The sequence below is a fragment of the Sus scrofa genome, chromosome 7 (genome assembly GCF_054392235.1).
Source record: "Sus scrofa isolate SSC_HxYL_T2T_F1_AM1 chromosome 7, Sscrofa_HxYL_maternal_Yorkshire_Landrace_v2.0, whole genome shotgun sequence".
In the NCBI taxonomy this organism is placed as follows: domain Eukaryota; kingdom Metazoa; phylum Chordata; class Mammalia; order Artiodactyla; family Suidae; genus Sus; species Sus scrofa.
Window position 1 is genome coordinate 21,158,146 of NC_139389.1, and position 70,827 is coordinate 21,228,972.

Genomic DNA, 70,827 nt, shown 5'->3' on the forward strand with positions numbered 1-70,827 from the left:
GTTTAACAGAGTTAAAGCGGTGAGTCTTCCTCTTGGCTAATAAAAAACTGACCAGCAACACAGAAAGAATTGTTTCTTTAATGAACCTGGGTGATCTCCAAACCAGGATTCTTCCTCTTGCCCTTGCTTCAAATTAGTAATCAAGACAGATCTAGTAATTAATATCTCTACTCATGAAGAAAACAACTGGAAAGGGACTATGAATATTTATGTAACTCTTTCTGTAGAAAGGTATGGAAGGAAATGATTAGTGATCGTTAAAATTCCCAGTGCGTAACAACAACAACAACAAAATACATGAAAAAAAAAAAAGAATTCCCAGTGCAAAGAGAAAGAAAAGCTCCTATGACTCCATCATCCTGGCGGTGTCATGTCAGACAAGTTACTTAACCACTCTGTATCTTGTTTCCTCATCTATAAACAGGATTAATAATGTAAATAAACTAATCATTGAGTTGAATTACAAATCAGTCACCATATATCTCATGGGAAGCACTCTGTGTTAGCTCTTCCAATAACAGTAAGGGGGCGTAACACTCTACTTTGGTGTGATCATCTGAGCAAAAACCTTGTTCAAAAAGAAAAAATTCTGGTTACAGATACAAGCCTGGGCTTCAAACTTGCTTTTACTATATGATGCTTTTCTTTGTATAGTGAAGAGACAAGGAAAAGGTTTTCTCCTGTTTAGTGGGATGCACATATATTAAAAGACCCAAGGACTGAGCACCTTAAAGAAATTAATCCTTACACACAAAGATCACAATTATATAATTCTCCTTCATAATATTACTGAAAAGAGCCCTCTGCCCAGAGTCCAATGGTTCCACTCCTCCTAGGTAAGGGACACAGCCACATTTTCAAAGGACTAGGAGATTAAAAAGGAGAGAGAGAGAAGAGAAAGACATTGAGATCCTTTCTACTCAGGACCTATTTTTCCCAGGGCTACACCACTAGACTAAAGATTCAAGGCCAATATGAAATGCAGAAATACAGACTAATCCTAAAGAAAAATGCAGGGCTGCTTCAACAGAGAAGAAAAGGGAGTTATAAGTCATTACATTTATCAACCTGCCAACAATACACTAAAGAAAAAACATGAGAAACAGCGGGGACGAAACTCCATTTTCCACATGTTTCACACTTAACTCTTTTCAGTGATCATTTCATGTTTGACCTTCTCCTCATATATTCAAAACCCCCACCCTCAGCCAAGGAGTAAAAACTGATGTCGTGGCTTCCTATTTTACTTAGAAAATCTAGGCAAGCCAAAAAACAAAACCATAAAAATAACAACAACAAAAAAGAACACACTTCCACCTGCTCTCACCACTACATCAACCAAGCTCTTGTAAGTGTGGTCATGCAAACCACCTTTTCTATTATTGTGGACGATAAAGTGCACCTGCTCAATCTAAGAACATCCTTTCTATCAGCACACTGGATTCCACCCCCTTTCTACATGAGGACATCACTCCAGCAATTCAATCCTCCCTTGCATTACCACTTTGTTCTTTTCTATTGGGTCACGCTAATCAGCAAACTAGCTATTACCTCTCTCCTAAGACAAGAGCACAACCAACCAGAAAACGTCTCTAAACCACCTCACCCTCAAGCTACTGTTCCACTTGTTTCTCTTTACAGTAAAATTCCTCAAAAGAAATCAATCTGTTCATTGTCTTTAACTCTCATCTTCCAAAGTTTCTGCAACATACTCCAAGCAAACGCTCACCTTCACCATCCCACCAAAACTGCTCCTATTAGAAACTAGAGCCCCAAAGCAACCTGACTCCTAGTGACCACGCTGACTCTTTTGCCTGCCCTTCTTGTGCTTCCTGCACCCCAGTCACCTCAGCCTCCTTGCTGTTCAAATGAGCCAGGACCACTCCCATTTCACGGTCTGGGTGTAGTCTCTCTGGATAAAGTGCTCTTCCTCTAGATCTTCAGGGCTCCCTCTCTCACCCCATTCAAATCTTTAGCAAACTGTCAAATTCTCAGCAAGCCTATGCCTGACTCTCCTATTTTAAATTCTGACACACCTCCATCCACATTTACAACACTCCTTTCCTTTCCTCTTTTATTTTTCTCCATAGACTGTGAGCCCTTTATAAAAGACAGGGATTTTATTCATATTTTTGTCTTTTTAGGGCCGCACCCCCAGAACATGGAAGTTTCCAGGCTAGGGGTCTAATCGGAGCTGGAGCCAGCCTACACCACAGCCACAGCAATATGACATCCGAGCCGCAACTGTGACCTACACCACAGCTCCCGGCCACACTGGATTCCTAACCCAATGAGCGAGAACAAAGGATCAAACCCACATCCTCATGGATACTAGTCGGACTTGTTACTGCTGAGAAAAGGATAAATACTCATATATCAGAGGATTTAGCACCAGATCATTTCATTCAAAGTACCTAAAAATGGGTAAACTAGAGTTTCCTAAAAAAGAACAGATAGGTTTCCTTACACAATTCCTTACATTCAATTCTGAAGAGAATAATCCTGTCCTTAGCCACCCCATATGACTCTCTGGAGAAAAAGGACAATAAAGAACTTTAAAACCATTGGCACAAATCAATAGCTTCTCTGGGATTCTAACAACATTCGAGTAAAGGGCTCTGAACACTAAATCACTGTGGTATTCTGAAGACACCAAGGCATCACCTTCCCCACAGAACAGGCTGCCCCAATCCCAAGTACAACAGACCATACAAAATATGCTGGGACTATAACAAAACCACCACCTTAGTATCAGCACCCTTCCTTCACTGGAGGACACGCAATCTCTCAATTTTGGTTACTCAAAATTTACAACAGTCTAAGTTGATTTTATTTCAGCCATAAACAATTCAGGAGGCAGTCATATATGGGCATAAAACAAAGTTAGAGAACACAGACATGTCCACTGATTTCTTCCTTCAGCAGCTTTAAACCTGCCTTATTCCGGGTCACTGAAACTTTCAATTCCCTCAACAATCTTTCTGTTGAGGATCAGAAGCAAAAGTGGAACTACTCAGACACAGATAACATATGAGGACATATAGCTAAGGCTCTCTATAGTTGTTCCATAGATGCCAGTATTAAGATGACATGTTTCATGGTTCCACTTCTAGGTAAGGAATAAATACATGCCACCCTTGTTCTCCCACTGAAGGCAACTATGAAATCTGGACAGTATGTATGGCCCAGTTATTTGAGGGCTCTGAAAAGCAAATAGCACACAGATCAAGGAAGACTAAAATTTAAGGCAACCCAACTAGCAGTGAGTTTACTATTTTTGTTTTTGTTTTTAATCCCCTTAGCATCCCCTAGCCTGAACTCAATAAAGACTGAAATGTAGGGAAATCATAAATGTAATTCAACTGGGATTTTTCAGAAAACCTACGACCTTCTGTGCCAATGATTTAAAATTGATTTCAGTCAGTGGATGGAAAGCTAACTTAAATACGGAAAAAGAAAGAACAAAACATCTCTGGAAAATGAAATATAAAGAACAAAAAACAAACTTAGAGAGGGGTAATAATAGCAGCAGAAATGCAAATCTCCCAGCACATCCTTTAAAAGAAATTAACAAGAAGAAAAACAAAGGCACTACACAAAACCCTCACCAAATCCCAGCCAACACTCTTTCGCATTCTAGTTGCAAACTACCAACAAAAGAAAGAGCAATACAGGAAGGTGGGGTAAAGAGAGGAGGCCTCGGGCTAGCGGTGAGCAAAAATCAACCTAAAATTCACTGCCAGAAAGAGAAGACCCATTTTAAGCACAAAAAAATTATTTAGAGAATTCTCATCAGAACGGAATATAAGGAAGAGACTTGGCATGCATATAACACTTGAAGAGACAAGTACCAGAAATGGTAATTCTTTGAGAAAGAGGAGGTAAAAAAGAAGAGAGAGGAACCCTTTGGACTGTACAGTGAAAGAGAAATTCAAGGTCCTTCAGGATGAAGGAAAAAAAAAATTTTTTTTAAAAGGAAAATGTAAAAATGCATGATCTAATGGAAGTTCCTGCTGTGGCTCAGTAGGCTAAGAACCTGACATAGTGTCTGTGAAGATGTGGGTTTGATTCCAGGCCTTGCTTAGTGGGTTAAGGATCTGGTGTTGCCCCACACTGCAGTGTAGGGCACAGATGCGACCTGGATCCAGCGTTGCTGTGGCTGTGGTGTAGGCTAGCAGCTGCAGCTCCAATCAGACCCCTAGCCCGAGAGCTTCCATATGCTACAAGCGTAACCCTAAAAAGAAAAAAAAAAAGAAAGGAAAGAAAGAAAAGCATGATCTAACCTCCTCACTATCATCTAAAAATGCCATCCAATTAAAAAAACAAAAACAAAACTTTACCATAATGACAAAAATAGTAAAGTGATCCTGAATTTAGCAATCTTTTTTTGTTTGTTTCTTTTTAGCACCACACCTGCAGCATTTGGAGGTTCCCAGGCTAAGCGCTGAATCAGAGCTGCAGCTACTGACCTACGCCAAGCCAAAGCAATGCAGGATCCTTACCCCACTGAGCAAGGCCAGGGATCAAACCTGTGTCCTCAGGGATACCAGTCAGATTCATTTCTGCTGAGCCATGATAGGAACTCCTAGCAATCTTATTAACACTTTGTGTACTAATAAAACAGGAACAATTCAACTAAAAAATAGGAGGAGAAGAAAGAGGGCAAGAATGAAGTAAAATAACTTCACCGATTACTGCATTAATGGTAGGTAGGAATTAAAGAATTCCATTAAAAACTAAAAGAAAGTTAGATAAAGTTTCAATAAGAAAATGGGACTAAAAGCATTAAAAAAGATCTAAGTACAAAGGTGGCCATTATAACAAAAATCATTCCCCCAAAAAAAATCTTAATGAAAGGGGAATGAAAACATACCACGTAGAAAAAAACTAGAATGCAGATACATAATAAGACAGTGTTGAGGCCAAAGATATCAATCACATCAATAAATTTAAATGAGTTTACACTCACCTATATTAAAAGAGATTCTTACCGTGGCTCACAAAGCAAGATGCAACTATATATGAGACATTGAAAAAAATGTGATTCAGAAACGTTAAAAATAAAGGGATAGGAAAAGGAATATCAGGCAAAGAGAAATGAGAAAAGCTGGGCTTGTATTCACAGTATTAGACAAAGTAGAGTAAAAAGCATTAAACATGATAAAGGACATCTTTTGATTTTGAAAACCATAATTACAATAAAATTTATAATAGTTATGACTATCTATATATGAAATTACACAGCAGTCACCTTATAAAGCAAGAACTACAGTAGATACCAAGAAATAAAACACTCATAATAAGAAAACTTACTGCTTCAGTCAGAAAAAGATTTACAAAATAGATCCCAGATAAATAATGATGTAGAAGGCCTAAAAATCTGATTAGATTCTGGATTAACTATCAAGGTTTACACCCTGATAAAAGGAAATAAACTTTCTTCTCAAGCATACACAAACTAGAAAAACCTGTCATATATTAGGTCATAACGAAAGAATCAGTAAGTTCCATAAAGCGACATAAACAACACTCTGCAGTAGAACTAGAGATGTATTGAAATGTCAAATGCAAAGCCTCACCCAAATGAGGAAATAATATTAACAGAATTCTTCAGTGGGGAAATGGGAAACTGACAGAATTTTTAAACACTGGTAGCTGAAAATATTACATAGTGTAATCTAAGGGAGAAATTTAAAGCAGTGATCAAAGAAATATTTATAGTCTTAAATACTTCTTTGCAAACTTCCATACAAATAACCCATGAGACAGACTGGAACGATTTACTGAACATTTATGAAACAGTTTACCAAAATCGACCCTATTAGAGACACTTTTAAAACACCAAGATGCACAGATTAAATTGAGAAAATTATTATGGAAGTATTCCACAAAAAAGCACTAACTCCAGAGCATTTCATATGGGAATTCTAACAATCTTATAAAAACCAAATAAACCCAGCATAGAAACATGGGAGACACCACCTTAACCAAATGATCAGAGTTAACATCACCAGTAACAAGATATATAATTACCTCCTAATTTGATGCAAAGAAAAGAACATCAATACAGTGCCATGGTGCCCAAAATGTATATAACCTGAATCCCACAAGGACACATCAGACAAATCCAAATTGAGGGAAATTCTGCCAAACAAGTGGCCTAAACTCTTTTTTAAAAATGTCAAGGGAGTTCCCGTCGAGGCTCAGTGGTAATGAACCTGACTAGAATCCATGAAGAGGCGGATTGGATTCCTGGCCTCGCTCAGTGGGTTAAGGATCCGGCATTGCCATGAGCTGTGAGCTGTGGTGTAGTTCGCAGACACAGCTCGGATCCTGCGTTGCTGTTGCTGTGGCGCAGGCTGGCAGCTGTAGCTCCAATTGGACCCCTACCCTGGGAACTTCCATATGCTGCAGGTGCGGCCCTAAAAAGCAAAAAAAAAAGTCAAGATTATAAAAGACAAAGTCTAAGGCTGTATTCCACAATAAAGATATGACAATTAAATGAAATGGGTGATAGTGGATTGGACCTTGGACTACAAAAAAAACCTGTTTTTCTTTTTCTAAAAAGGCCAATAGTGGAACAGTGGCTAAACTAAAACAAGTTCTAAAGATCAGATAATAGTATTATATGAATGTTAATTTCCTGACTTTGCTAACAGTAATAACATAACAGCCTCATTTTTAGGAAATAAACAATTGAGTATTTAGGACAGGCTTTCTCAACTAGAGTTCTGGGAAAGAATGAAGCCCTCCAGAAAATGATTTGAGTAACTATTTTTTAATTCTCCCAAGGATGGCACATAGCTAGTAGCACTGAACCTGCATGGGAGAAAAGTTAATTCATTACATTAGGACTGAATTTTCTTAAGACTTTAGGGCTCAGCATGTCTTAGGACTTTAGGGCTTAATTCTCTCATAGTGTGAGACAAGGCATTATGTCTATAACTCACTCTCAAAAGGTTCAGAAAAAATATATACATATACATATAGGTACATGTATGTATAGAGAAATAAGTAGACTCATAAAACAAACACAGTAAAACATTAACATTCACAAACTGAGAGTGAAGGGCATATGGGCAGTCTTCGTATTATGTTGCAACTTTTTTTGTGAATCTGAAATTATTCCAAAATTTAAGCATATCTTTTTTGTTGTTGTCATTGCTGTTTTTAATGGAACTTCCCAGGTCAGGGATTGAATCTGAGCCAGATCCTTAACACAATGCACCTCAACTGGAACTCCTTGTTTTGTTTTTTAGGAACATGGGAGCTGAGAGTCAGCATATTACGCTAGTTAAAAATGAATGTTCAGGAGTTCCCATTGTGGCGCAGCAGAAACAAATCCGACTAGTATCCATGAGGATGTGGGTTCGATCCCTGGCCTCACTTAGTGGGCCAGGGATCTGGTGTTGCTGTGAGCCGTGCTGTAGGTCGCAGACTCAGCTCGGATCCCACGTTGCTGTGGCGTAGGCTGTGGCTGTGGCGCAGGCTGTGGCTGTGGCATAGGCCTGCAGCTGTAGCTCCAATTAGACCCCCCCCAGCCTGGAAACTTCCATATACCCCATGTGCAGCCCTTTAAAAAAAAAAAAAAAAAGAATGCTCAAACTCTGGAATCAGATTTTGGCTCAAATTCTCACTGAGCTCTTTTGTAGCTGTGAGAACTTGGGTAAGTTACTTCCTTTAGCATCAACTTCCCTTTTAATAAAATAGGTAAGTTACTTGTCTTACAGAGTTGCTATGAGCGCTAAGACACTTCAATAAAGGACTTGGCTCAATGCCTGGGTCTCAAGAGACGCTCAATAAATGATAGGTTCTATTATTTTCTTAATTTCATCTTTACATTCACAAAAACTCTAATATTTGAGCCCATCCTCTGTGTCTGCCTCTTATGCAAAGCCTTGTTCAAAATCCGTTTAAAATAATTAACTAAATAATACAATAACTCAAACAGTTAATGATTAATAGGAAGATTATGCAAAAACTAGAAAAACATTTATGGAGAAATGTTAGGAGGAAAAGGAAGAATTCAGAATCACAACTAAGTAAAGATATGCAGCCATATAAACAAATACCCACTCTAAGATGGTAGGTTTATGGGAGTTTCATCTCTTAAAATATGTATTATTGCTAAGGTAAAAAGGAGAGCGGAATGGAAATAAAAGACTGAGCATGGTCAGAGTTTGGTAAATGAATTAGAATGTTCCCTAATTTTATCAGCCCAGGGTATCATATTTGTCCTAAATAGCCAATAAACTGTAGGGCACCAAGAAGAAAAACGAAGAATAAGGAAATCATTTTCTTATTCATATCTTGGTCTTTTAGATGTCAGTACCTAGAAAATAAAATACAGTCTGGTTGTCAAAACTTAAAGTAAATCATGACCCTTCCCTAGTTCAAAATACTGTAACTGATTCCTACCACACTAAGAATAAAATCTCACGTCTTCACTGCTCTACATAACATGGTACCTCCACCCAGCTTCAGCCTCAGAGAACACATCAGACCCTTTACACTTGCTCCTTCCGCCTAGATTGCGCTTCCCCCAAATAGCTTGTTCCTTGATTTGATTCAAGTCCTAACTGAAAACTATTTCCTAAAAAGATGTATACCCTGACTACTTTATCGAAAATAGCTATACCCCCCCCCCAGCCTGTTTTCCCTCCCAAGCACTTATCACCCCACTTTGTGGTATATATTTATATCTGTTAATTTGTTTCTTTCTCAGGGTTAGCACTTTGTCTTTTGTTCATTGCAATATTCCAAGGGTCTGGGATATATTTGTTGAGTGAAGGAAAAATATGAGTGAATATCAGAACAAAAAAGAGCCATCCTCATCCTCTGGGCCCCAGCAACAATATAACAGGCTAAACAAGTAGCCCTGACTGGTCTATCTGGCAAACTCAAATATATCCTTCAAAGATCCTTCTCTAAGAGGTTTTTCTTATGTCATCCTAGGAAAAGACTATTCCCCTCTTCCATGGCTAGGGTCAGAATGTACAGAATAGGCAGGCAGGCAGGCAATGTTAAGTCCAAGCAGACAGGCTGAGCATAGAACTTCAAAGTCCAAGGCTTTCCTTACAGTTAAGGGATGTCTGGGACAAGCAGATAAAGTCAATAAAGCATTAGCTAAAGAACAGATAATGCTTACTGTATCAGGCCCTAGGTTAGGAATTATCTCCTTTATCTTTCCTTGATTACATGGATAATCTCATTTAATCTTCCCAAGAACACTGTGAAATAGGTATTAATACCATGTTTGTACCTTACAGAAAACCTGAGGCTGAGGGCAGTTAAATAACCAAGCAAGAACTCAGCAGCAGGGCCAGTATTTAAATCTCTATCTTCTGACTCCAAGGCCTGCCTAAGTTAATTGAGCATACTGCCTTTTGGGGGCTGAAAATCAATCACAAATTAATTACTAAAAGCCTACTGTGAATGAGCATGCTGGAAAGCAGTAGAAAACACACTTAAATTGGCAGGAGAGAACTCAGTTTTATCACTCTGTTATCTCAAGAACTAAGAAAGGGTCATTCCCTTTTTCAGTGTATCTTTTCCCATTCCTTCTTGTCCTCTCCCAGCCTCCTCTCCCTCATTAAAAATCCACCATTTATATAGAAACATACAGCTTGATATACTACTTACCGTAACAACAGAGACTTAAGACTGTTTTCCTTTTGGCTCCAAAAGGTCTCTAGACCATAACTAAGCCCAACACTCAAGTCTTCCCTCTCCTAGAGAAAAAAAATCAATAACGTAGAAAATAATTTTTGTTATTTTCTAAAAACGAAATTTATCATTTTTCTGGAGCTAGACATCAAAAAATTGGTCCCATTTATACTCCCCGCTCTAATCAATATCCTTCGACCATAACTTACTTTTTTCTACCTTTGCTTACATTGTTTTTCTTGCAAGAAGTACCTGACACTAGCAGCCATCGATCCCTTCACAAACAGCTCCCAACATCCAGAACCCTTCTGAGTAAGGACTAACTTTAATTTCATAGTAAAGCCCTGAGTCCTGTTCTACTTGTTCTAATTTTTCTTCTCTGTAAAGTGTATTACCGCAACTTCTGAGGTCAATGACCCTTGTTCTACCACTATAAACCTCAACATGCAGTTGATAAGTGCATAAGATACAAAATTATATATAACGCCGTTTCCAAAAATGGTCATTCGAGTAATCAAACCAGATTCCCTACATCGAGTAATCAAACCAGATTCCCTGCATACAGATTCGACTGCAACATGACCAATTTGCATTAAAGATGCGGGTGGGCGGTGGGTGGGGAACTCCATTCAACGTCCATAGGGGCTTTTTCCCCCAAAATAAAAGACACAGATCGCTTAGAAAACTGTCTGGCAGTGTTTACTATTATTATCTTCAGGAACGATAGTACTAAGCTTCTCTTCTTTCAACTTTTCATTGACCACCTTTCAGTCCGCCGTCAGGGGGTTCCCAGACCCCACAGGGTCGCGAGCAACTGGGGCTGCTCCTACAAGGCAGAGGCCTGGGGGGGGGGGGTGTCTCCGGTCCCGCTGGACTCCTGCCCCATCCCTGGCTCCGCAGGCCATGCCCCTCCCAGGCCCCGCGGGCCGCGCTTACCCCAGCAGCAGCGGCACCGCCCCTCCGCCTGGAACGGCACTTCCGGTTACTCTCCGGACACTCGGATTTGGGCTTCCCGGCGGCCGCAAACTGCGGGCAGTGAATCTAAGGGCCCACCTTCGGAAAAAGAAGGAAAGCAAACCTGTGAGGCCAACGAGAGCCAGAAGCAGCTCCCTTTGCGCGGCTCGGCGAGAGCAGTTGGGGCCAGGCCATCCAGTGGGCGCTTTCAGGGCCGACAAGGCGAGCTACCCTTGTCCTTTCAGCCTGGCCGGGAAGCTGCAGGCGCAGCCCCGCCCCCGCGAATCACATGATCATCCCTGGTTCAGCAACTAGGGCTCTCCACCCCCGGCCTCTGGGCCAATAGGGGCCGAGCCTCTGGAACAGGGGCGGGGCCCCGGGGCGCCTGCGCTCCCGGGCCCTTACTGTTTCCGGGCGGAGCGGGCCAGGACTTTACTTAGGGGTTCTTTCTGACGCGGCGAATGTCCGCGATTGACGAGAGGTCCTCGCTGCCAACTTGTCTAAGGAGAAACAAAGCTGTTTAATATTAGTTGCCGACTTCTGTTTCCTCAAGGCTGCTGAATGAGGTTTCGAAGCAGGAGTAGCGTCAAAAGAGATGGATGTCGCCGACCCTGAGGAAAACACCCCGAAGGATCTGGAAGAAATAGAGGATCCGAAAGCACAGTGGAAGCGCACTGTCACCGAAGATGTGGCCAGAGAGATGGATGAAATGCTTTAAAAGGGGGGTGGTGTTGTCTTTGTGTGGGTGGAGAAAACTGCGGAGGAGGATAGGACTGCTCTGATAGTAAGAGGTTTCTCAGCCATTTCTGATTGTGTTTCTGGGCTAGAATCATCTTAAGTAATACCCTGAGTTTGGGTTGTAGCAGAAATGAGGTTTCCTTCAGAATGAAGTAAATATATAAACATATGTATGTATATATAAAAATACCTCCTACTGTTCAATCTTTCAATGAAAAAAGAAGTTTCCTAAAAGCCCTCAGACATCAAAAGGAAAGGATGAGTAGGAGAAATGTAGAGGGCTGAAGCCTGGATAATGTGACTAAGGACTTGGATTGGGAGGAAAAAACTTGAGGTTAGGGAATGGTGAGTGTCTTAACAGTTATATAGTTAATTCATATGGGTTAATGAGTTAAATCACGATTAACTAATCATGTTCCTAATTCTGGAATTCTTTCCCAGAGGATCTGCACCTTAGTTTTATGTTTGTTTTTAATGAAAATTTCCAAGTAGGCCCAAAATATTCTATCCAGAGCCATTTTAATACTTGGAATAATTTTAATACTTTAGAGTATATGTTCCAGACATTGTTCTCTGCATTTTCCATATATTATCTAACTTATAACAAATTCTATGAGATGTTTATTATTTTTATCTTAGGAGAAAACTGGTGCAGGAAGAGATTAACTTACTCAAAATCTCACACTTATTAACTAGTGAATCTGAAATTTTGAACAGTCCCACCAGAGCTCATGCTTGCTATCATTGTACAAATATGGCTACATCAAGAGTGGTGACTGTATTGTAGAAATGTACTGAAACAAGAATTAAGTGAACTGAGTTCTGATCCCTGCACTGCATATAAGAAAGTATCAGTAAGTGTTGAACTGTTCAGCTTTTTCCTTAAAGATACACTGACCTGAGCAAAGTGCTCATTAGATTCATTGTGGTATTCACTCAACAAATGTTTATTGAGTGCTTCCAATTCACCTGACATCATGCTGAGTATTAGGAATTTAAGGCAGGAAAGACGCAATCCTATTCCTCTATTGGTTCACAACCTGCTGTGGAGACAGCAGGTATCATAAATGGTGTGGTAGAGGTGGAAGTTGCATTAGGTAGTGTGGGAGCAGAGAAAAGGAGCATTTGTTTGAGAGTGGGTCAGACATGACTCTGTAGAACATGGGGCATGAGGTGAAGCTTGAAGGAATAGAAGTAAGTAGTTGAAGATGGGACTGGAATAGAAGATTGGAACTAAGTCAGATATTTTAATGTGATTTCAACTAATGGACTTTATATTGTAGGAACTGAGAATTCATTCATGGAATAGCTCAATTACCCCCAAACTTAAAATCTTCAGAAGTACAATTTTTAGTTGTAGGTATAGAGAGAAGCAAAACAGGAAGCCTGGAGACCAGGATAAAGAATAAGGAGCAGTCAGGAGATCAAGAACATGAACAAAAATGGGTCATGGCAACCAAGGGAATAGAGCTAAAGGTTATTGAGAGCAATGTCAAATATTATGAAGAGATCAGAAGAGATGGTAAAGAATACTGGATAAGGTTTACGTGATATTCATTGTGTTCTAGGCACTGTTACAAGCACTTTATGGTATTAGCTCAATCATCCAACAACCCTGTGTGCTTTAATCCTCACAATAACACCATATTATAGATGAGGAAGATAAGTGATTAGGCAAGACATGCAGCTGATAAGAGGCAGGATGGGGGTTGGAAGCTTGTAGTCTGGCTTCTGAATCTGTTCTTATTACCACTACCCTATCCTGCCTCTCTAAATAGAGGCTTTGTGGAGTTTAGGAATCAAGAGATTTTCATCTTTAGTAAGGGCAGCTACTGTGAAGTGGGTGGAAAGGTAAATAGGGGATGAAGACAGTGTCATATATTCTTTAAGAAGCTTGGCTATGAAGATGAAGAAAGACAGACTATGTCTAACATAGAACACAGGACTTAAAATGATTAGGGCCTTCAGGGTGGGGGAGATTTTAACATGTTGCCAAAGGGAAAAAAGTTAATAGGATGAGGAATCAGGAAAGGGATGTTTGATGTAGAGAGGCCACTTAGAAGATAGGAGAGGCTGGGGTCTGCAATACAGAGAGGAGTTAGCCTTGAATGGGAGAAGGAATCTGAAATTCGAGAGGGAAATATATCTGCATGGCTTTGGTCTTGTTCAGAAAGCCTTACTTTTAGAATTTGAAGGGAAGAACCCCAATGAGCTGTAGGTACTGAATTCATCGGGCTCTCATCTGTTCTATTAGTCACTCACCAGAACCCTGCTTCAGAGGAGTTATCTTCTTCTCACAAGAAATATCTTCTGATTTTACCCAAATATTAAAGCCAGTAATATATTTTTAGAAAATAAATCACCATGTTAATTTCAACAATTCCAATAGAATAGCATTGCTGTTTTTCACCTTCTGATTTCCCAGGCTACCTCACATTTTCCCACAGAAGTATACCAAGCAATAGGAGAATGAACAAGTGCCTCAGAGTGGCTTGTCACAGTTGTAAAATTAATTTGGGCCCTTCATTTTGTCTTTAAAATTCATGCAATTTGCATTCTACCCTATGATCTAGTTGGGCACTGGAAACAGAACATTTTTTTAAATGGTCATAGTAAATCAGAGTTAAAAATGAGATAGATATTTGCCTGGTTCAGAGGTGGCAAATCTATAGGGCAAATTACTGGTTTCCTCCATATCCATGGCACTAACACCAATCAGTTGTGACTTTCCTTTCCACTTTACAAAAACTTAATCTCAGGTACCTTCTCAATACAATATCCACTGTCAGTCATCCAGAATGGGCTTTGCTTTGCTATGTCTGTGTATCATAAAAGTTTAATTCGATAGGATATGAGCTAGAGGAAGGATCTGTGCAAAGTGCCATAAGAACGTTAAAGGAAGTGAGTTATCCTGGCTGGAGGGATCAGAGGAGACTTTACAATAGGCAGTCTACGGCTATTATGATGGCTTTGTTCCACAAAATCTTCAGGACCCCAGGTTTCTTCCGGTTCATTGTCCAGTCTTCCTTGGGATGTTGCCTTTATCTGGTAGGTAGAATTCTACCCATCACATTCCAATTTTACATAGATGGAGGAAGAGACAAGAAAAGGCAAAGGACAGGTGCCAGCTCTTGGTAAAGGAAGGTTCTAAGAAGCTGCTACACAGTCATTCTACCTGGCATCTCATTGGTTAGACCTTAATCACATTGCCGCACGAAGTAAGCACGTCCTTATCCTATGGAAGAAGATAAATATGGATATTACCTGGAAATCTGGGATGGGAGAAAGGGAGAAGGGATATTCTTTTGTTAAATACCAGATGAAATCAAGTGGCCTGTTTCTTTATTTTCTGCATTAGTCTTGTAGCTATTATCCCCCCTCCTACAATAATATGCATGTTCATCTTCTTCCATAGGAATAGAACCCATTTTTTTCTTTTTGGAAAGCATATGGACAGCAGAATAAAAATGAACTCCCTTTCAGCTATGGAGGATAATGAGGGAGCAATATCCACTGAATAAGGATAAGAGGTAAGAAAACCTGGAGAGACCCCAGTTTAAAAGAAGTAAAAAATAAAGTTGGTAGTACGGAGGGGCCGGTAGGTAGAGAGAGAGAGTGAATTATGTGAAGAAAGCAGAACTTCCTTTTGGAAATCTGATGAAGACCCACTGGAGATTTGGCCATCTCTGAAATTGCCTTTTAAAAGAGCTCAAATGGAGGGAGTTAGCTCAAGTCTGGAGGAGAGAAATAGCAGAGGGATATTCTGAGTATATCTTATTTTATCCTACCATTCCTTCCTTGCCAGAATATGTTTCTCTCCCAAGGAGAACTCAAGGAACTGAGTTTCTGTCTTGGCCCTCAACCTAATGGCACCCTTTTGCTGAAATGGACTTATATCTCCCCTTACTGGGTAAAAATTACGTTCTTAGACAAACGCATTTAGCAGTATCTGTGTCATCTGTTTTGAGCATGATCTTTGACTTTTCCCTAGTATAAAGAGTAATAAGCAGGATCCTGTGACAGCTATAGAGAGAGTGGTTACTTTGTTGAAGGCTAGGTTTATTATTAAGTGGATATTACTGCCTCAAAGCTATGTACATAGATGCTTTGATTGCCCTAGTTTTCCAAAGAAATTCTCCACCCTTATTTTCTCCCCCTATACTTTAGGAGGCCTATCCTAAGTTTCAAATACAGTCTTCTGCCTCAAATGTCTTCAGATTGTTTTTCTGCCTTAAAATTTGTTCAAGGAATTGTCACGTTTTTTGCCCTGAGTTTTAAGTAAGACAAACAAACAACAGAGATGAGTACTTTACATCAGCCTTCAGGTAGCTCCCAGAAAGTAGACCTATATAATAATGTAAGAACACGGACTACTTTCTTTGGAACTGGGAACCAGGTTGCCACACTGGGGACACACACTTCTGTCTTTCAGACTGTGGCTGCGCCAGAAAGGGAGTGAGGCAAGAACAAGTAAAACTGTCACAAAGATTCCTACCACTTTTCAGTTGACTTTTTCTTGATTCAGTTTTCATTGATTTCTGTAAACTTTTGGCTTCTAGTATCCCAACAAACTTAGCTTTCACATTTTCTGCTTGTTTTAATTTTTTTTTTTTTTTGTCGTCAAGGGATAGGAACTTAGATCTGGCTGCTCTGCTATCTAGCCTCGAATGTTTTTTATAGAACATCTCGAACTCTTGAAAGAAATTTTGCAATATTATTAATTCACCAAACATATGATTATATTTGAAGAATCCTTCCCTATTGGTGGGCTGAGAAACAATATCTTTAAGTTAATGACAAGAATTTTAATGCTTTTATTGATGTTGATATGGTTTGTTGATGTGTTCAAGACAATGAAAACTTCAAAACAAACTTAGAAGAAACTTTGGAATTTGGGGGAGAAAAGGAGAAAGAAAAATCAGGGAAAACATAGTAGAGAAATAACTTTTGGCTCAATAGATTGTTTTATAAACTAATAAATGGCTCTTCTTTTTGGGGAACAAGTATATATTTTCAATATCAGCCTAACCAATAACCTAAGTAAGTACATAGCCTGAACATAATTGGAGCAAACAGTTTTAATTTACTCATTCAGTTAATATTTATCAGACACTAACTGAGGAGCTATGCATGTGAGGAACATCATGCCCCAAAGTTGCTTTGTACAAAAGAAGCTACAGTTCTCAAGGCAGATATGATTGTAGACCCTATGTATTCCCTGATGGTGGCCTCACAGAATGAGCTTGGAAGTGTTCCTTCCTCCCAACACTCTTCCAAACTTGGAAGAGTTTCAGAAGAATAGGTTTTTGTTAACTCTTCTCTGAATGTTTGATAGACTTTGTCTGTGAAGTCATCAGGCTCTGGACTTTTGTTTGCTGGAAATTTTTTAATCATAATTTCATTTTCAGCACTTGTGATTGGCCCATTCATATTCTCTATTTCTTCCTGGTTCAGTTGTGGTAGGTTGTACCTTGGTAAGAATCTGTCCATTTCTTCTAGTTTTTCCATTCTATTGACGTATCATTGCTTATGGTGGTCTTTTACGATCCTTTGTATTTCTGTGGTGCCAGTTGTAACTTCTTTTTTATTTTTAATTTTATTAATTTGAACCCTCTCCCTTTTTTTCCTGATGAGTCTGGCAAAGGGATTATAAATTTTGTTGATCTTTTCAAAGAACCAACTTTTGATTTCATTAATCTTCTCTGTTGTTTTCTTTGTATTTCATTTATTTCTGCTCTGATATTTTTTATTTATTTCCATCTATTGATTTTGGACTTTGTCTGCTCTTCTCTAGATGTTTTAGGTATAAGGTTTGTTTGTTTATTTGGTATTTTTTCTTTTTCCTGAGATAAGGTTTTATCGCTATAAACTTCCCTTTCAGAACTTTTTCATTGACTTCTATTTGCATGTAATACCTTCTTCCATCTTTTCACTTTCAGTTTGTATGTGTCCTTAGGTGTGAAGTATATTTCTCGTAAACAGCATATATATAGGTCTTATCTGTGTATCCACTCAGCCAGCCTGTGTCTTTTGGATGGATCATTCAGTCCATTTACATTCAGTGTAATTATGGATAAGTATGTACTTATTTCCATTTTCTTAAATGTTTTGGATTTTCTTTCTTCCCTTTCTCTTTTGTTCTCTTCTCTTGTAATTTGCTTAAATCTTTAGTGTTGTATTTGGTTTGCTTTTTCCTTTTTATGTTTGTGTACAAGGTGGTTTTTGGTCTGTGGTTCTCATTCAATTCTCATACAATCATCTCTATATTTACAAAATTGTTTTTAGTTCCTGGTCTCTTAGTTTCAAATGTATTTCAGTGTTCTCCATTTGTCCTTTCCTCTTCTCATGCTTGCTATTTTTGATATATTTGTCAATGGGTGATTTCCTTCTTTTATATTATCTTCACTTTTACCAGTGATAGTTTTCATTTGTAATAGTCTTGTTTCTAATTGTAGTATTTCCTTTTTTGCTTAGAGAAGATTCTTTAGTAGTTGTTGTAGAGCTAGTTTGGAGGTGCTGAATTCTCTTAGCTGTCTGAAAAGCTGTCTCTTGTCTGAAAAGCTTTTGATCTCTCCATCAAATCTGAATGAGAGACTTGCTGGGTAGAGTATTCTTGGTTCTAGGTTCCTCCCCTTCATCATCTTAATATATCTTTCCACTCCCTTCTACCTAGCAGAGTTTCTTCTGAAAAATCAGCTGTTATCCTTATGGGGTTTCCCTTGGATGTTATTTGTTGCTTTTTCCTTGTGGCTTTTAATATATTTTCTTTATATTTTATTTTTGTCAGTTTGTTTGGTATGTGTCTCTCTGTGTTTCTCCTTGGTTTTATCTTGTATAGGATTCTCTGTGCTTCTTCAACTTGAGTGAGTGTTTCCTTTCCCATATTAGTTAAGTAAGTTTTTGGCTATAACCTCTTCAAATATTCTCTCTGGTCCTTTCTCTCACTCTTCTCCTTCTGGAAACCCTATGGTGAGAATGTTGGTATGTTTAATGATATCCCAGAGGCCTCTTAGACTCCCCTCAGTTTTTTTTTTTTTTTCATTCTTTTTTCTTTATTCTTTTCTGTGGCAGTGATTTCCACCACTTTACAATAAGCTGCTCACTTATTCATTCTTCTGCCTCCATTATCCTGCTATTGATTCCTTCTAGTGTGTTTTTCATTTCAGATATTACGTTATTCATCTTAGTTTGCTTGTTCTTTAAGTGTTCCAGCTCTTTGTTAAACATTTCTTCTAACTTCTCAATCTGCGTCCTCATTCTATTTCCAATATCTTGTGTTTTTGTCTTTTTTCTTTGTCTGGAAGCTATTTCTTTGTCATCTCAGTTATCCAACTTCTATGTTTATGGTCCCCTTTACAGCAGATGTGTAGATGAAGTAGCAGGTGCTTAGTCTTGGAGTTCTCAGGGTTGGTGGCAGCTCATATGAACCCAGAGTATGCAATGGGAGCAGTTGTCTCTTGGGGTCTGTGAGGGAGGTGGCAATAGTTCACAGTTCACAGGATTGCTCTTGTAGTAAGGAGGGCAGCAGCAGCTTTTACAGCTTCTCCCACTACCAGGCAGTTCTTAGGGATATTTTCTGTAGCTGGCAATGTCAGCAGCTGCTCCTGCAGTCCCTCCTTATGCCAGGGAGCTCTTGGGACTGTTCTCTGTAGTTGTAGGGACAGGCACTGTTCCTTTGATTGGCCTCTCTAGGGAGTGCTCTCTGTAGCCCCAAGGGCAGGGTCAGCTCCCTAGTTGTTGCTAAAAAGCAGTCTCTATAGCAACAGAAGCTTGGACTGTGATCACTCCCCCCTACCCCCGTTGGTGGCTCCTATGTGCTGCTCCTGTTTTCTCTCTGCCCACCTTCTGTGCCTCTTGCATCTCCTGCAGCCAGTCATGGAATATGTGCTGCTTGTGCTTTTCCTAAAACTAGGCACAGAATGTGCTATGCTCCCAAGATACCCTGCAGGACCACTGGCAGGAGTACTTTCAGTAGATTAAGAACTTGTGCTGTTCCCACATCATTCCACCACCCCCACCTCCCTGCCAGGCCTCTCACTTCTCTTGTGAACAGCCATGGAACATGTGCTGCTTGTGCTGTTCTCACAATCACTTGGCCTGCCCACCCACTGACTCTTCAAGCTCTTGTGGTCAGCTGCAGAATGTGTACTGCTCATGCCAGGAAAATGAGCTGCTCCCATGGTTCCCTGCAGGGCTACTGATAGGGGTGCTCTCTGTAGCTCTGCAGTTCCTGTTGTCACTCCATCCACTCAGTGTTCTCTGTAGCCCTAAGGGTGGGGGCTGCTCCCCAACTGTTGCTAAGCAGCAGCTGCTCCTGGATGGCTCCTGAACCTGGAGCAGTCTGTGTTCTACATCCTGAGAGCATGCACAAGGAACATGGCTGTAGGGGTGGATCCCACCCCTTCCCTCCAGCACCCCCAAACAATGGTGCCTGATCTTCAAGGGCATCTGGGTTTCCTCAGCTTTCACCCTCAAATGTGATCACCCTAGACTCTAATCACTCCAGACTATTTCCACATGGCCAGCCCCATTTTTTCCCAGCTTTCTCTCTGAATCTGATCTCCAGTGCTTGAGTTTCACTTCCAGTTCTCTCCTCATACCAGTGTACAGTTGGGAAGTGCAGGGAGGTAGCTCTGCCAATTTGTGGAAGACTGTTTCCATTTTAACTGCTTCTCTTTTTTAAGTTTTATTGAAATATAGTTAATTTGCAAGGCCATGATAATTTCTGCTGTACAGCAAGTGACCCAGTCATACATATACACATATACATATCCATTCTCTCTCAGATTCTTTTCCCACATAGATTATCACAGAATACTGGGTAGGGTTCTCTGTGCTATACAGCAGGTCCTCATTGGCCAATCATTCAATATTCCTCAGTGTGCATATGCCAATTCCAAACCTCCAGTCCCTCCCTTCCACTCCCCCACCTGTCCCCTTTGATAACCATAAGTTTTCAAAGTCTGTGAGTGTGTTTCTGTTCTGCAAATAACTTCATTTGTATCTTTTTTTTTTTAGATTCCACATATAGGTGATATCATATGATGTTTGTATTACACTGTCTACTTCACTCAATATGATAGTTTCTAGGTCCATCCATGTTGCTCCAAATGCAATTATTTTATTCTTTTTTATAGCTGAGTAATATTCCATTGCATATATGTACCACATCTTCTTTATCCACTCCTTTGTTGATAGACATTTAGGTTGTTTCCATGTCTTGACTATTGTAAATAGTGATGCAGTGAACATTGGGGTGCATGTTATCTTTTCAAATTATGGCTTTCTCTGGATAGATGCCCAAGAGTGAAATTGCTAGATTGTATGGTAGTTCTATTTTAGTTTTTTGTGGAACCTCCATACTGTTTTACATAGTGGTTGCACCAATGTACTTTCCCACCAACAGTGTAAGAAGGATCCCTTTTCTCCATACCCTCTCCAACATCTATTATTTGTAGGCTCTTTAATGCTGGTTGGTGTAAGGTGGTACTTCATAGTAGTTTTGATTTGCATTTCTCTAATAAATAATAATGATGAGCATTTTTTTCATGTACCTACTGGCCATCTGTATATCTTCTTTGGAGAAATGTCTATTTAGAGCTTCTGCCTACTTTTTGTTTGGGTTGTTAATTTTTTTGATATTGAGTTGCAGGAGGTATTTGTATGTTTTGGAGATTAATCCCTTAACATTTGCTTGATCTGCAAATATTTTCTCCCAAGCTGTGAGTTGTATTTTTGTTTTGTTTATGGTTTCCTTTGATGTGCAAAAACTTTTAAGTTTAATTGGGTCCCATTTGTTTATTTTTGTTTTTATTGTCATTACTCTGTGAGGTGGATCTGAGAGGATATTGCTGTGGTTTGTCAGAGAGTGTTCAGCCTATGTTTTCCTCTAGGAGTTTTATGGTATCCAGTCTTACATTTAGGTCTTTAATCCATTTTGAGTTTATTTTTTGAGTATGGTGTTAGAGAATGCTCTGATTTCATTCTTTTGCTTGTAGCTGCCCAGTTTTCCCAGTACCACTTATTGAGAGACTGTCTTTTCTCCATTCTTGACTCCTTTGAAATAGATTAATTGGCCATAGGTCCTTGGGTTTATTTCTGGGCTTTCTATCCTGTTCCGTTGATCTATATTTCTGCTTTTATTGGAACAAGATGGCATAGTAGAAGGACATAAGCTCACCCTCTCTCATGAAAACACCAAAAATTACAACTGACCACTGAACAGCCATCAATAAAATATAGTGGAAACTACGCAAAAAAATCCTACATCCCAAGACAAAGAAGAAGCCATATCAAGAGGGTAAGTGGGGCACTTTTGTGATATAAACAATCCCCTACTCACTGAGTGGGCAAGCTGCTGACTGAAAAATAAGTATATCACAGAGGCTCTCACACAGATGCAAGACTTCTAAACCCCACATCAGATTTCCCCATCCAGGGGGTTGGGCATTTGGAGGAGGAGCCTCCAGAACATTTGGTGTTGAAGGGCAGCAGGGTATGTGCACAGGATCTCCACAGGACTGGGCAAAACAGAGACTCCACTCTTGGAGGGTACACATAGGATTCCATGTGCACTGTATCCCAGAGTAAAGCAGGGACACCATGAGAAACTGGGTCAGATCTACCTGCTGGTCTTGGAGGGTATCATGGGAAAGAAAGGGGTGGCTATGACTTGTTGTAGGGGCAAGGAATTGGAGGATTATTCATCAGTGTGAACTCCGCTGGAGGCTGCCATTTTGGGAAAAGCTGGCACCATCCATCAGGGCTGAGAAGCTCCAGGCCAAATAACAAATAGTGTAGGAACACAGCCCCACCCATCAGCAAACATACTGCCTAAAGTCCTCCTGGGCACACAGCTGTCCCTAATCATACCCTGAGACAAAGCCCCATGCACCAGTGGGACAAGACCCAGCTACACCTATCAATGGATAGGCACCAGTCCATCCCATCAGAAATCCTGTAACAAGGCCCTGTATCAATGTCCCCCACAATTGGGCAAACACCAGAAGCAAGAGAGGCTATGACCCTCTAGCTTACAAAAAGGAGACCAGTCAAAAAACTATACAAAATGAAAAGGCAGAGGAATATAAGCCAGATGAGGGAACTAGACAAAACCCCAGAAAAAGAGTTAAGTGAACTGGAGATTAGCAGCCTCCATGAAAAAGATTTAAAATTATGATAGTGAAGATGATTCAAGGTCTTGGAAAAAAACTGGAGGCAAGGATTGATAAATTAGAAGAAAAGTTGAACAAAGAAATAGAAGATTTAGATATTAAACGAGTAGAGATCCAAATTTTAATAACTAAAATTTAAAAATGTACTAGAAGGAACCAATAGCAGATTATAGGAGCCAGAAGACTGAATAAGCAAGGCAGAAGACAGACTGGTAGAAATCACTGATGTGGAAAAGAGCAAAGAAAAAAAAAAAGAAAAGAAATTAGGAGAGTCTAAGAGAACTCTGGGAAAACCTTAAACACAACAACATTTGCATTATAGGGATGCCAGAAAAAGACAAAAATGCCAGATAAAATATTTGAAGAGATAATAGCTGAAAACTTCCCTAACATGCAGAAGGAATCACTCACCCAAATACAGGAAGCACAATGGGTACCATATAAAATAAATCCAAGGAGAAACACTCCAAAACACATATTAATAAAATTGACCAAAATTAAAGACAGAAGGAAAATATTGAAAGCAGCTAGGGGAAAGCAAACATAACATACAAGGGAACCCCAATAAGGTTGCCAGCTGATTTTTTTCAGCAGAAACTCTGTAGGCCAGAAGGGAGTGGCATGATATACTTAAAATGATGAAAGAAAAAACCTCCAACCAAGATTACTCTACCCAGCAAGGCTCTCAATCAGATTTGCAGCAGAAATCAAAAGATTTACAGACAAGCAAAAGCTAAGAGAATTCAGCACCACTAAACCAGCTTTACGACAAATACTAAGAGAACTTCTCTAGATGGAAGAGAAAAGGCCACAGTAAGAAGCAAGAAATTACAAATGAGAAGGCTCACTAGTAAAGGCAAACATATAGTAAAGTTAGGAAATCATCCATACACAAATATGATATCCCAAAACCAGCAATCATTAGAAGAGATGGGTACAAATGCTTGATACTGGAGATGCATTTGCAATTAAGAGACCAGCAACTTAAAACAACATTGTATGTATATAGATTCCTATATCAAAACCTCATGGTAACCACAAACCAAAAATCTGCACTAGATACACACAAATAAGAAAAAGCAATCTCTTTTTCTTCTCTCTTCTTTCTTTTGTCCTACCCTGTTCTGTGAAGTTTTTCTTGCTCTCTCAGAATCCTGGGGTCTTTTGCCAGGGTTCAGCAAATTTTCTGAGCAAATAGTTCCACATGTAGATGCATTCTTAGTGTGTTTTGGAGAGTAAGAGATTCTCATGTCTTACTACTCCACCATCTTCTCTCAAGATACTAGAACAAAATATTTTAAAATTTGTGTGAAACACAAAAGTCTCCAAAAGCCAAACAGTCTTGGGAAGGAAGAACAGCTGGAATAATCATGCTCCCTGACTTTAGACCATCCTACTAATTTCTAGGAATTACTGGCAGAAATACAGAAATATAGATCAGTGGAACCGGATAGAAATCCAAGAAATAAGGCCACATACCTGTGGTCAATTAATCTACAACAAAATGGGCACAAATATATAATAGAGAAAAGACAGTCTCTTTAATAAGCGGTGCTGGAAAAATTGGACAGCTACATGTAAACGAATAAAATTAGAAAATTCTCTAACACCATACACAAAAATAAATTCAAATTTAATTATCTAAAATTAGGATGGAGTACTATAAAACTAGAAGAAAACATAGGCAGAACACTCTTTGACATAGGTCACAGCAATATTTTTTTGATCAGTCTCCTGGACTAACAGAAACAATAGCAAAAATGAATAAATGGAATCTCAAAAACTTAAAGGTTTTCAAACAGCAAAGAAAAGCATCAACAAAACAAAAAGACAATACTTTCTGAATGAGAGAAATGATTTGCTAATGATGTGACCTGACCAACAAGAGATTAATTTCCAAAATATACAAACAGCTTATACAACACTACATCCAAAAAAAAAAAAGTGGGCAGAAAACCTAAATACTAAATAGGCATTTCTCCAAAGAAGACATCCAAATAACCAATAGGCTCATGAAAAGATGCTCAACATCACTAATTATTAGGGAAATGAAAATCAACACTAAAAAATACTTTTTTTTTTTTTTTGAGTGTGTGGCAGATGGACGGACACAATGGCTGCTAGTACTACTTAATATCACTTTCTTGATCCATAGGGGGCACCAGCAGTCTTACATGCTGTTGTTTTTGCACTATCAAAATTTTTTCATAGCCAAATGAAGCCTTGATATTACTGTGAACATATTGTTGCCCTCACGGATACCCTGAAAGTGTCTCAGAATCCCTGTGGATCTGGATACCACTGAAAATCTAGGGTATTTGTGGGGAATTGAGGGACAAAAGGTCAAGGTTGCCTTGGAAGTTTCCAACCCAGGCGCCAGGCACATGGCAGACTGTGACTTAGTATCTGTTGAATGGACTAAAGAATTCATAATTCTGTAAATACTTGTGTAATGGGTAAATGTGATGGTGTGGGGAAGAATGGAAGAAAGAACACAATCTGGAGTGAAAAAAAGCACACTTTTGTGTTTGTTTCTTTTTTTGGACTTCCCATATGGCTCACAAAAAAAAGCACACTTTGTGGAGTCAGCAAAATCCGCCTTCAGCATCTGGCTTTGCCATTTAGCAGCTGTGAATTTAATTCTACTGAGCCTCAGTTTCATCAGTAAAATGGGGGTAATGATATATAGATTTGCGGCAAAAAAATTAAATTGGACTCGAAATGGAGTGAATAGAATCATTAATAGAATTTTTGGTACATAGACATGAAGAAAATGTGGAGACTTATAAAAGCAGTTTGTGAGATTTTGAGGGGAATATCTCAGTCAACATACATGGAAATGTAGATTTAAATTAAAACAGGTATGTGCAGACTGTAGACATGTTTAGAAATTATGCATTCATTCAGTTCCTATATGGTGAGAGTCTGCTATTCCAACAGAGGACACTATGGACAGTTTAAAAAAAAAAAAAAAAAAGTTGATATCTCGGAGTGAATGACAATGTAGATGAATAGAAAATAAGGACAGCATCAGCCAGAGGTCAGGTGTAATTTTTCAGCGGGTAAATTAGTTTCTAGGAATGAAGCGCTTTTGAGTACCGGGATAAAAAGAAATCCAGACATTTGGAAATATCTTGGATAACCACTAACTCCGGATCAGGAAAACTGAAAAGTCCAGAAGTCTGTTTCAGGGTAAGAAATTAGATAATTCCTCTACAATCTAGCCAGGGACTGGTTTCCAGTGCCTTCTTAGCGCAGTGGGCAGCGCGTCAGTCTCATAATCTGAAAGTCCTGAGTTCGAGCCTCAGAGAGGGCAAACTTGTTTTGTCCTGTTTCTCCGCCCTGTTCTTTTTCTTTGTATTTGCTGCTGCACTGACATACCTCAGGGACGTAGTTTCTTCTGCTCTGAAGTATCAAGAAGTGAGATCGTATCAGAGCTAGAGTTTTTCTACAGTAACCGTCCCGGATACCCATCATCCATGCGCTCCCAGCTCCGCGCAATGGCTGTTTCCGGAGAAGTTTTGGGGACGCTCCGCTTTGAAGGCGGCGAAGCTTGGGAGTCCAGAGTAGTCCTGAAAAACCGGGGGTGGGGGGTGGGGGCGGGAAATAAAGCTTCTAGAGCCAATATTGTTCTTCTCTACCTTCGCTGGCTGGAGGGTCCAGGCCGGATTCTCCAGCTGTGCATCTCCTCGCCCTCTTGGACCGTAACCGCAGCTTCCCAGTTGACTACAGATCAATATAGATGTAAAAAAAAGTTGACTTTTTTTTTTTTTAACCTTAAATTTTTTCTTCTCGAGTCTGTGGAAGACAGGGAAATATTGGACGTTGAAATACTGAAAGTACTGTAAGTAGAATCTTGCTGATTTTCCCTCCCAGATGGTTGCACTCATTTGCAGGGCTTGCGATGTCTTAACGGACACTCCAAGTATGTAGCGGGTGGAAGAAAACAATAGAAAAGAGATGAGGTATGTCGGAGCAGGCAGGGATGCTCAAAGAGGACGGAAGTCTGTGTGAAACTGGGCTGGTCATTACGGTCTCAGCGATGCGCGGTGCTTTAGGTCGGGTGGGTCTCAGTCCCCTATTATAGAAGCTGAGAGCTGTTCATTTTAATGGTGATAAGACCTCTTCGCTAATTGGATCTGGGATTTACTTGGGGATTTAACCTGGGAAATAAGAAAGACTAATGACTGGGTTCCAGAGAAGCTTTATTGCAAGGGAATATGCTGGTCTAAATTTTCCGAGTAGATTCGGACTTGGGGAGGGAATTACAAAGCACCAAAGAGTTGGGCAAAGGAATTTAGTGGAATTTATAGAAAAATGATTGCACGCAGGAAGAGGGGGAAGAAAGAGCGTGTTGGAAAGTCTGTCCCTAACCAGTTTACTCAGTTACCTGAAACCCCATCATTGCGGTCCCTGCCTCTCTATTTCAACTGTAATGCTAATCCTCAGCGGTAACGTTGGTAACCCTTCAAAATCATAAAAAGGAAACAAAGAAGCCATTCTCATTTGCCACACACACCATCTGGATAGTTCTTCCTCTTTTGTTTTAGAGGTTCCTGGAGATAGACACAGATATGCAAAAATTCACAGCAGAAAAATGCTGAGAAACAATACCGTCAGCATATATTTTTAAAATATATTTTGACAAACTCTGATTTTTTTTTTTAAAGGCCACACGTGCGGCATGTGGAACTTCCCAGACCAGGAGTGGAATTGGAACTGCAGCTGCCAGCATACACCACAGCCACAGCAAGGCAGAATTCCAGTCGCATCTGCAGCCTACACCACACTCAATGGCAACGCTGAATCCTTAACCCACCGAGCAAGGTCAGGGATCGAACCCTTGTCCTCATGGTTTCTAGTAGGGTTGATTACCGCAGAGCGACTATGGAACTCCCCAAACTCTGATTTGTTTGTTTGTTTGTTTGTTTCAATTGATGTGTCCTGATCATTAGAATGTATTAAAAATAACTATACTGACTATAAGAAACTCATGTATTAAGTTTGCATGCATATTTGCTATTTAGTAACTTATTAATGGTTTATTACATTTGTTGTTCCTTCTTCTTTGTTCCTCTCCCTTCCTATCTTCACTTGGCTTATTTAAACAATGTTGGTAGGTGGTCTAGTGATTACCCTATACCACCTTAACATTTCACAATATACTTAGAATCAATAAATTATTCAAGTTGAGTATAGAAACCTAACCATCACTAGGTACATTTGCTGTAACCCTTTTATGTTATGTGCATAGTACATGTAAATATAATGAAAACCCCCTGAGACAATGTAATTATTTTCACTTTCAGTCATCAAGCATACTTTAAAGAACTCAAGAGAATAACAGTCTATCATATTTACCCAGATATTTCCTAACTCTGCTGTTGTTCATTCATTCATGCTCTTCTAAGTTTCCTTCTGGAATCGCTTTTCTCGTCTCATAACTTTACTTTTTTTTCTAGCACTTCTGCTAGCAACAGATTCTCTTAGTTTACCTTCAAATTAAAGTGTATTTTTCACCTGTTTGTCTGACGTGTAATTTTACTGTATTAGTATTCTGGTCTTTCCTTTCAGCATTTAAAAAAAGTCATGCCATTTCTTTATGGTCTCTATGGTTTCTGATGAGAAATCTGAAACCTTTCTGATAGTTTCACTCTCATTTTCTTCTAGCCGCTTTCAAGAAGGTTTTTTTTTTTTTCTTTTGTTTCCAGCAGTTTAATAAAAATATGTCTGGGTGTGAATTTATTGTATTTTATCCTGTTTGAAGTTTACTGGATGTTTTGAATATTGTTTAGGTCTTTTGCCAAATCTGGAAAAGTTTCAGTCATTAATAACAACAACAACAAATGCCCTTTTCAAAGTCCTCTTGCTCCTCTTGTTTTCTGTCTCCAGTGGTGTGAATACAACCTCTTTGTTATTTTCCAATTTGCCTCTGAGGGACCAGCCATCTCTTAAAATATGCTTTTCACTCTGTCATTTAGATTCCATAGTTACTATTGTCTCTCTCCATAGTCACTGACTTTTTCTCAGTCATTGCTATTAGGAGAATCCATTGAGGTGTTGCTTTTTATAATTTTGGTTAATGCATTTTAAGTTCTGAAATTTCAATTTGGATTTATGTATCATATTTTTTGCTAAGACTCTCTAACTTTCCATTCATCTCAGAGTTCTCACCCATAATTCTTAGAGCATTGAACAATCGATGCTTCAAAGTATTCCTCAGAGGATTCCAACATCTCTGTCATCTCAGTATTGATATCTGTTGATTTTCTTTTCCAAGTGAATTAAGATTTTTCTTCCTTCTTCATACGCTGAGTAATGCTGGATTATAACTTGGCCATTTTTTGCATCAGACTTTGCATCTTGTTAAAATCTTATCAAATCTTATGGTGAATATTGCCATTTTTGTTTTGCAGGCAATTGACTGCCTTCTGTTCAAGTTCCAAGTACTGACCAGCCTTCTGTGTTGTGGTTTTAAAGTCCCATCCATTTCCAAAGCCTTTCCATACTCTTTGCGATCTCTGGAGAGCGTGCCATCCACTGGACAGTGTGGACTTAGGCACCTAAGTTCTCAAGATCTATGTGATATTGTTTAGGATCAGAACCACTTATACACAGTCTGTGAGTGCACCCAGGAGTTCACTGGTAACTTCGCGTGTTTACTGTTCATAATGTCTTTCCTGCTATTTTCTGGTCTTGAGGCACTCGGTTTCAGTCCCTGACAAGAAAGCTGGGGGTTTTTTGACCCCGCTCTGCCACCCCCCGCTTCTCAGGATTGTGCTGATTTTGGCCAAGTTGCAGGAAGAAAAAGGAATAAAAAGAACGGGACATATCCTTTGAGGGGTCCGGTTGTTCTGAAGAAACAGAAAACAAATTACAGATTGATGGTAGCTATACATGCTGAAAGCCGGTAAAACCAGCGAAGTCCTGTCTTGTTCTTGCCCAGAGAAGGGTCCAAAGTGTCTAATTTTCTTATTTCTTTCCATAGGTTGGAAGACTTGCGCAGCTTCTCGACTGAAAGGTTAAAAGGCTGGAGAATGTGGGAATCGATCCGAAGACTTGCGCAGCTTCTCGACTGAAAGGTTAAAAGGCAGGAAAATGTGGGAATCGATCCCACGACCTCTCACATGCTAAGCGAGCGCTCTACCACTTGAGCCAATTCCCAACCACCGACTGTATGCAGCCTCCCCCAAGTTGATCAGAGTACCATCTCCACTTCGTTTGCTTTTGGTGGCTCCCCAAACTTCAGGAAATGTCAAGGCCATTAACGCAAAATCAGAATTTGGACTAAGGGCACATCCTCTCAAAGATGCTCTGAGGCAAGAGTGCGCTTGGTACCTATTCCTCCGCTAAAAGAAAGGAGGGGGAAGTTGCCGCGAATAAAGTTCGGCAGCCCAAAATTCACGTTTCAGACTTTCCGGGACAGAAGAGAGCGCTTCCTGGTTGGGAGGACTCGCCCAGAACAGTTGGCTAATGCAGCAAGTGTATCTCAGGATGATTATCTGTTTTTTAAAAACAAAACAAAACTGCCAAACCATCAGAACTGGGATTATCTTTTGCTCCTTTTTAAGGGGAGGTGGTGGATTGATTTTTCCTGATGATAGGAGGCAGAAAAAGGTGAGCTGTTTCCGCCCGGTTTCGAACCGGGGACCTCTCGCGTGTTAGGCGAGCGTGATAACCACTACACTACGGAAACGCACACTCTACCCTTTTTCCGAAATATTTATTCCATTCTTGTTAAGTCATTAAATGTTTCATATTTATGCTGTGTAAAAGAATAGCAAAAATACAAAATATTACAAGCAAGAACCATCGCAAATAAAATCCAGATCATATCAGGGAGAGGAAATGAAATAGTCATTAAGGGATGAAGATGAAGAGTAATCAGGGTGGAAGGAAAAGGTATGAAGGTAGGAATTACTGTGTTCAGAAATATACTTGTTTAGTTAGAGTGGAGTGTGTGTGTGTGTGTACGAGCGCGCACGTGTGTAAAATAGACATGGAGGGAAACAGTGATTCAAAAGCCTAGACACATGAAGATACACTGGGGAGAAAGCTGTTGTGGCTTTAAGGACGTTTTTTTAAAAAATCCAGGCACATGACTTTAAAATCAAAACATTTTATGAAACTTTTAAATTTTGAATGCCAAATAGGTAGGAAATGAGGCAACTAGAATTAAAAGGAAAGAAAAAGAACTTATAATATATTAAAGGATTGAGATTTGTTCTTTAAGCTCCTGAGAGGAGCAGTAGCATGAGTCTTTCTGCACCTGCAGCCCAGTGCACTGTTTCGCACAGAATACATCCTCCATAAACATCATAGAATGGATAAAGTCATAGATGGATGAGAAGGAGAATGATTTGGGAGAGGCTGTACAGGAAGGAACTACACTTTTTGAGTTTTTGTCAAAACACTGGATGTAGAGACTCGAGGGCGAAATCTCGACGAAGACATGTAGAATATCTGAACCTGGGTGGTAGACGCAAATGATTTTGAATTAATATCTGATACATGAAAGATTAAATCTACTCATTTATATGTATTTGTTTTAATAATGAATTAATGAATGAACTGATCTGGAGAAAAAGAAATGGTGAGGCTATGCACAGGGTTAAAAGGAAAGCCTATATTTTTAATATCGGGGGAAAAAATCAGCTTTCCAATTCTGGTTTTGCACCATATAGCAATATGAACTGAGAAAAAAATGGCCCAACTCCTATGAGCTTCAATTTTATCTGTAAATTGGGAATACTGCTATTTGGATTAACTGCAAAACTAGATGAAACAACTTGAGTAAAATTAATAATCATTTAGTACAATTTCTAGCTCATGGTGCTGAAAGAGGATTTTCATCCCTTTTCATTCTTTCCTAGCCTGAATTCCAAGTCCCCAGTGGTTGTCTTCCTTGTCTCAAAGGTTCAGAGAGGCAGCAAATGGAAAGAGGCAGTCCCCTTGAAACCACCATGGAGCTTTCTCTAGACTGCAGATGCCTCTTCCTTGAGCTCTTAAGGGGAAGCAACAGCAGTCTGATCTTCAGGAAGCAAAGTCTGAACAAGCTAACCATCAGAAATCCATTTCTGGGGTTAACTTTGGTTACAGGTATATAAGATGTAAAACAAAACGTAACTTCCCTTTCATATTTTAAAAGAAAATCAGTTGGGCAAAGCTGGAATCCTACAAATCGTAATCACGTATGTCACTGTATTGTCACTGGTCTTCCAAAGACTAAAGTATTTTCAAGATATCTAATTATCTTGAAAAGGCTCCTGCACAGTCTGAACTGTCAGCGGCACTTCAGATGTGACCTCTCTTTCCTGTCCCCAGCCCCTTCCAAGCTCACAGAATGTCAAATCTACTGAGGGTAAGAACCCTCACAAACCTCATTAGTCAAATTTTCCAGCTCCCTGTATCCTGCCGCCCTAGAAGAGGAAGAAGATGGAGGGGTGTAGCTCCATGAGGAAAGGAATTTGGGGGTTTTATTCACTCTTGAATCACTGTACCCAGAAGAGTCCACTAACAAGAATTATTCATTGCATGATTAAAAGAATAAATGATTTTACACCTCCCCTTCCTTAACTGCCATCAGGTGACTTTAAGAGGAAAAGCTTAGAAGAAACATTTCCACTGCTTCATCCATCAGATAGAGATGAAGACACAAAACTCTGATTTAGCTTGTATTTTCTAGTGTGATCTAAATTACCTTACCAAGGATTTTACATAAGTTACTGGAAAGTACAACAAACTTAAATCTGATTTCACCTTTCTGGGCAAATATTTGTTCATTTATCAAACGCTTATCTGGCAGCATTTAAAATTTTTACTATTTTTTTTGTGTGGGAGGGGGAGGGGTTTGGTTTGTTTTTGTTTTTTAGTGCAACCTAAACGCATTTTCTTTTTAGTCACAGAGCATTAGCCTAGACCGATTGTGAGAAAACAAACCTGCCCTCTCTGAGGCTCGAACTCAGGACCTTCAGATTATGAGACTGACGCGCTGCCAACTGCGCTAAGAAGGCAGACTGGCTTACCTTTCTGCATTTAAATTAAAATATGAAAAGTTATTTTCCAGGTATATCTATCACTTTCCAATTTTTAAAGAATATAATCAATGTTCCTTGAAGATCATTCCGTAAAAACCAGTGCTGCCTCTGATGGATTCTACATTCTGAAATGGTGGAGTCCACACCTTTCTGCTACACACCCAGCAACTGGACACTCTTGCCAGCAAAATCAGGAACAGTCATACCAGTATTTTGCTGCTCTTTTTCCCTCTTGTGTTCCAACAATCTGCCTCTTCCTTCTCTCAGAAATCTCAGTCACTCTCACACTTTCCTTTGTATCTTATGTTCAAAAGAAACATAGGGGGTGCCCAGTTAATAGTTCACTCACTGAATGAGTGAATCAGTATCCCTCAAATTTGTCTATCATCCATACTTCTGTCTTACTCTGCATTCCACTTGTATCACATGACTGCATGACTACATTCTGCCCTACAAAAACATAAATTGAATTTTTAAAAAACTCTCCCTGTCCCCCCCCCCTTACAGGCATTTGTGCCATTGATTAGATTAAGAGATTTATGGAGATTATTTCATATAGTCCAATCGAATTTTGACAGTTATGTATCATAATTTGCATTTTCCAGATATGTTGGAGGCTCAGAGAAGTTAGCTAATGTTTCCAAGATCCCAGAGCTGCTAAGCAGCAAACCAGAATGGAGAAACAGATTGTTAGATTACAAACTGTGGTCTTTTTTCTCATCCAACTCAGGAGCTCTCTCTCTCTGTGTTCTCCACAGTAGCCCATTCATACACACACCAGCCCTTTAATTCCCTCCTCCTCCACCCTCCCCCCCACCCCCCAGCCCCGGGTGCTGGCCTTTTGGCCACAGACCTCCAAGTCAACCCTGGCTCATCTCCTCCTTCAAACCCCGCATCCACTCAACATTATTGCCAAATAATGAACGTTACTCTCGTGAAGCTCTCTGGAATCGATCACTTCCTTTCCATCCCACTCAGTACATATTTATTGGGGAGCTGCTCTGTGCCACACACTGAGGTTGGCTCAGTTGATTTGGAAGGAATCTGACCACTCCGATCTCTGGAGCGGAAAGGATAAATATGGACAAGGGATGATCCACTTCCGGGTCCAACCCTTTCAATCTTGCTGGCATTCACAGCTAAATCACCGTAAAACACCAGTTTTCTGCTGCACTGAGATTTCTTGGTTTCTTGACTTTGATGTTATCTTGCTTTTCTCCCAACTCTCTGACCCTTCTTTCTACCTCACTATGATTTAGCTTTATAAAGTCAGTTATTTCCAATGGCGAATGGTGTTTTTTAAAATTTTTTTAACTTATTCATTTATCACTAATGAGAAATGTACGCAGTGAAGATCAGAGTTGCCCTGACTTGTTTCTTGCCCAGAGAAGGATCCAAAGTGTCTAATTTTCTTATTTCTTTCTACCGGTTGGAAGAGTTGCAGAGCTCCCCAGCTGAAAGGGTAAAAAGCTGGAGAATGTGGGTGTCGATCCCACTACCTCTCGCATGCTAAGCGAGCGCTCTACCACTTGAGCTAATTCCCCACCGCTGCTATGGCTCTTCCCCCCCTCCCCCCTCCAGTTTTTCAGAGGCTCGTTTCTGCTTCATGATTCGCTTTTCAAGGCAACTGGCGCTGGAGAAAATTTCAAGGTCCTTAATGTGAAACCAGGACTGGATTAAGGGCAGGTCTTCTCAAAGATGCTCTGAGACAAGAACGAGGTTGGTACCTATTCCTCTGCTAAGGAAAGAAGGAGAAAGTCGCCAAGAGAAAAAAGAAGAGACAGAGGGAACATCTGGGGAATTCGCTGTTGAAGAAGAGAAATAAACTGGAAATTAGGTACTTCTGTAGAAGAAAATGGTTGGAAGAAAACACATGTAAGAGGAAATGGGCTTTTAATTCTATTCTAGTTTTTACTCAACCTTAAACTTATCAGTTGTGACTGTTTTATAGTGGGAGTCCTAAACATCTGTGGTCCTTACATCTTTGTTATTCACTAATTAAAGAAGAGTATTCTGTCTGGGGAAAATTAAAATTACACATTATAAATAAATTGCCATTCATCAATAAATTAAAAACGTTGAATAATGCACAAATCGAGAGCAAAATTAATTGACTGATGCAGAGATTAACATTTTGGAAATGTAACGAAATGATTTTTTAATTATTAATTTGTATTTGATCTGCCTATTCCCTATCCTTACCTAACTCTCCCATCTCAAGATAGAAGTCATATATATGCCTTAACTCCAGGCATTGAGGACTCAGTGATTTGAGCCTAAAGATCCTTATATTCTAGAGGAGAAACAGAAAATTTAAAAATAAAAACTTCATAAGACACTTTTTAAAAATAGAGTGTTCATAGGAAGGTGGCATAAGTTCATGTAATAGATTGAAGTCATGATAAGAGGCTTAGCCAGTGAGATGGTCTCAGTAGCAAATTGACACTTGATCTAGGGACTGCCGAGAAGTAGACACCTTACGAAGTCGGATTCAAAATGAGAAGATATGGTAGTCAGGAGCTGAGAGATGAAGAAAGGCCCTCTGTGGACAACTGGGAAACTTATAGCCCAGTACCAATCACCCAGAAGAGAGTCAAAATGTAAGGCATTTTCTGTCTCATTTCAAGGCTGTGTGCCATTGACCTAATCAAATGTTGGCTTTGCTGAAGGACCACTCACTCACGGAGGCTCCAAGAATATCATCTATAGGATTCTTTGGGTCCGAAGAAGCTTAAGACCAAGTTGAAGGAGAGGGAAGTGTTTCAGGGTAAACAAGGGCTGTTCACAACTGAGCTGGGCAGAATTATGAGCCTATTTATCTTTCCTTCTCGTTTTTGTACCTCATCAGGTTTGGATCACTAATGCTGGTATATTTTCTGCAGTACCTGGTCCCTTCCCTCCCGAACCCCCGCAATTTAAATCATATTTCAGGAATTCCCTTTGTGGCTCAGCAGGTTACGAACCTGACTAGTATCCACTAGGTTGTGGATTCGCTCTCTGGCCTCTCTCAGTGGGTTAAGGATCTGGCGTTGCTATATGGCTGTGGTGTAGGTCGGCAGCTGCAGCTCCAATTCGACCCCTAGCCTGAGAACTTCCAGATGCCGCAGGTGTGGCCCTAAAAAGCAAAAGGAATTGTATAAATACATAAAATCATATTTCAGCTGCCTGTGCTAAGAGGAAAAATTCTATTTTGGATTCCACGTGTGGGAAGTAAGTACCCACCACCTGATTGTTTTGTAATTTGGGAGCTACATCTGAAGGCATTGATTTGGACTGCCAGTACAGTTATTGTGATGGATGGGATGGGACAGGTGGGTAAGGATCCGCCTTAGGAAGAACTACCCAAAGATCTTACTCCTATTCTTCTTTATGAGTTTTCTCAGAATTCTCTTGATTTTCCTTCTTTCTTTCTTTCTTTCTTTCTTTCTTTCTTTCTTTCTTTCTTTCTTTCTTTCTTTCTTTCTTTCCTTCTTTCTTTCTTTCTTTCCTTCCTTCTTCCTTCTTTCTTCCTTCCTTCCTTCCTTCCTTCCTTCCTTCTTTGTGACAGTCTAAGCCTTTCTGGTTCCCTCCCCAACCCAGACTACTTAGACCTCAGATCCATACAATCTTTCGTATATCGTGTCTCCATAGGTGTGCCTCAACAGCCTTCCTTGTTTCCCCAGGTCAATAGACCCCATAAATCTCAACTGCAAAATAGTGGAGAGGCTTTCTTTTCACCAAGATCTCTCTGTTCACTAAAGGGGTGAGAGGTCCAACCTTCCACTAGCTCAAAGCCATGAATGTTGAGAAGGAAAAGCCAGCGCAGTCCAGACCAGATATTGTTCGAACACTCCTTCACGGCTTTTCTTTTCTTGTTTCCTTCCTTCCTTCCTTTTTTCTTTTACGTTTTCTTTCCTTGTCTATAAACCGATGACAGGAAGTATTCCTCGAAAACTGAAACTGAGCTGTGTTAGAAAAACTTTGGCACAAGGATTTCAACAATCCTGAAAGGAGAGACTAAAATGTGTCTTCAAAGTGATAACTTTGACTCGTGGAAAGATGAACATGCCGCCTCCACACTCCCTAACCCCTTTACTGCCTAACAGCACACATTTCCCTCATCTAATTACTATACATTTTTTTCATTTGTTTCTTGTCTGTTTCTTGCACTCCTCCCGACAGAGATGGGGCCCCATGAGGAAGGGAATTTGGGGGCTTTGCTAACTTTGCACCCAGAGGGGTCCACTTGTAACAACCACTGGGTAGTCGTTACACGGTTAGAAAAAAAGAACAAGTCTGCCCTCTCTGAGGTTCGAACTCAGGACCTTCAGATTATGAGACTGACGCGCTGCCTGCTGCGCTAAGAGGGCAGGTGGCCACATGGGTTTGCATTGAACATAAAATAGGAAACTGCATTTGCCAGGCACATCTTTTTTCACCTTTTAAAGAATGCAATCGTTGCTACTTGAAAATCATTCCATTTAAATCATTGCTATACCTGGATGGATTCCACATTAAGAAATAGTGGAGTCCACACCTTTCCAGGATACACCCAGCAGTTGGACACTCTGGCCTGCAGTAACCAAGATTTGTATTGATTTTTGCTGCTCTTTTCCCTCTTGTGTTCCAAAGATCTGCCTCTTCCCTCCCTCAGAGATCTCAGTCACTCTTACACTTTCCTTGGACTCTCCTTATGTTCAAGAGAAACTTAGGAGGTGCCCACTTAATGTTAGTTCACTGACTGAGTAAATGAAAACTCCTCAAATTTGTCTACAGTTCATACTTCTCTGTCTCACTGTACATTTCCACTTGGATCAACCTGACTGGAGACATTTCTATCTGCAAAACTGAACTTAATAATAATAAGCCACCTTGTTTGTTTCAGCATTATAATTACAGTGCTATTTATAGAGATGATTTCATATCCAATTGAATTTCAGGAACAAATGTAGATATCATAATTTGCATTTTCCAGATATGTTGGAGGCTCAGAGAAGTTAGCTAATGTTTCCAAGATCCCAGAGCTGCTAAGCAGCAAACCAGAATGGAGAAACAGATTGTTAGATTACAAACTGTGGTCTTTTTTCTCATCCAACTCAGGAGCTCTCTCTCTCTCTGTTCTCCACAGTAGCCCATTCATACACACACCAGCCCTCTAACTCCCTCCTCCTCCACCCCCCCTACCCCCCAGCCCCGGGTGCTGGCCTTTTGGCCACAGACCTCCAAGTCAACCCTGGCTCATCTCCTCCTTCAAACCCCGCATCCACTCAACATTATTGCCAAATAATGAACGTTACTCTCGTGAAGCTCTCTGGAATCGATCACTTCCTTTCCATCCCACTCAGTACATATTTATTGGGGAGCTGCTCTGTGCCACACACTGAGGTTGGCTCAGTTGATTTGGAAGGAATCTGACCACTCCGATCTCTGGAGCGGAAAGGATAAATATGGACAAGGGATGATCCACTTCCGGGTCCAACCCTTTCAATCTTGCTGGCATTTACAGCTAAATCACCGTAAAACACCAGTTTTCTGCTGCACTCTGAGACTTCTTGGTTTCTTGACTTTGATGTTATCTTGCTTTTCTCCCAACTCTCTGACCCTTCTTTCTACCTCACTATGATTTAACTTTATGAAGTCAGTTAGAGCCAACGGTGGATGGCGTTGTTGCTTTTTTATTATTATTTTTTTAAGTTTTAGATCTATCACTAATGAGAAATGTACATAGCGAACGTCAACTCTGCTCTGTCTTAGGGTCCAAAGTGTCTAATTTTCTTATTTCTTTCTACAGATTGGAAGGTTTGCAGAGAAATGGTAAAAGCGCTGGAGAATGTGGGTGTCGATCCCACTACCTCTCGCATGCTAAGCGAGCGCTCTACCACTTGAGCTAATTCCCCTCCCATTCTCCACTTTTTTTTTTCCCTTCTATTTTCTAGAGGGCCATCTCTATTTCTTTATCCATTCTTTTGGGAGCCCAAACTTCAGAAAATGTCAAGACCATCAGTAGGAAATCAAGGCTAGACTAAGGCACATCCCCTCAAAAATGCTCCGAGGCAAGGGTGTAGTCGGTACCTATTCCTCTTCTAAGGAAAGAAGAAAGTCGTCATGGGAAATGTCTGCCCGCAGAAGTACAGGTTTCAGATTTTCTGGAACATGTTCCAGTTGAAAGGACCCATCCGGAAGTCAGGTAATGCGGCAGGAGTATCTTAGGTTTATCACCTCTTTCTTAAACACAAAATTAAAAGAGCGAAGCAACATACGTGCGATGATTACTGCCTCCTTTTAGGGGAGGCAGTGCTCTACATTTTCCTGAATGGTAGAAGGCAAGCAAAATGGATGGTTGTTTCCGCTCGGTTTCGAACCGAGGACCTCTCGCGTGTTAGGCGAGCGTAATAACCACTACACTACGGAAACCCACACTTCAGCTCATTTCTGAGATATTTATTGGATTATTGCTGAAGTGGATCTTAAAGTTATATGTCTATGCTATATGGGAGAACAAAAAAATACAAACTAGTACGGACATTGAGGGTGTCGATGAAGAGTGAAAATAGAATGAAGGAACAGGAACGGAGGCAGGAATTCCTGTGTTCAGAAATATACCTCCTTAACTGCAATGGTTGAATGTGCCTGCGTTTGTGTATATATGTGTGCGTGTAAAATAGACATGGAAGAAAACAGTAATTGAAAAGCCGGACACATAAAGATACATTGGGGAGAAAATTGTGGAGGGTTGTGAATCTTTGAAAAAAATCCTGGCAGATGGCTTACAGAATCAAAGTAACATTTTATGACACGTCTTCAATTTTCGATGCCAAATAGGCGGGAAACAGGGAAACTTGAAGAGAAATAAATAGAAATTATAGGATATTAAGGGATTGAGGTTTATTCTTTTAGCGCCTGAGATTAAGCAGTAGCATGAGTCCTTTCACATCTTCGGCCCAGTGCACTGTCTGGTAAAGAATATCTCCTCCATAAACATCATAGAATGGATGAAGGCATAGATGAATGAGAAGAAAGAGTTGTGCAGGTAGGATTTACAGTATTTACATATGCATGAAGATATTGAATGTAGAAATTTGAGGGAGAAGGATTTAAGGACACTCAGAAGTCTTGAACCTTAGGCAGAAGTGATTTTGAGTTAATGCCTGATGAATGGAAAAATGAATCCACTCATTTAAAAATATTTGTTCTATGCATGTGAAAGAAGGAAGGAACTGGTATGGAAAAAAACTGCTGATTAGACTATACTTTAGATTAAAAGAGAAGGTCACATCTTTTAAAACTAAAAAAAAAATTTTCATGTCTGGTTTTGCTTCTTAGAACCATTAGATCTGAGAAAAATGATTCAACTCCTCTGAAATACAATTTCATCTTTAAAATAGGAATGATGATATTTGGATTAGCTGCTTCTGTGCTTCTCCTCACTCGTGACCAGTGATTCCCACGCATTCTACCCTCCCTACTTACGCTTTTTCCTTTGTCGTGCATGACATTGCTGTCGTTTTTGTCGGTATAGACTGGAACAACTGAACACTGAAGAAACCAAGCAGGATTCGCTGAGAATTCCGTTAATTCTCCAGAGAGCATTGACAAAAGGCAAATATTCCCAAACGGAGAAAATAGAAGAGTAATTCATGCAAAAATGGGCTAGTGTAAAAGATATTATTAGTCAACTTGTGTCAGATTCATGTCTTCCTATCCTCCCTTATCTTCCCTCTATTCTTCTCAGACGTGTGGTGATCCTCATAATACAACAGTCTCAGGTAGACTGCAAGGAGCACAGCACATTTTCCCATCCCGCAGAGATGAAAAGGAAGATACAGTCCCAAGCCAGCCCGGAGTCAAACCTGGAGTCTCCTGATCCCTTGTCAGACTCCTTATCCATTGTGCCTCTGGCCCCATTACCAGTAGCACCCTTTAAACCATTATGAATTAGTCTTTATGAGTTTTTTGCATTTTCCTACGGTCGAATTTCTGGAGGTGGCTGATGTGCTTTTCTGATGCGTCTGTTCTCTGCTTTCCCAGATGAGAGAATATAAAGATTCGCTCTCTACTTTAAAGCCTTATTATAGCAATAACCTGCCAGCCTCAGGTCCTTGACCTTGTGGTGAGAGACCTGGAAGCAGTAAATGATGGAGTTTTAGGGCTTCACTGTTGAGAACGGAAGGAAATCGGGAAACAGGGACCAGAGTAACAAACAGAATAATGGAAATACTCGCAAACATAATCAAGGTATTCATTCTTCCCCAATTTGTAATGTGTTCTTTCCTGTACTCCCGGGGTGCAGAGCATTTATCACACTGTGTTGCAAAGAGCTGTTTGCTCAGCGGTCTTCCTCACTCAATGACATATCCCTTGAGGGCCACACCCTTGTATCTGCAATGACTAATTTTACATTAAAAGTCTGCACACGTGAATAGAATAAAGAGTTGAGGGAGGGGAAAAAAAATGCCTGTAAGCGTCAGGAAAACAGTTTAACTTATTGTTACAGGCAGGCATCACAAGTTTGTGATTCCATGCTATCCCAATCCAGGTATTTAAATGGAAGGGCAGTGGAGTGCCGGATACAGCATTGGTATTCTCCTTTCCGGGAATATACCTTTAAGGCTGTTGATGTGCTCAGGGGCTGAGGCTGGGTGTGTGTCTTTAAATCTAAAGCCAGGGATAGTTAGACAGTAAGGCTGGGCTGGAGCTAGTGGCTAAGAAGCAGGCCTTCTAAGTGAAGAGAATGTTGTGTGTGCTGATATAAAAGAAAAAGCTTAGTGATCCATGCAAACACCAGACTGATATTTTTAGTACCATTTCTGTGGCTGGTTTTAAATTTTCCTTAATGCCAGTGATCAGGAGGGCTTAGAATACAATGCTCACAAAATGTAACATATCTAGCCCAAAAATCCCTCCCCAGGAACAGGAAGTGTTCAGTATTAGCTCTATGACAATTCAATCAACAACACTCAACTGGCTTAAACAAAGTGGATTTATTATTGCACATAACAAATGCAGGAGGTAGAGAGGCTATAGACCTTGTTAGTTCAGCAGCTCCATGATGTCATCAGGATCCAGATTTTTTGAATCTTTATGTTCTGTCATTCTCAATATATGGAGCTCATACTCTAGCTGCTTTCCCTCCAACTCTCACAATCTCAAAATAAAGCCCAGGGGAAAAAAAAAATCCAAAACCAGACTTCTTTCTTCGTCTCTTATTGAGAACAACTTTCTCCTAAATGCTCTGCACTACAGTTCCTCTCACATTGGCTAGATTTGTATCATAAATTCTCACCTAAGCCAATTACTGCCAAGAATATGACCACCATGATCAATCAGATCAATCATAATTCTGCCTCTGGGGCTGCAAATGGGGTCCATCTCCTGCAAAGCCAAGACAGTAGAGAGAAGCTTATGTGAATAAAATCATATTTCTGTTGGAAAGGAAGAATGGGGGCACTGGTGTTGGTGATCAGCAGTAGAATAGGCAAGCAGTATTAGCTGCTATACCCTGCACCATCACTGTATTTGCGATAGAATGAAATAACTATTTTTTAGCAGTTTTGAGAGCTGAAAGCACCACTCCTTACATTATTAACTAGAGAGAGATAGATTTCCAGATCTAACCATCAGAGAAGTAATTTGACCTATAGTATTTGTCTTCCAAACAAGGATATTAATTTGTTCATGATTATTCACTTATACATCAGAATCGTGTGAGTTTGGCTATTAATAATGCTATACATCACAGGGTTTTCATGATTGCACAGTAAAATGACACTACAGTTTCTTAATCTGAAGTGTCAGAGACTAACATGTGTATCACAGTGTAGAACTCCGAAGTTCAAGTGGAAATAGCTTCCTCCATCAGGAATATAAGGGCAGGAGTCTTATATTCCTGACTCCAGAAATCAGTAATTCATGCTACCTAAATCTGTCTATAAAATACATAACTCTCATTGGTTCCCAGGCTTATTTTTCCAGCTTCTTTAACAAGAGTTGGTATTGTAAATTTGTTTTATCATCATAATCTCTTCATCTCCAGCAAAACAGTTTCCGTCTTAACGTTTACTCTCTATTCTTATTGTTGTTCACGTAGAAGAAATTTGATGTAGGAGAAAAAGAGCAGACGTAGAGAGACTCTGTTACTAGAATATACGAATTTGGACAAACCTATTAACTTTTTAGTCATCCCATTTATCTGCAAAATGGGGATGATACTTATTTTGCAGGTTGGTGGTGAGATTAAATTACACAAAGCAGGTAAAGTCCTGATAAGGATTTCATCTGTCAGTAAAAGGTAGCCTTCATTGATAGAATGTCCAAATGCTTCCCAACTTTTTTTTTTTTTTGTCTTTTTGACTTTTCTATGGTCACATCTGCGGCATATGGAGGTTCCCAGGCTAGGGGTTTAATTGGAGCTGCAGCTGCCAAGCCTACGCCAGAGCCACAGCAACACGGGATCCGAGCTGTGTCTGCACCACAGTTCACAGCAATGCCGGATCCTTTACCCAATGAGCAAGGCCAGGGATCAAACCCACATCCTCATGGTTGCTAGTTGGATTCATTAACCACTGAGCCACGATGGGAACTCCATGCTTCCCAACTTTTTGAGGCTTAATCTTAATAACTCAAAAGGCATTTACTGAATATTCATCTACCAAGGAAAACGTGAAACTCTAAAGAGTCAAAGGTAAAGCTTAGTCCACATTCTTCAAAGAACTAACAGCATGCCAGAGACAAATCTAAATTCATAATTACAATATAACAGTGCTACTCCAGAAATAAAGAAGAAAATGTGCTGGCAGCCTTTGAGTAGAGCAATTAACTCTGCAGGGGAAGTCAGAGAAGCTCTTCAGACATCATATTTGAACTTAATCTTAAAGCAGAACAAATGTGACCTTGTGAAGAAGGAAATAAAGGGCCAGAGGGTTCAGTACTTGTATGACTAGAATTTCAAGAATGCCTGGTATATTCGAGGAAAGCAGTTTCATGTAGTAGAACTACACTTTTAATCAGCATGGAGAAGAGGAACTAGAGTAAGAAAAGTGGCTGGAAAGGCGAGTTGATGGGGCATGACTAGAGCATTCTAATATGGCAGTACTATTTTTTTCTGGACATGGTGGTTCATTTCTTATCCTTCCAGTTGGATGTATGCATTTTAATACTTTTTGTATGTAGGATGTGTGTGACATACATCACAATAAAAAATTGAAACATTTCAAAAGATAGGTTGATGCCAACTTGTAAATAACTTTATTTATCAAGATAAGGAATTTATCCTGAAGGCCAGAAGAAGGCAAAATAGGCTTTTAAGGAGCACATTCTCATCTCTGTATTTTAGGAAGCTCGAGCTGGGCAGCTTCGCAGAGGTAGGCCACAGTGGGGGACAAGCCACATTCAGAGACAACACAGTCTGGGCAGGGATGACAAAGACCTGGTCACGATGACCAGTGAGGAGGGCTCAGGGAGGGGAACGGAAGTCTTGTTGAGGTGGAAAGGACAAGCTTTGGTGATTCATTGAAAGTGATGAGCAAGAGGAATTTAGGATAGTGCTTCCATTTTAAGGATTGAGAAATTCCATTAACCTTCAGTGGATAGTTTAAAAAAATAGTATCCTGAGGAAATGATCTCAAGATTCCAGCTCCCCAACTCTCTCATGTAGCCCTGATTCTACCAGAACTTTTTTTGAGTCTATGAGGTAACCCCTGCATCCAATAAATTCAATTTTTGTTGAAGGTAGTTTGGATAAGGTTTGTTACATGCAAAAAAAAAAAAAAAAGAGTCCCGAATAACACAGTAGTGAAAAGATTCCACTCATGAAATTCCCAGAGAGCAGAAAAAAAATTTGTTTTTATCAAACTCAGGCTTTATAGTGGAGAGAGAGTTTTGTTACTGCTAAAAAAAACCACTGCCAGGAGACCAGGCATACCAGCAAGAGGGTTGGGAAATGGGTGCCAAGAGAAGAATCTTCAAGGTGAAGAGAAGTTTTTTTCATTTCAAGTCCCCAAGAGCCAAACACTCAACTTTCCCCACACCCCAACTGTGTTTTCTCTCTTATGAATATCTAAGTCCCCGGAATCCTAAGCCATATCTTGAACAATGATTAGTAACCAGCCAACTCTTTCCAGTCTTATGCAGTAATTAAATAAGAGTGTGTGTATAGCTGTGAAATCTTGAATTACAGGTGAGACATGTTTCTTCTAAAATCAGCTTTCTCACCACCACTGAGGTTAGGCTAGCCATCTCTACCCGGTGTCCTTTCTGTGACCATTGCTGAGTTCCCACTGACCACTGACATTTGCATAGGTTTCACTTGGATTGGTTGCTGTAAGACGCACTGAAGCCAACAATGATGGGAGCTGAATAAGCAGAGGATTCCTGAGGAAAGAATGATGATGTTGAAGATGAAAATGACTACAACACTTGATATTTATTAAGAAATTTACAGTATGTAAACAGGCTTAACAAATGAGAGTATGATCTAGGAATCTAAAGAGCAGATTACTCTGTGGATCCCATTCTTTACCTCACCCACCTCTCACCCTGCTACAACCCATTTACAATTTCTCTCTCCATCTCCAAGATATGGTTCTTACAGTATGTACAGGAGAAATGGACTCTATGTCTTCTATAAAGGCAAAATTTTAACATTGTAGAGTAGGAGCAGCTGCAATGAGCAAATGAGACATCATTGCCCCAAATCTATATTCCAAAACTAAACAGTACTCAAAGCAAATATTTGGAACCCACAATTAAGTGTTGAATTAATTGTTCTGAATTCAGAACCCAACCCTCAAACTCACAAATCCCTAAGAATACTCACCAGATAAGAAAAATAGTATGGCGCTGAATGAAAGGATGAAAGTAGGGTAGAGAAAGGTGATTTTCGCATCCTTGCATAAGTTGGTTACTTTCAAAACATGCAGAGAGTGCAGCAGTAATGCAAGGAACACACAGATACCTGTTACTCAGAAAAAAAAGTGGGGGTGGGGGCAACAACACATCTGGTTAGCTTAGTCTCTGGCCTCAGGGCTAATTCTCAAGATCTTAGGTGGTCATTTTAATTCCCCATACTCTATTTCTTTCCTTTTGTTGTCATTCTTTTTATTACCTTTTCCCTTAGCAGTCCATGAACAACGTCCAAGAGGCGATGCCCAATGGATTACCACCCAAGCCCAGAACCAGAATAATGGAAGGAACCCTCTTTCTTTCATCCCTTACCTATGACGAAGAAGACGATTGTGAAGACAAAGTACTGTTTCCGGGTATCAGGAAGGGAATGAGGTAAGACCAGGAGTATAAAGCTCAGGAAGAAGGAGAGAAGAAGGGCGCTGATCATGAAAATTCGACCAAAGATGTAGTCGTCTGAATTAGGGAGGGAGAGGGGAGAAAGGCCAGCAGCTCCCTCTAGGGCCCCCCTTCCTTGTGAGTCTGAATCCCCAGAATACTAAAGAAATTGTACAGAGACTTTAAGGCAGGAACCATTGGCAAGTGGTGGGAAGCTTAGGGATGGAGGGAGATGTCAACCACACGAAAGATTTAGCTGATTCTCCCTGGGCTGGTATCCCTAGGGAAGCCTGGTCCCCACACTCATTCTGAAATGAGCCAATGTTACTGATGGAAGTATAACTGCTTCCTTCAGGTGTACTGGGGCAGAAAACGAGACTGAAAATTCCCAGCAAGGACAGGGTTGGAGAAGGACCCTCCCTTTCAAGGCTAGGACTTACTTGATTTTGATAGTGGAATCCAACACTTGATCTCACCACTGCATATTGCAAAAAGAGCACTGAAAAGGACTTGGGAGCCACTTGGGATTTCTATCCTCACCCAGGTGGAGAGGCTGAAGGCCCACCACAGAAGGGCAGAACCACTGAAAGTGCAGACGAGGATAAGAATGCGATATGGTTTAACTATCCCACATTTCACACAAAAGGGTGTTGACTGAAAAAAAAAGAAAAGAAAAAAGAGGAGGAGGAGGTAAATGAGTTAGATTTCCTTAGTTCCTTTGGGATTTCTCCTCATTCTGAAACACTCCTACAAGTCCAACCACCTTGTCTTTGCTCATCCTCAGCTCGTGAATTTCTCCCTCCCCATCTCCCAACCAAATCCTCTCCAAGTCACAGATTGACCCTGTATCCCCCTCCAGCTAGAACTGAGATCTTTCTCCTTGTTCTATACAACTTGTCTGAACCACTTGTATACAACCATCCACAACTCTGTGTTGTCACTATGCTTTTCCTGGGTGTCTGTGTATCTTGACGTCCCCGGACAACCATAGGCCCAACTTCTTAATCTCGCACCACATTTAGCATGGTGCTTTACAGGTAAGGGGATCTCTGTGACTATCTGTTAACAGAAAGGAAAAAAAAAAAAAAAAAAAAGCATATACCAAATACATTCCCTAGGGCTGTCAAGAGAAGTAATATTTTTTCTGATGCTCTCTAGCCTCAACATTCCTGCTCATCATCACTCCCCTCATCACAGCCCCCTTTTCCCTTTCTCTTTCTGTTAATGGTCTCAGTTTACCTTTTCTTTTATTTCTTCTTTTAATTTTTCTGTTTCAGCTTTCATCTTTTGATTACACTTTGTTTTCCACGGCACCTTTTATCACTGAGGCCCATCCTAGCCTTCTCTTCAAGAGCAGAACCTTGTGGTCGCTTCCTGACTCCTCATTGGCAGAAACATCTAGTGACATCATAAACATGTGAACTCTACTTCCCAACAAAAATGAACCATTCTATCCTACTGGTCCTGTGTTTTAAAAACATTTCATCTCTCAACCTCCTCCACTCAGGAACGCCTTTGTTTTCTTTGGCACATGTGTGCCTCAAAATTTATGGTTTTTGCCCTTAGTTCTAATTTAGTTCTAACTTCTAATACTGAATAGGCAGGAGGACTTTATTCCTGTATAACACTGAAACATTTGAGAGAGAATATGGGATAATCAGGGAAATAACCAGGAAAATATTAAGTGGAAACCAGTTTTGTGTTAAGGGTATATAATGATTCATATTACACCCTTCAATTCCTTCACCAGAATGATATTAAAATAGGTAATGACTTCTGATCTCAACCTTATTTGGCAATGATAGACACTCTGTGTGTTTGTTGATGAGGGAATTAACACATAAATTAATAAATGAAAATGAGATGAAAAAGCATAGGGTTGCTAAGAAACTTTGTTTAAAAGTTTCTTAAATGTAAGCTCTGAGAAGGCAGGATTCTATTTGTCTATTCTATTCACATATGTGTTCCAGCACAAGACAGGTGCTAAATAAATATTTGTGGAATGAATGACTAATCCAGGATCAAAAGGATCATCCTTAGGACAGAGGGTTGGCACATCTGTCAGTTTCCCTCAACTGACTGTTTTTGTTGGATGTGCATGAAAGCAATATATTGCTAGGAAAAAGTAGGATGCTAGAATGTACAATAGTAAAGTACATTTCCAGCTTAGCATTATAGGTTTACATGTCAGTCAGTTAAACCATTAAAAGAGGACAGCATGAGAATGCTATTGGCTGGGAAAAGAAGGGGTATTTATGAAATCAGAGGTAACTTGACAAGGTAAAGATTGCTTTTGCTAATCATGCGCACATGGAACTTAGGAAAAGTAGATATTGCAAAGACAATATCTTAAGTCTCAAGGTTAGTGGGGGCCCAAATGAGAAGAGCACCATATTCTCTCCTGAGCTTTGAACTGACCCTGGAAAACAAAGCAGATATGCAAATACATTTCTGCTGATGTCAAAAAAAAAAAAAAGGAATAAAGGGAAACTATAAATATATTTAGCAATCAAATTGTTCACTGTAAACAGTGGTCACTTCCTCTCTCCTTTATATACAGCCTCTCAGTCTACACATTACAAACATAATTAATTACTCCACGTTTGCTTTGAGGCACCCATTCCCTTAAAAAAAGACAACTGTTCCTTGTTTTAAAAGGCTTGAAAAAGGAATCGTGTAGGAGCCAGAGAACCCGAATTCAAATCCTAGTTACGCAGCTTACATTTTGGCCAAGCCACTTCTGATAGTAAAGGATTCCTGCTAAATTTGCTGAATGTAATAATGATATTGCATTCATATAAAGAAAAGAAAGTGGTATAAAATAAAAAGAGTTCTTATCTCTAAGACATACAAGCTGAAGAAGTTAGGGTGAAATGATATGTCTAGGTTTTACTTTAAAACACTCCCACTCCCATCTTCAACCCCCTCCTCCTCCCACCTATATACACAAAAACAGTATTAGAAGGATAGAAGAAACAAGATTGGTTAAATGATGATTGTAAAACCAATTACATGGGAGTTCATTATCTAATTACATCAACTTATATACGTTTGAAAATGTCCGTAATAATGTTTAATAATAAGTTTGACATCTCAGTCACCTAAAGGGCTAGAAGCTAATTTCTTTTTCTTTTGTAAACACTCTGTTCACATGACTGAAAATCCAGCCTGTTCTCGCTTATATTCAGTTGTGTTCACTGGTACATTTCTTTTTAATTTTTATGACTTTTCTGGGTCTCTCAGATATAAACTCCACAAGAGATTGACTGTTTTGTTTATTTATACTTATTAATCACAGTGAGTGATCAGAGATTATTGTTTACATATTATAGCAATGAAAATAACTACCCCTGTAGGATTGCTTAGAACTAAATTAAGAAAATAAATGTAAAAGTACTCAAAGAAGCCCTATGTAAAATTTACTTCAAATCAGCATCATAGTAATTACTGAAAATTTGAATCATTTACCACACTTTATCACACCAAAATTTGATTTTAAGCATTGCTCCATGGAGATCCCTATTGTCTTATTAAGAAAACTAAGTAACTTAAAGAATGAAATTGTTTTAAAGAATCTCTTAGGGCAGCATAAAAATGTATATGTAGTTTGTATTTTTTGCCCAAATTAAAATCTAGCAGCACACATGTTAAAATGAGTTATTAATGCATATATTCGAAACTATATTTGAAAAATGTTTGGATTCAGAATATTTAAAAGGTCAATTGAGCCATAAATGGCCAATGATACAAATGAGTTTTAGATTCAAATACAGTTTTCTGATGTTACCCAAATATTACATTTAAAATGATTCATGGAATTCCCGTTTTGGCTTGGTGGGAAACCTGACTAGTATCCATGGGAAAGCGGTTCGATCCTGGCTTCGGTCAGTGGGTTAAGGATTCACACACAAACACACCCCCCCCCACCGTCCCCTCCCGCTCCCCCCACCCCCACCCCGCGTTGCCTTGAGCTGCGGTGTAGGTCGCAGAAGCAGCTCAGATCCCCTTTGGCTGTGGCGTAGGCAGGCAGCTGCCGCTCGGATTTGACCCCTAGCCTGGAAACGTCCATCAGCCTCCGGTGGTGCCCTAAAAAGATAAAATAATAATAACAACGAATAAAATAAAATGCTTCAAAGACATTCAATAAGAGGAATACTTGCTTTGAAGGTAGGTTGTCTTCTAACTCGTTAAAGATCACCACCTAACTAACCAAACTAGGAGCTCTAAGCAAATGTGCCCTAGAAGCCCACAGGAATTCTGGATGCTCACACACTCAGACATAACCTTCAACAGCGTGGTGGTCCTCCCACCTTCACCCCTTCCGCAAGCGCAAACAGGAGGAGAAGCATCCGGGAGAGAGGCAAACGGAAGGGCTCCGCGACCTTCAGCAGCAGAAGCCTCGCCCACCTACTCTGCCCACTGAAGGTCCTCTTTGGAATGTTCGAGGCAGTCGGTCTCCCAGTGTTTGCACTAAATATCCATCTTCGTTGCCGCTAGCAGAGCACCTTCCGCGCCATCGGGATCGGTGTGCTCTGGTGGGGTTCGCTGCTGAACCCAGTCCGCCTTTGTGCGCAAGATGCAGTTACGGGACTCCGGAGACGGAAGGAGGCACTTTGGCAAAGACGTTAGATATTCCTGCATAGGCCCTGTAATGAGTGACCGGAAGCAAGACACAAGTGCTCCAGTGGCGCAATCGGTTAGCGCGCGGTACTTATATGGCAGTATGTGTGCGAGTAATGCCGAGGTTGTGAGTTCGATCCTCACCTGGAGCATCGTTTTATAATCGCTATGTTAGAATTTGTCCTGTAGCTTTCATTCTTACCCAGCTACGTAGATCGATCTCCGACAAGCCATTACGGACAGAATGAATGTGTTGTGCCGCAGTGAGTTAACTTCTTTGATTCTTTGCCATTACGGACAGAATGAATGTGTTGTGCCGCAGTGAGTTAACTTCTTTGATTCTTTTATCTTTACCTATCTTGCAAACTGATCTCAAATAAAGAACATCTCCTGATGGCCTCTTCTCACTTTGCTCTTATGATCATCATTCCTCAGAGATTCCCTGGCACACACTTAGAGATCGCTATGAAACTTCCCAGAGTCGATAAGCATTGAACTCCATTAGAGAGAATCAAAAGTGGGAACTTGGTTGGGGTTCCTGTTTGATGAAAGCTCTAGTTTGGGGGGGAAAAAACCCAAAATACTGATTTCTGAAAACAGCATCACCTGTAGTATCCCTTCCCCTTCATTTTTCCCCTGATGAGCCAACAACTATGCAGCTTTTATCAACTGAGACACAAATCCTGACATCCTCAGGTGTTCCAACCATCTGGGCCTGGAAAAGGAGGAGTGATAATTCCCCAGAGACCAGAGCTCTGTAGAACAATGTAATAGGAAAAAAACCATATTGTTGTGAGTGAGGTAGGTTGGAAGTAGGTAGTGATTTTGATTTAAAAATATGCTTCCCCACCCAGCTCCACAATGATGCAAGAAGTCTGCCTGGTCAAAGATCTTATCACATGCCTCCCTACTCACCCCAAGAGGGTGAATTGAACTAAGTAATTTGGAGTACTTTTCCTAGCAGTAAATATTATCCCAAACTTGAGAGCACATATGTCCCAACCAGGACAGGTCACAGAAGGTGCATGGAATAAAGCTGGGTCCAGAGAACTCTCTCTTGTGGTTTGGATTTCTTGAAGTCCTGCATGTATCTGTACATTGTCCAGTCAGAGTTGTCTCCCGGGGAAGGGTAGGGAGGTCCCATCCAGGAAAGCACCAGGTAATAATAAAAGTGAACACTTTATCATGTCATAGCTCATGCTATCTTGGAAGATGTCAAAGTATATATTTAGGTTATTTGCAGTATTTTGAATCATACTGATATCTTATTTAATATGATTTTAATTCCTTAGATTTAAAAACTAAATCATTGGACTAACTGAGGTAAACTGAGGCACATAAAATTTACCAGAGTTTATTTGAGCAAGTATCCATTCAAATCAGGGAGTGCCAAACAAAAAGTGCTTAGGAGGCTCTGCAGGCAAAAGCTGGTGGGAAGGCTTTTATAGAGATGTCAGAAGCAAAGCAAAGAGAGGATTTGATTGGCTATACCTTAAGATTGCTTTATGTGAGAAAACCTGGTTGGTTCCTTGTGATCATTTTTCTTTCTTTCTTTCTTTCTCTCTCTTTCTTTCTTTTTCTTTTTCTTTTTCTTCCTTTCTTTCTTTCTTCCTTCCTTTCTTCTTTCTTTCTTTCTTTTTTTGTCTTTTTAGGGCCTCACCTGCGGCATATGGAAGTTCCCAGGCTGGGAGTTGAATCATAGCTATAGCTGCCAGGCCTACACCACAGTCACAGCAACACAGGATTCCAGCCACATCTGTGACCTACACCACAGTTCACACAAGGCTGGATCCTTAACCCACTGAGCGAGGCCACGGATGGAACCCGCTTCCTCATGGATACTAGTCGGGTTGGGAAGTGTGTGTGTGTGTGTGTGTGTGTGTGTATGAGAGAGAGAGAAATTGATCTTAAATTTCATTTTCTCAGATTCCAGTGCACTGCTTCTGGTTTAGGTTTTGGTTTGCTTACCTAGGCTACCAAGGGCATTTAGAGCCAACTTAGTTTAATGGTCTCCTTGTTTAATTACTTTAACAAGTCCCTAACAAAGTGTGCTTTCCTTTCATGGAATAGTATAAAAACATATAGTAAACTCATCCATTGTCAACTTAGTAAAATAAAATTGAACTTTATAAAATTAGAAACTTATATGAAAAGAATAAATATGGTGTCTTGATTTGGGCCACTATCACAAATATCATAGACTAGGTAGCATTTATGTTTTGCAGTCCTGGAGGCTGCCAAGTCCAAGATCAAGTCACCAGCTGATCAGAAGTCTGGTGAAAGTCTTCTTCCAGCCACAGACTGTGCTGACTTCCTACATGGTGGAAAGGGCAAGCCAGCTAACTGGTGCCTCTTACGAAGGCACTAATCCCATTCACGAAGGCTCTGCCTTCATTAGGTAACCATCTACCAAAGACCTCACCTCCAAATACCATCACCCTGGCCATTAGATTTCAACATGCAAATTTTAGGGGAGCACAAATATTCAGACCAGAAAACAAAGTACATCTATTAATATATATTTTCAAATGCATTTTTTGAGGAAAAAATATCATCAGAATATTCAGAAAATAAGATAACACAAAGTTTACATGATTCTTTCAAGGCTCTATTCAAGTTTCAGTTCTAATCTTGAAATGCCTTTATAAATACAGAGAATAAAAAAATGTATGTGTAACAGCCGTCTTTTTTTCTCATAAAGTATCATTTCTTGCTCTGGATTTGCTCCCCACTGCTGTGATCTTGTCTTGGGTGCTAAGCAATCTAATAGAAAAAATATGAAAGTTTTAACTACATCTCTTGAAGATTATGTAATTTTATTCCTGGCTTTGAATCTGCCTTTAACTGGAGAACTTCTCCAGGTCATAAGGATGGCAAGCAAAAGTCTGAAACTGGAGAATGTGGGTATCAATCTCACCACCCTTAGCATGCAAGGCAAGTGCTCTACATTTGATCTAACTTCTCCTTGCCTGAGAAGAAGTGCCATCAATATCATCTCTATATCCTTGTTTTTTCCAGGCCTTCCTGCATCCATTGGTAACCTTATGCCCACCCAGGCCAAACTGCACAGAATGGAGATGAGACCATTTATAAACAGCCTCAGGCAGAAACCCCTGACAGCCCAGCAAAGGAAAGTAAAAAAACAGCCAGACCTGGAAAATCATGATAGGAAAGCCCTAGCTTCACCCTAATTTGACTTCCTGGACTTCGCCTCAGAGGAAGAGGAGGCCCTACGCCCGACCTCCAGCTCATTACATAGATGTCTCCAAATGCTCTTCTCTTTTGTAGTAAGAGCTGGGTCATCACTGAATAGAGCAGTTCAGAGACTTCTGCTGGTGTAAAGAAGAGCAAAACTCAAGCATAGCTTCAAAGTCCAGGCTCTTCCACATGTGGTTTCTGAAATTATACAAGCTATTCTCATGCATTTTTCCCAAAGGCATTTTTATTTTTCCCCAATATGTTGCTACCAAATATGGGATGCAACCAGAGTGTGACTGCACCCTGTTGCCAGGGCGAGGACTCTACACTACACAGTTGTTAAAAGGGTTTTAATCGGATTTATAGTATGCTCAGGCACCCAGTTTTCAATCCTTGATGTCTGGGTAGACAGTGGGCTGGAGCTGGTATTCTGGTTACTTAAGCAGGAGACCTCTAACATCCCTGGAGTCTGGCCAGGAGTGAGACAACCCAATCTGAAGTATTTGGGAGTTAAATCACCACGAGAAGCCTTGGACTGGATGCCAAAAGAGGGAAAAACAGAGGAAAGCCATGAGGAACTGAAGGTTGAGTCTTGAGTTATAAAGCAGGAAGTGGAGAGGAGAACAGGGTAAACTATTAGGAAGATAGTAGTATTAAACTGCAAGCTTAGGTTACTCAAGCCTTGCACTTTTGTAGAAATTCACCGAGAATAATCTTGCCTCCTGTTTTACACATAGATCATTTCATTTTAAACATCTAGAACCGTTCCTGCTTTTTAATAGCAAGAGAAAACAAATAGAAGCATAGGTAATAAGTAATAGCACCATAAACATTAAAAAAAAAGTTGTTCTCTCCCCAGCCGTTCCTGAAAGTAGTGGCAGAATTGGCTGAAGAAAACTATTTATTCTATGAATTATACTTAGAACTTCTATAGCTTCAAAGATGAATGAATACCCACTTTATTGATTAAAGATTCTTACTGAACAGATGAAAGAATACATAATATAATTTAATGCCTGAGATTAACCATACAATAATATGGAAAACCAGTTTGGCAAAATGTTGATAATTGTTGAAGTATGTGTGATGTACTTGGATGTATTTATACTCTACTCTCTACTTTTGTTTATGTGTGACAATTTGCCAAAACAAAACAAAACAAACTTAAAGGAAAAGAATGGGCAGCAGAATTAAAGGAAAGACAAGAAGAACAAATGGAGACAGCCAGCAAAGAGCATCATGGGGTTCCAAGAACTTCTCTGGAGCTCCCGGCCCAGAGAAACTCACAGGTTACACCTCCTCATCCCGTCTTGGTGGCAAATTAAATCTTATCTCCATTTTGTGATCTTTCAGGCTAATGTGCTTGGTACATTTCATTCCACCCCAACTAAGACTCCGAGAACTGAATAGGCATTGCTACAGTTCAATAGTCAAACATACAGAGGAACAGAATGACTAGAATAGCCTTGCCTTCTAGACCTTCTGTAAAAGGATTCACTTGTATGAATCAAGCCCATCCACACTCAGGGGTAAGAGATCATAAAAGGAGTGTATGTCGGGGTTAGAATCTTGGGAGCCATTTAGATTTTTTTTTTTAATCACTAAGAACAAGAACACTGAATGTAACTTAAAATTTAAAGATACATTTACAGCACCTCTGTCTCTGGAATGGATCCCGTTAGAACCATATTTTCCAAACATTGTGATTTTAAGTCACTTAAAATAGTTCTCTGTATGTTTATGCAAACAATCTGATATACAGTTAGGTCATGTGTTTCAAAGTTTAAAGAAAGCTTTATGATTTCTAAAAATAAGTAAAATATTTACATGATTCTGAAGTTAAAACTTTAATATCAGGTTTGTTCACAGAGGTCTTATTTTGATTAGCATTCTCTCTTCACTCTTCTTTCTTCTACTGTACAGGTGACATTTTTAAAAGTAGGATATTTGGCCTTAAAATTTCATTGTTTTCTTTGAAAATTTAAGCAAATAAATGAAAATATTCATTTTTCCTCTCAAACAAAAAGTAATGCATTTCTACTAGTTTGCTTTTTTCACTTAACCATATAGTTTGCTTGGAGTGTCAAACCCATTTATGTTTAACATTATGACTAAAATATTTGGATTTATAACTACCAATTTTCTATTTGTTCCATTTGTTCATTGTACCTTTGATCATTCATGTGATTTTTGTGTTTTTAAATGATTTTTAAAATGATTTTTAGGAGGACCATTCATCTTCCTAAAAGTATCTTTTCTTTTCCTTTTTTTTTTTTGAGGCCAAACCCATGACATATGGAAGTTCCCAGGCTAGGGTCTAATCGGAGCTATAGCTGTGCCACAGCCACAGCATCACTGGATCCAAGCCATATCTGCAACCTCCACGATAGCTCACAGCAACGTTGGATCCTTAACCCACTGAGCAAGGCCAGGGATCAAGCCTGCGTCCTTATGGATACCATTTGGGTTCATTACTGCTGAATGACACTGAGAACTCTTATTCTAAACTTTTTTAAACCATCTAGAAGTGAAAGTCCTGATATATATTGCTTTAATTAATATTCAGAGAAAACCATTTCCTAATTTCCATTATGGTATTATATGTATGATATGTTTCATAGTAGGGTATTCCTCATTTCTCCTGCTAGATTTTATGAGATACCATTGACTTTTGTGTTCTGGAATTCCATTATTGTGTGTACAGTTGTACATTATTTTTAATATATTTTACTTGCATAGCTGTAAATACTTTAAATTTATTTTACAAAAAAAATTAAAAAATAAATTTATTCCACAAGCATATCTTGGCTCTTCCCTATTCTCTCAATAATTACTTTTGGGACTTTGATTAGATGACAGAACTCTCCTAACCTTCACTTTTCTTATTCCTCTTTCCTAATTTCCAACTATTTTTATTGGTGGATAGTATTTTACATAGTTCCCTCAAATCTAGCTTCCAGCTTCCTAATTCTTCCTTCTACTCTATCTAATAAATCTATTTAAGTATATTTTCAGTGTTTTAATTTTCAGATTTCTTTTTAATAATTTCAAATACATTAGAGTTAGTGTATTATTTTCGCAGTGATTCACCATCACTTCCTGTGAAAGGACTATATATTTTTGTCAATTTTCATGTTAATTATACTGTCCTTTCTTGCGAAAGGAATGTAATTCCTCTACCCTTTGCTATCAGAATTGACAACAGGATGAGTCATATGATCGCTTTGCATGCCTCCCTACCTTTGCTCAGGTCCATTCCTCATTCTGGGACAACTTCATTTTTCTCCACCCCTAGAAAACTTGCTTGGCAAGACATCTTCCATATTATCTTTTTTCCCCCCAGGCTTTTATGATTACTCTGATTTGTCAGACTTAGTTTCTATTCTTGTTTGTTCACCTGTTCATTACGTTCATTCCTTTTCTTATTTTTTTGAGTCAGTACCTTTTTTTTTTGCATTTTTAAAAGTATATTTAAGTGTAATTGATTTACAATGCTGTGATAATTGCTGCTGTGTTGTGTTCGTTCTTATGAAACAAAGAGATGGAGCTGAACACTTTTTCTCTTTGAATTGTTTTCTCACTAGTGTTGAGTTTCTTGACGTTTTCAGCATCAGACAGCTTGGAAGACCTAGTGAAAGTTAGATAAACTCTCCCCTAGAAAACACACAGGTATCTGGCCGGAGGGGGTGGATGGGTGGGATCAGAATTCATGGTTCTTTGGATGCAAATAACCTGGGAGGAGAGCCCCAAGAGTTTAAGGATTCTTTTCTAAGCAATTTCATCTTAAAGTACTGAAGAAGTGACAGTAACCCTGAATGGAAATTGAACCCATTGGTCGTTTAATTTTCCAGGCTATTTTATTAACCGCGAATTAAGAGTTCAGATTCTCCAGCTCCCCAGAAGTCGACTCCAGTGGGACCGGCTCAGGGAACCTCTGCTCCTGCGGCCTGGCAGCCTCTCTCTGGAGCGCAGGGACCAGGCTCCGCTGACGCAGTAACAGCAAACTCTGGTTCAGCCCAGGTTGGCCGAGTCACGCCCACTGCCTGCCCGGACCTGACGCTGAGGCGCCCCCTGCTGGGACCAGGCAGCAGAGAAAGAGAGTGAAAACCTAGGCAAGTGTGTTCCTACCACTTCTCAACCACGTTTATGACTCCTGTGAAGTTTAAACTCTTTTTTCCCCCGTCGCAGCTTTCGTCTTCAGTTCTTTGTCCATTCGTGTGGAAGCTAGCTACCTCCAGGTCTCCTAGATGTCTCCAAGCCATATTTCAATGGCCTTTCCACCCAGGATAGCCAGTAAATTCCTGGGTATAAACTCCGAAATAAAACACCCCAGGACGGCGAAACGTGGGGACGAGGTGGCCGAGTGGTTAAGGCGATGGACTGCTAATCCATTGTGCTCTGCACGCGTGGGTTCGAATCCCACCCTCGTCGAGTCTGTACACTTTTAGTGTGAAGGACACGGGAGTATTTTCAGGTTTCCTAGCATTGCCAGTTGGGTCATTCTCTCGCGAAAGCTAACTTCCTCTCCATTTTCTATGACTTGTCATATCTCCCTGCCATATAGAATCATAAGTGTTCCTGAATTTAAGGTGCTGACTTCTTAGAGCAGGTTTTGCAGATTACTCCTCAGCTTTACCCTAACATATTGTTCTCTTGATATCTAGCAGACTCCTCCAAAGGACTTTTGTTTTCAACCAATTCATAATTAGGGAGGGCTTTGAACTCCGTGGATTTGTTTAACAATTAACTAATTTTGTTTCTAAATTTGTTGTTTCTTTTTACATTAATACTCGAGTAAGCCAGATCCTCCAGTATAAACGACGATCAGTTTTGCAGTGATTTTAGTATTTTGTATTTATGTAACAATAGAGTATAAGTTATGCACGTATAAATGTTTGAGGTCTATCCACTTAGGAAAATGATTTTTTTCCCCTCCTCAAATTTCAAATAATTTTTCAAATTGCATTATCTCCTGTTTTAAAATTATTATTTTTAGGATGATTTGGTAAAAATATTTTTCCAAACTCTTCCTTAAAAAAAGTAAACACATTTTATTAAGCAGATTTTAAAACACACTGAAAATTAGACATAATATTTTAAAAACCTGTAAACTCATCTCAGAGCCTTCTGTTGCCTGGCCTTATCCATAGGCCTCCTCCTGGTGTGCTTTTTCCAGTTCTTCTCTTTGGCAAGTTATTAGTTATCATGAGAACAAATGGATTGTATCTCTGGTTGAATATATAAAATGGAAGTTGATGTATACATTCAAGAAATGATCGCAACATGGGTTTAGTGTAAGAAAAAAAAAACCCTTCTTTCCTAGTTTTAAGACAGAACAGAGTGATTTACACAGATGGCCCACATCTGCATTTCTTGAGAATGAAACTCAAAATTTCTAGCTCATCTCTAGAGCAGGTCTGGCTCATCATACCTGGGTGGGTTTCACTGTACAACTGATAAATCTGTGAGCTCATTGCACTTCTGTGACATTAATCAGTTCTACAAATAATGAACAAGTCTAATGTCCCCAATTTACTGCTTCATTTTCTGTGATTAAAGCATATTCAATAAGGGTTGTGATTTGAACCATTTTCTCTGTTGCTTGTTTCCTAGTTGCAAGTTTAAGCCAAACAAATCATTATTTTAAAAAATCAAGGTATGTCCTAAAAAATCTATCTGAGGCGTTTTAAGAGTTATGATGAGGAAGTTTGTGTTCAAACTCTTTCCTCCCCCACTCCACACTCCTTGGGATGTGGGGATCTCAGGGCAGGGACAGTCTGCTGTGTCCTTGTATATTTCTGGGAAGGAGGAGGAGATTTGGGTCTTCCTAGAACTAAAGTTGTACCTTTCAGGATCCTCTGAAAGGTTTATCTGTAGGTTTATCTGTGATACGTTCTGATTAGGCATCACTTGTTGGTGATGCTCCGTATAAATCTCTTCTTCATTCTTCCTATCATCTTTTCTCTTTATTGGCATGAATTTGTATTTATAGTTGGGTCCAGTAACTGCTCCCAAATCTCTGCATTAATGTAAGCAGCTTTCAGTTCCCAAATTTGAAGCCTGAGATTCCTTTATTAATATGGGCAGTTGAGCAGTTAGATGGGTGATTAGATCTTTTCTGGAATTTTCAAAATTATTCTAAAAGTCAAATGTAACTTATCTGCAAATTTTTCTTTCTTTTTTTTTTTTTTTTTTTTTAATGTGGAAAAGGTTTCTTTAAATGGAACACTGGAACACAGCTGAAGAACATCATCAGTCAGCTGTCCTAAGCTTTATGTAACCATGGGTCAATTTCCCAACAAATCAAAATCTTTAAAGTAAATGAACAGTGTTAAAAGACAGTTTTGAATCCTTCTCTGAGGTTTTGAAAGCAAAAAGACAATCAATAATTGCCCTAAGTAGGGAAATGGACCATGAATACTGGTATTGAGAAGATCTTTTCAAATCCTAGTGGGCGATTAGTCGATTCTCCATTATCGTTTGGAATTCTTTGATCCTGGGCGAGTCTTACTGGGATGGGAAGTGTGCATGTATCAGAAGCCATTTTTTGTTCTTATTTCTACTTTAGATCATTCTCCTCAAGTGGATCCTAGTGTGTCAGAGAAGAAAACCCAAAGGCTGATTATTTTCCAAAATCCAAAGGAACAGAAAACACTGTAGGCCATAAAGTCCAAAAAAAAATGTTCAAAAGTGTAATTAAAACTATATTATCTGAAAAATGCAGTTAATTTAGGATCAGCTCTCAAAAGAGTAAAAATTAATGTCTTTCTGCTTTTAATTTATCATGTATGTGTATATCCCCCCAAAATATATATTTTAGTTTTGCTTGTTTGAAACTCTATTAAAATTGTACCATAACTTATACAACTTTCTGCTACTTGATCCACCCATATTGTGACTGCTGATGCAGTTCATTATTTTTTAGTTCTATAAAATAGTCAGTTGTATGACTGCTATACAATGTCTTTATTCATTCCCTAATCAATTTAAAATTGTTATTTCTAGTTCTTTTTTGTTGTGCTTTTGCTCTGGAATCAACTCCATTAACTGTCTCTTCTCCTGCACAGACTTAAAGTTGCGTGTGTCTCAGAATTACCTGGAGGGCCTTTTAAAATACAAATTGCTGGGACATACCCACAGACTTTCTAGGTCTAGGATGGACTGTAGAATTTCCATTTCTAACAAATTCCCAAGTGATTCTAATGATTCTGGACCCAGAACCACACTTGGAAAATTAATGTTCTAAGGTCTATATTAAAAGTTTAGTAAGGTATTTAGTAATAGTAGGGAATGGGAGTGGTAATTTAATTGTTGAGTCATAGACTAATTTATTCAAATACTTGTAAATAATTCCAAACCATTTCCACAGACATTACACTTAACACTCTTAAATCAGTCTTAAATCCCCAAGGTTTCATAAGCTCTCCAACACTCAGTATTCTATCTCTTTAAATTTTATAAAAATACTGCTTTTACTGTGCTTTTAATTTACATTTTCCATAAAACTACTGAGATTGTCTCTGCATCTTTTTATATTCCATTCAGTTTTTTTTCACCGTTCTGTGAAATAGCTAGTCCTTTTTCCTCCCATCAAAACACCTTTTCCCTGTTTATTTTTGGGAGGGTTTTTGTTTTTGTTTTGCCACGCTCAAGATGTGTGGAATTTCCCAGGCCAGGGTTCAATCCCGTCAAACCAGGGATCAATCCTAGCTGCTGTTGTGACAACTGCCAGATCCTTAACCAACTGTACCACAGGAGAATTCCTAGGAGGTCTTTATATATATTCTGAATACTAATTTGGAATACTTAGTTGTAAATATGGTGTACCAGTTTGGGGCTTGTTGTGTCACTTATTTAGGAGGGTTTTTGATGAACCTAAGTCAAGAGATCTGGGTTGGAATCCTATTCGTATACCTTCAAGGACGTCACTTAATCTGGCCTTAGCATCTAACTTACTTCTCTGATTTTCATGAAGGTCAAATAATTTAGATGAAATACTCTAGATGTGCAATTCATTATTGTTTCATTTTCTCACATGCACTGAGCAGAAACTGTAGCAATTTGTTGTTTTCATGGAATTCATACGCCTACATCTTCTCTATGCCTATATAAGGGCTCGGCAAACAGTAGACACAGCTGTTGTGACTATACTCATACACTCATACACACTTTAGTTTGTGGGGAGCACAAATGTTATACTGAGGGACTCTGAGAATTGAATAAAAATCATCCAAGTGAGGGAGATGTGTCTCCTGAACAGCTCCCAGTTAGAATGGTGTTGAGAGTGAGTCTATGATGAGACCCAGTAGCAAGTGCAGAGGAGACTGGTGCTACGTCATTCAGGAGTGGATGAGAACACCCCACAGGCTCTTTTAGGTCAGGTCCTGTGAGCATGACCAGGAGCCCTCCTTTCTTCACTCCTCCTTCCATTAACCCTTATCTAACTCAACTGACAGATGCACGGCTGCTTTTGTGGCTAGAAAAGGAACGCTCCTTGAACTCTAGGTCTCAGGCACCACACACTTCGGTGCATTCCTTCATGTCAGGGACTAGACTGGCTACTCAGAAGGGAAGAGTATGGATAGAGATCAAACCTGTGTCATTTAAGCAGATCAGCATTGCTGGGTAGTGGTGCATACCGAAATCAGCGTCCTTCCTCTACTTGAACCCTCTATTGTTTAATGGACAAGAGAGAAAGGAATCATTTCTATAAATGGTATTAGGGACTCAGAATAACTCTCACAGTCAGGGCTACACACATGCCACTAAGAGCTAGATCTGTGCCATGACTATAGGACATGAGCTTCCAGAGCCAGTGGCATGATTTGGCAGCAAACTTTTAATAGAAATAAATACACGAGGAAGTACATAAATCACAAGTGAACACCTCAGTGAGTTGTATGAACTGATGCATAAGCATATAACTAGCACCCAGATCAAGAAACCAGCACTCCAGAAGGTTCCCTTTCTATTGTCTTCTAGACACTGCCTACCATAGGTAACTAATAGCCTTCTTCTAACACTGAATGATGTCTTTTTATTATCAGTGTAGATGGTAGTTTCAAAATATGAAAAGATGGCCACTTCTGATTCTCAGATGTTTCTTCCAAATTATTCCTGAGCTTTAGTGGTGAATGGAGGGGGTGGCAAGAGGCTGTAATGAAGTCTAGGAAACCTGGATCACTTAGGGAACTGTGCTGTGGTAACTGCTCATCCTCACAGTGCCTCCTACTCATTACTGTACACTTAACGATAATTGGTTTAAGAATGTTTCTGGGCTCAGCAAATTAGAGTATTAAGGGGAGGAGAGAGAGTTAGGCATGAGTCCTGGGTCTTGAGGAAATAGAAACCAGGCCAGGCTGGTGCTGCTCTGCCAGAACCCCACTCAGTGCTACACGGAGCTACCAAGATGAGCATACCTAATGACCATGGATCGGGACTGCTTCTGGCTTTGGAAGGGAGGCTCTTTGGGACAGAGTTGGTAAGGGACAGACTGTAAGAAAGGAGATGCTTGTCCTTGTCATTTATGGAAAGGAAGGTGCCAGGACCTATGGTAAAAACAGCTGATCATTTCCCAGCCACCTTCCAAAAACATCTCCTGTTTCTAATCCATGAGGGAGCTAGTTCATTAGGTTCTTCAGGACAGTATCTGAGTCTAAACCATTTTGAAAGTCTCAAGTCAGAAAAATACTTACTAGTAACATATAAAGATATAGATACATAGATGGTGATAAATAAAGACTTTAGGTCTTTCAGTCTGCACCGCCCATCTCCTCGGCCCGGAGAAAGCTCATGGAGAAAGCTCAAACCACAGACTCTATGGCAAGTTCTTTCCTATCTCCTCCTCTCCTGGATCTTTAACTTCCCGATAAGCTCTGACTCACTCTACTACATCACCACAGTCAGTAGTGTGAACAAATCTGGAATTAAATCCTATGTTGGCCCTTGTTATACGCTGCCATCTAGACAAACAGTTAGGTAGCTTTTCCTCACTCTAATGTCTTTGTGGGATATCTTCTTCCGGGGTCTTAGGGGCTGAAGCAGTGGGTACATGGCTTTTTGTCTATATAAGCATCATAAGTGTATCCTTTACTTTCAGAGCTCCAGGTTTCCAAAAACCTCCAGCCCAGAAATCAGAGCTACTCAAAGTATTCTCATTCTCATGATCCGTTTCCTTTTCTTTATTGGACAGATTTCATTTTCTCCTTCTATATAGGTTCCTTCTTGATAAATAATGACATAATATCAAACGTTAAATATTTCTAACATTTGGTTATGCCAGTCTCAGCTCCTTTGTGCTGATCAGCAGGGGTGTCTACCAGGCTAATCGCTGGCACTCTCACTGAGAAACTGGGAAAACTGCTTTCTATATTGATTCCTCTAGTAACCAAAAGTAGATTATCTGAGCACTTTTTTTTTCCCAGCAAAAATTCTCTCCAGCATAAAGAATTAATTAAGTTAAAAGACACAGATTTAAGTAATTAAGTTAAAAGACACAGATTTGTGATACTAAGTTCATTATTAGGCTGACTCAGTTCATCAATTTAAAATATTTAAGTTCTAGAAAATTCTTAAAAATATGCCTTTGGGGAGTTTGAATTTTTCCCTTTTTATTTCTCACTTTCTATTACCCAGTTTTGGAAGCAATGACAGAACACAGCGGGCTGGAGACAAGCAAAAATGGGGTGCATTTCTTAAGGAATAACCAAAATAAAAATCAAGAAATACAGAGTGAGAGTGGGGATGGAAAGCAAACCACTTCCTTGCGCTTTCATCCTGTTGTAGTCACTACTTGTCCCAAAGAATTCGTGGAAACTGCAGTGGTGGAAAAAATATCAGAGTCATAATCATAGCGCTTACAAGCTAGGACTCAAAGCCTATTTCCTCAGTTTAAAATGCTGATGCACTTTTGACTGAACTATGCAAACTGTAAAGTGTCTTGGAATGAAAAGATAAAAGAATATATAACTGCCATCTGAGTTATTTTATGTCCTTTTAAGGATTATTTCAGGCACTCTCTGATTACACAAAAAACACCAGCCTTTAATGTATAGTTTGTATGACATCCCAATTTTTATTTAATTCAAATACATATTCCATACTTGCTGATCCAAAGTTTTCTCTGCCATGGTGTTATGAGAAAAACAGAAAAGCAGTGGTAAGGAACTTTATTTAGAAATTGAGTTGATGAACAATCTTTCAAAGAAGCTGGCATTTCAAATTCCCCTCTCCCAATCCCTACTGAAAAGCCAAAACCTTCACTAAAGCTAATAATAAACACAAGAGGGAGCCAAACTGAGCATTCATCTGCCTGCATTGCCTTTTTTTCAGAGAAGCCTTCTGAGAAACTCAGAGACCAGGAATGCCAATTGATACAGAATTTGGAGACATCTTCTTGTGCTGAAGAAATCTTTGGAAGCCATTTTGTACAGTGTTAAATCTTTGAAGGATTCTGTACTTAGTTCTAGCAGAATATAGAGATTTCAAAGTCATAAAAACATGCAATAATAATGACCTGTGCTTGGGGTACAATCCTGGTTTAGGGGACCACATATCAAAATAAATATCTTGACAAAAATGCTGACTTACAAAAAAGCAAGTTTTTAGGGGCCTTGTCAAAGAAAATGTCACACAATTTCTTCTATGAAAGTAAATGTAGAAAACTAATATGAATGTCGCTCAAATTATTTGTCACTCCATGAAGTATATAGAGAAATTTGGAATACGTACTTCTTTATATTAAGTATGGATTAAACCTGAAATAAATGTAATATTTTATGCCACCTATATTTCAATTTTTAAAATATGGATCAGAGTTTTCTTGTGGTGCAGTGGATAAAGGATCTGGCATTTCACTGAAGCAGTTTGGGTTGCTCTTGTGGCACAGCTTCAATCACTGGCCTAGGAAATTTCACATGCTGCAAATGCAGCCAAAAAATTTAAAATATGGATCAAAAATAGAGTTCTGTCCTAATGTAACCTTTATCATGTAATCTTGTCAATTAAATCACAGATTAGTCTACAGATAGAACTCAGTGAGGAGAGGAAGGATGAAAAATTTAGTAACTTGAGCCTAAGTTAAGAGGTCATCATAAGGTTGCAAAATGTATATTAGTTGTCATTGAAATATAGTTATACTGATTAAATGATCAAGAAAATTGGGGCACATTCTTTTGACTCTGAAAGTATGGAAAAACAAAAATCCCACTGTTTTATTTACTTTGTGCCATGATTGCTTCTTTTCCCCACCTATAAATGACAAGCCTATTAACTCAGTAAAATTTCCAAATATAATATTATTAAGTGATGAATATCAAAATTATAATGAGTTACCATTAGGAAAAATGAAAAAGCATCCATCAGCTATCCCTGAGGAAGTTCTCAGATAGTTGAATCCAAATCTTGCTGCCTTAAATAGTCCAAAAAGAACAGATAAAGCCATGTTAGGAAGTTGGCTTTTTGACAAGAAACATGAGAGAACACAGAATGAAATCTCAGCTAAGAACATTTAGAAAAATAACAGCAATAGTTACCCAGATAGTCCGTTAGAATGAGTCTCTCCAAGGACAGAAATTCCTATTTGTCTTTGATAATCCAAGCCCTAACATAGATCTAACATTGAGAAATTATTAAATAGAAATTTGATGAATGAGTCTTGTTTTCATTTGTTGGGAATTTTATACCTGTTGTTCTAAGTTGTCTATTATAACTATATTTTTATGCCGTGCCTTCTGCTTTCCAAGAAATTTGAGTTTAATTATGGATCTAATCATGTTTGTCCATATAACTAAGCATCTTATTACACGTGATCCAAATGGCTCAGACAAGGGCAGGAGACATCTCAGCAAAATAACTAGACTGTAAGTTACATGTGGGCTCCCTATCGTGTGAAATGATGATGCTTTTTAGTAATCTTTACATAATGACCTTTGCTTAGAGGTTGGGTTCCCATGGTATAAAAGTAAATGAATTATTTATTACCCCCAGGAAATTTGGATTGAGAAAGGGAAAAGTATATTTACACTATGTGAAGAGAGAACAAAAGTTGGGGGTTAAGAGTAGAGGTTGCTCAGTGAAATCTCTGGCCCCAAGATCATTGTGTTGAGTTCAGAGATTAGTAATCTATTTGGTGATTCAAGAGGAAGGGACATGCCATAAATTGTGTATCAAGGAAGTGATTCTTTGGGAAATTTCTAGGTTCAGGTTGAACAATTCTTTTTTGTGATGAAGCATTCAATCTTTGACTTAACCTCTCAATACAGTCCTCTGTCAGAGGACTCATCTGCACATGAACCTAAGATGCTATTTCTTCAAGAGGAGACCATGTTTTCATGGAAGCGAAGTGCTGAATCTGAACAATAGGCACATGGTTTGAGTTTGAGGGCAGTTAGGAATTATTAATATTCCTGGGCGGATGTTTCACCTGACTGGCAAAAAATAGTCAGGATTTTTTTTAAACTTTCAAGGTACAAAGCAAGGAGTTGGATTGTTACAAGAACCTCTCTATTCTAACATAAAGTGGGTGAGAATAGAAAAAAGGAAAGCCCGATAATCTCATAAATTATTGGATCCATGAAGCCAATCCATGTCACAGCTTAAATTGAGTGGTAATTTAAATTCACTCTCCCTCTCACAAAGATTGATTTCCCTTCTCACATGTATAAGAAAATAATTATTTTCACTTGTCTTTGTAAAAGAATTTCATTTTTGGTAAAAAAAAAATAAAAATAAACAGGCACTCCATAAATAATTATAGAATAATTAAAAGAATGAACTGAACGAGGGGAACTTTTTAATTTTGAAGGCATCAGATACGGTACAGCAAAATGTAACTGAAAATATGTTTTGATGTAATGCTTACATGTTTACATGGATTTAAAATGTAGTTTGGATATATCAGCTAATTGCCCATTGGGAAAATTATTTGACTTTAACCAGAAGTTTTGGTAAATTAGTGAACTCAGCAAATACTAATCTCTTGGTGCCCTGGAAAAATTAGCGTTAAGAAATCCAACTCAAATCAATGGAACTTTGCAGAGATTAGGAATATTTATTCTAAGGAAATTCTGGTATCCAAAAGTATTCCTTGTTAGAGCAAGTGGTCTAGGAACTCCTCAGTAATAGGAACATCCAACTTTCAAAAAGTAGAAGAGAAGAAAACTCTAGAACATATATTTTGCTAACAACTGAATTAAAAGCTAAATGAAAATAAGTTAAATTACTTAGATTAGTTTAGCAAAGTAGAACAAAGGAGAAATAAGATGTCAAACTTTCCTACAGGTGGCCAGTCTTACAACTAAGTGATATCATGGTTATTTAAGCTTCCAACAGGTCACGCACAGGAACAGCTCTATCTATTGTTTTATTTATGTAAGTGATTCACGAGGAATCAAGTCTTATCAGGGAACAAATTATTCGTACACTAAGCAAAAAAACTTGAGAGGATAAATGAATCCAACTCTTATACTAAATATGGACCCTACCTGCGTGTAGGTGGCTCGTTGGTCTAGGGGTATGATTCTCGCTTCGGGTGCGAGAGGTCCCGGGTTCAAATCCCGGACGAGCCCACTTACTTTTAAACATCGATCAGAATAAAACATCGGGGGGGGGGGGGCGCGGCGGGGAGTGTTTTCTCTAATATTCTTGCCCCATAATGGGTTTTCATTACATTGACAACGAGACCGTCTTCGGAGCGGCGGGGTAATTTCAGGTCTCCCTGTTTGGAAAGTATCCGCAGCGCTGATGCGAGTTGACCGTCTTCCGCTCAACTTTAGTTCTCCTGTGAATCCCTTCCCAAAAGTCAAGAGAGAAGCCCTTGGGCATCTAGTCTGTGCGTACGTGTGTACGTGCGTACGTACGTGCGTGTGCGTCCTTGACAGAGAGGGGCGGGGCGAAAAAGCGTGAATTATCGTCTAATTATACCTTATTTCATCTCGCATAAAAGTGAATTTTCACTCCCCCTGCTACCTCCAACTTGAGTAGTCGCTTTCTGACTGTCAGCATTTAAGAAAGTCACCCCATTTGCTGCTGCCGCCGCTTCCGCTGTAGCAGACCTCCTGCCTTTATTTTTTTTTTTCCTTCGTTGTGCCATGGACCTGCATTCCCTGGTCAGAGTTTATTCATTTATCCAACGAAGGAATGTTCAGTGAATACTGCGTGTCAGCCTCTGCTGGATGTCAGAGACGCAGTGGTGGATCAGGAATAGAAAAGGCTTTTCTTTGTATGGAATTTAATATCACAAGTAACTAAATATTTACAATTATCATGCGTTCTATGAGGAAGTATAGAATTCCCACAGAAGCACATAGCACCAGGGACGACATATAGATTCTGGGAAATGTCGCCAGCCACAGTTTGTCCACCTGGAGAGAAAAACCACGAGGAGCAATTGCTAACACTGGAAGTTTAAGTTCTTCGCCACCCCAAACCTAGAAATTTGCCAGTGCTTTCTCCTTGACCCCAGGAAAAGCTCTCACTTTGGAATTGTTGAAAAAGCTGAGGTGAATTAATACTGAAATTTGGAAGATGAGAAATAAGATGGAAAGGAGGGTATCAATCCGGTTACTTTGCTCAAGCGAGCTAAATTATTTCCTTAGAATAACCGTTTAGTTTTGTGGCCAAAACTGAATGTGGGCGCGCGCACACACATCACCGCAATTTCTTCCTTACTTTATGGCACCTCTGAGGCTTACCTGGCCCGCCTCATCTTGGTGTTCTGAAATAGTGAGGCTCTTTTTATCCTCTTTTGCTCTATTTTATCTTTCTTTGATCAGTTTTGGGAGCTCCTTAAGTATAAAAGTTCAGGTCCTTATTCAGAAGTGGTGTGTAGTATATTGCCTCTTTTTACATATGAATATAAATATAAAATCTACTTGTAATTTAATATGTTTTATAATTTGGAGTAGATTAAGTTTTCAAAGGAAACTTAAAATTCAGTTCAAAAGAAATATACTCTAACCTTTATCCTTTAAGAATTTTCTCAGAATTCAAGCATCTAAGCAGATGGAATGATCCTTGTGCAAAAGATTTTACTATCACAAGAAGGATGAGTTAAAGATGTCACAGGTAAAGCAAATGGCACAGGCCAGATCACTTCATACTTGAAGCCCACAGTCAATAAACTGAACTTGTAATCTCATTTTCAGTTATTTTTAGAGCCACTTTATATCTATAGACCAGCAAAAAAATCACTAGATATCTAAAGAAAGACAGATAAAGGTGAACTAAAAAAATGAGGAAGATATTAGACAGAGAGGAGGAAACATCTCAGGAAAGTTAGTGTATCTATTCTTATTTTTTTTTTCTTTAAAAAAAAGTGCAAATATTGCACAAAAGGGTAACCCTTAAGTGCAGAAGTCTCTTAAAATTGAAATTGTGAGCATAGACATGAAAAGCTTAATGGAGTAATTGGAATAAAATATAAAGGACATCCTCCAGAATGTGGAAAAATTATAAAGTCAGATTCCGGCAATCATGGTCCTTGGTATATACTCAAATAAGTTGAAAACCTATGTGTACCAAAAAACCTGCGCATGAATATTTATAGCAGCTTTATTCATAATTATAAATACTTGGAAGCAGCCAAAATGTCCTTCAATAAATGAATGGATAAGCAAACTGTGATATAGCTATTCAATAGAATATTATTCAGTAATAAGATATAAGCTATCAAGCCACAAAAGGACATGAAGGAAATTTAAAAGTATATTACTAAGTGAAAGAAGCCAATTTGAAAAGGCTGTATACTGTATGATTCCAACTATATGACATTCTGGGAAAGGTAAAGCTATAGAGACAATAAAAGATCAGTAGTTCTGGAGGGTGTGGGTGGTGTAGGGCAGTGTAACTATTCTGTATGATACAGCAATGATGAACACATGTCATTATACATTTGTCAAAACCCATGAATCCTGTTAATAATAATGTGTTACTATGATTTGTCAGTTGTAACAAATGTACCACAATAATATAAAATATAAATAATAGGAGAAGCTGTGGGGATCAGGAGGAAGTATATGTGAACTCTGTACTTTCCTATTAATTTTTCTGTTAACCTAAAACTGCCTTAAAAATAAAGTCTATTAAAAATATGTTGGGGAGTTTCCGTCATGGCCCAGTGGTTAATGAACCTCACTGGTATCCATGAGAAAGCGGACTGAGTCCCTGGCCTTGCTCAGTGGGTT

At 39.4% G+C, this 70,827-nt stretch overlaps 3 protein-coding genes and 10 non-coding genes across 35 annotated transcripts in view; 4 read left to right on the top strand and 9 right to left on the bottom strand.

Annotated features, from left to right (window-relative positions):
- ZNF322 (zinc finger protein 322) overlaps window positions 1-10,894 on the bottom strand; it is a 15,367-nt gene extending 4,473 nt beyond the window's left edge. Inside the window, exons 1-2 of one of the 5 annotated variants that reach the window (XM_021099812.2) lie at window positions 10,745-10,894; window positions 9,643-9,731 (exon numbers count right to left, since the gene is read on the bottom strand). The gene's annotated coding sequence lies outside the window, so the exon portion shown is untranslated. Of the gene's footprint in view, window positions 2,322-7,455; window positions 9,180-9,642; window positions 9,732-10,602 lie in introns of those variants that run through there. The other 4 variants (XM_021099813.2, XM_084967662.1, XM_021099814.2 and 1 more) reach the window with 4 other exon arrangements.
- A 14,881-nt stretch (window positions 10,895-25,775) lies between these two features.
- On the top strand, window positions 25,776-25,848 carry TRNAM-CAU (transfer RNA methionine (anticodon CAU)). The gene has a single exon. It is a non-coding gene; the product is annotated as a tRNA-Met (tRNA).
- Window positions 25,849-30,155: 4,307 nt separating this feature from the next.
- TRNAV-AAC (transfer RNA valine (anticodon AAC)) lies at window positions 30,156-30,228 on the bottom strand. The gene has a single exon. It is a non-coding gene; the product is annotated as a tRNA-Val (tRNA).
- A 2,244-nt stretch (window positions 30,229-32,472) lies between these two features.
- TRNAM-CAU (transfer RNA methionine (anticodon CAU)) lies at window positions 32,473-32,545 on the bottom strand. The gene has a single exon. It is a non-coding gene; the product is annotated as a tRNA-Met (tRNA).
- A 1,495-nt stretch (window positions 32,546-34,040) lies between these two features.
- On the bottom strand, window positions 34,041-34,113 carry TRNAA-AGC (transfer RNA alanine (anticodon AGC)). Its single transcript has one exon. It is a non-coding gene; the product is annotated as a tRNA-Ala (tRNA).
- Window positions 34,114-36,845: 2,732 nt separating this feature from the next.
- On the bottom strand, window positions 36,846-36,918 carry TRNAM-CAU (transfer RNA methionine (anticodon CAU)). Its single transcript has one exon. It is a non-coding gene; the product is annotated as a tRNA-Met (tRNA).
- Window positions 36,919-38,372: 1,454 nt separating this feature from the next.
- TRNAA-AGC (transfer RNA alanine (anticodon AGC)) lies at window positions 38,373-38,445 on the bottom strand. The gene has a single exon. It is a non-coding gene; the product is annotated as a tRNA-Ala (tRNA).
- A 444-nt stretch (window positions 38,446-38,889) lies between these two features.
- On the bottom strand, window positions 38,890-38,962 carry TRNAV-AAC (transfer RNA valine (anticodon AAC)). The gene has a single exon. It is a non-coding gene; the product is annotated as a tRNA-Val (tRNA).
- A 4,807-nt stretch (window positions 38,963-43,769) lies between these two features.
- On the bottom strand, window positions 43,770-50,479 carry LOC100155756 (transmembrane protein 225B). 19 transcript variants are annotated; one of them, XR_298748.4, is made up of 6 exons: window positions 50,238-50,479; window positions 47,066-47,224; window positions 46,267-46,480; window positions 45,761-45,843; window positions 45,363-45,500; window positions 43,770-44,917 (listed from the first exon to the last, which is right to left on the bottom strand). XR_298748.4 is itself a non-coding variant. In XM_005656221.3 (6 exons), exons 2-6 carry the CDS (start codon window positions 47,108-47,110, stop codon window positions 44,775-44,777), a joined length of 684 nt encoding a protein of 227 aa, XP_005656278.2. In that variant the 5' UTR covers window positions 47,111-47,224; window positions 50,238-50,479; the 3' UTR covers window positions 43,770-44,774. The 19 variants fall into 19 exon arrangements, 5 of the variants coding, with proteins under 5 accessions (XP_005656278.2, XP_020955493.1, XP_020955490.1 ...); XR_014809776.1 differs by having other exon boundaries at window positions 50,234-50,479; XR_014809782.1 differs by having other exon boundaries at window positions 45,761-45,870; window positions 50,234-50,479.
- A 25-nt stretch (window positions 50,480-50,504) lies between these two features.
- TRNAI-UAU (transfer RNA isoleucine (anticodon UAU)) lies at window positions 50,505-50,598 on the top strand. The gene is made up of 2 exons: window positions 50,505-50,542; window positions 50,563-50,598. It is a non-coding gene; the product is annotated as a tRNA-Ile (tRNA).
- Window positions 50,599-57,993: 7,395 nt separating this feature from the next.
- TRNAS-GCU (transfer RNA serine (anticodon GCU)) lies at window positions 57,994-58,075 on the top strand. The gene has a single exon. It is a non-coding gene; the product is annotated as a tRNA-Ser (tRNA).
- A 7,902-nt stretch (window positions 58,076-65,977) lies between these two features.
- H2BC11 (H2B clustered histone 11) overlaps window positions 65,978-70,827 on the bottom strand; it is a 21,872-nt gene continuing 17,022 nt past the window's right edge. Inside the window, exon 2 of the mRNA XM_084967665.1 lies at window positions 65,978-66,053. The gene's annotated coding sequence lies outside the window, so the exon portion shown is untranslated. The remainder of the gene's footprint in view (window positions 66,054-70,827) is intronic.
- TRNAP-CGG (transfer RNA proline (anticodon CGG)) lies at window positions 68,140-68,211 on the top strand. The gene has a single exon. It is a non-coding gene; the product is annotated as a tRNA-Pro (tRNA).

What these genes read in the sequence shown, in the direction of transcription:
- LOC100155756 (XM_005656221.3), bottom strand. Translation starts at nt 47,110, where the DNA reads ATGAAAGCTGAAACAGAAAAATTAAAAGAAGAAATAAAAGAAAAG. An exon ending in AAGAAGAAATAAAAGAAAAG is followed by an intron (nt 46,481 to 47,065) that starts GTAAACTGAGAC and finishes TTTTTTTTTCAG; the next exon opens with TCAACACCCTTTTGTGTGAA. An exon ending in CATACTATTTTTCTTATCTG is followed by an intron (nt 44,918 to 45,362) that starts GTGAGTATTCTT and finishes TTCTTTCCTCAG; the next exon opens with GAATCCTCTGCTTATTCAGC.